The 67,606-nt window shown below is 47.2% G+C and overlaps 7 protein-coding genes across 17 annotated transcripts in view; 5 read left to right on the forward strand and 2 right to left on the reverse strand.

Moving 5' to 3' along the window:
• The first annotated feature begins 914 nt into the window (after positions 1-914).
• On the forward strand, positions 915-8,184 carry med25 (mediator complex subunit 25). Of its 2 annotated transcripts, XM_088358561.1 has the most exons (20): positions 915-1,117; positions 1,429-1,569; positions 1,649-1,694; positions 1,807-1,931; positions 2,008-2,106; positions 2,210-2,330; positions 2,399-2,546; positions 2,659-2,783; positions 2,892-2,967; positions 3,076-3,338; positions 3,419-3,520; positions 3,835-3,920; positions 3,987-4,044; positions 4,120-4,227; positions 4,376-4,552; positions 6,498-6,608; positions 6,812-6,883; positions 7,410-7,580; positions 7,651-7,771; positions 7,863-8,184. In XM_088358561.1, exons 2-20 carry the CDS (start codon positions 1,433-1,435, stop codon positions 7,964-7,966), a joined length of 2,250 nt encoding a protein of 749 aa, XP_088214687.1. In that variant the 5' UTR covers positions 915-1,117; positions 1,429-1,432; the 3' UTR covers positions 7,967-8,184. The 2 variants fall into 2 exon arrangements, with proteins under 2 accessions (XP_088214687.1, XP_088214689.1); XM_088358563.1 differs by lacking the exon at positions 6,812-6,883 and having other exon boundaries at positions 916-1,117.
• Positions 8,185-9,579: 1,395 nt separating this feature from the next.
• lrrc4ba (leucine rich repeat containing 4Ba) lies at positions 9,580-25,584 on the forward strand. Of its 5 annotated transcripts, XM_088358206.1 has the most exons (5): positions 9,580-10,036; positions 10,104-10,271; positions 10,408-10,736; positions 19,750-20,237; positions 21,957-25,003. In XM_088358206.1, exons 4-5 carry the CDS (start codon positions 19,998-20,000, stop codon positions 23,871-23,873), a joined length of 2,157 nt encoding a protein of 718 aa, XP_088214332.1. In that variant the 5' UTR covers positions 9,580-10,036; positions 10,104-10,271; positions 10,408-10,736; positions 19,750-19,997; the 3' UTR covers positions 23,874-25,003. The 5 variants fall into 5 exon arrangements, 4 of the variants coding, with proteins under 4 accessions (XP_088214332.1, XP_088214333.1, XP_088214330.1 ...); XM_088358207.1 differs by lacking the exon at positions 10,104-10,271 and having other exon boundaries at positions 9,580-9,812; XR_015853437.1 differs by lacking the exons at positions 9,580-10,036; positions 10,104-10,271; positions 10,408-10,736 and adding exons at positions 18,406-19,675; positions 25,289-25,584 and having other exon boundaries at positions 21,957-24,678.
• An 8,006-nt stretch (positions 25,585-33,590) lies between these two features.
• mybpc2a (myosin binding protein Ca) lies at positions 33,591-50,259 on the reverse strand. 2 transcript variants are annotated; one of them, XM_088358334.1, is made up of 31 exons: positions 49,917-50,259; positions 45,469-45,507; positions 45,371-45,379; positions 44,207-44,227; positions 43,554-43,568; positions 42,912-42,995; positions 42,659-42,807; positions 42,480-42,597; positions 42,349-42,397; positions 40,770-40,826; positions 40,542-40,714; positions 40,349-40,481; positions 40,069-40,193; positions 39,388-39,493; positions 39,154-39,323; positions 38,275-38,440; positions 37,782-37,888; positions 37,682-37,711; positions 37,235-37,374; positions 37,004-37,163; positions 36,784-36,888; positions 36,524-36,712; positions 36,278-36,412; positions 35,878-36,045; positions 35,718-35,806; positions 35,093-35,288; positions 34,673-34,812; positions 34,404-34,563; positions 34,194-34,330; positions 33,924-34,110; positions 33,591-33,727 (listed from the first exon to the last, which is right to left on the reverse strand). In XM_088358334.1, the coding sequence occupies exons 1-31, from the start codon at positions 50,002-50,004 to the stop codon at positions 33,696-33,698; spliced, it is 3,477 nt and encodes a 1,158-aa protein (XP_088214460.1). In that variant the 5' UTR covers positions 50,005-50,259; the 3' UTR covers positions 33,591-33,695. The 2 variants fall into 2 exon arrangements, with proteins under 2 accessions (XP_088214460.1, XP_088214461.1); XM_088358335.1 differs by lacking the exons at positions 44,207-44,227; positions 45,371-45,379; positions 45,469-45,507; positions 49,917-50,259 and having other exon boundaries at positions 43,554-43,573.
• A 1,381-nt stretch (positions 50,260-51,640) lies between these two features.
• On the forward strand, positions 51,641-55,310 carry emc10 (ER membrane protein complex subunit 10). 5 transcript variants are annotated; one of them, XR_015853355.1, is made up of 9 exons: positions 51,642-51,815; positions 51,924-51,987; positions 52,327-52,439; positions 52,644-52,757; positions 53,831-54,015; positions 54,133-54,226; positions 54,478-54,593; positions 54,660-54,767; positions 55,094-55,310. XR_015853355.1 is itself a non-coding variant. In XM_088357769.1 (8 exons), the coding sequence occupies exons 1-7, from the start codon at positions 51,726-51,728 to the stop codon at positions 54,562-54,564; spliced, it is 747 nt and encodes a 248-aa protein (XP_088213895.1). In that variant the 5' UTR covers positions 51,642-51,725; the 3' UTR covers positions 54,565-54,593; positions 55,094-55,310. The 5 variants fall into 5 exon arrangements, 3 of the variants coding, with proteins under 3 accessions (XP_088213894.1, XP_088213895.1, XP_088213896.1); XR_015853354.1 differs by having other exon boundaries at positions 54,478-54,767; XM_088357769.1 differs by lacking the exon at positions 54,660-54,767.
• Positions 55,311-57,557: 2,247 nt separating this feature from the next.
• On the forward strand, positions 57,558-61,783 carry LOC148383743 (E3 ubiquitin-protein ligase TRIM16). The gene is made up of 5 exons (XM_088357772.1): positions 57,558-58,893; positions 60,554-60,580; positions 60,659-60,721; positions 60,900-61,039; positions 61,120-61,783. The coding sequence occupies exons 1-5, from the start codon at positions 58,872-58,874 to the stop codon at positions 61,516-61,518; spliced, it is 651 nt and encodes a 216-aa protein (XP_088213898.1). The 5' UTR covers positions 57,558-58,871; the 3' UTR covers positions 61,519-61,783.
• A 41-nt stretch (positions 61,784-61,824) lies between these two features.
• On the reverse strand, positions 61,825-65,299 carry akt1s1 (AKT1 substrate 1 (proline-rich)). The gene is made up of 6 exons (XM_088357766.1): positions 65,068-65,299; positions 63,990-64,587; positions 63,669-63,930; positions 63,447-63,530; positions 63,198-63,376; positions 61,825-63,038 (listed from the first exon to the last, which is right to left on the reverse strand). The coding sequence occupies exons 2-6, from the start codon at positions 64,362-64,364 to the stop codon at positions 62,901-62,903; spliced, it is 1,038 nt and encodes a 345-aa protein (XP_088213892.1). The 5' UTR covers positions 64,365-64,587; positions 65,068-65,299; the 3' UTR covers positions 61,825-62,900.
• Positions 65,300-65,681: 382 nt separating this feature from the next.
• The window catches only part of tbc1d17 (TBC1 domain family, member 17), a 5,001-nt gene continuing 3,076 nt past the window's right edge, over positions 65,682-67,606 (forward strand). Inside the window, exons 1-5 of the mRNA XM_088357765.1 lie at positions 65,682-65,841; positions 66,924-67,019; positions 67,089-67,166; positions 67,234-67,348; positions 67,540-67,606. The exon at positions 67,540-67,606 is cut by the window's right edge and continues 117 nt beyond it. Coding sequence (XP_088213891.1) covers positions 65,800-65,841; positions 66,924-67,019; positions 67,089-67,166; positions 67,234-67,348; positions 67,540-67,606 — 398 coding nt within the window. The 5' untranslated portion in view covers positions 65,682-65,799. The remainder of the gene's footprint in view (positions 65,842-66,923; positions 67,020-67,088; positions 67,167-67,233; positions 67,349-67,539) is intronic.

The raw sequence follows: 67,606 nt of genomic DNA on the forward strand, positions 1-67,606 counted from the left end.
GGTGGTCCGCGAAATTGGAAATGGAAAAGAATTGCAACCTTTTTTTCAATAAAACGGATTCATTATTTGGACTTGATTTATTTGCCAGCTAATTTTGTGAATCATTTACCCATCCAAATTATGTCAAATATGGCTAAGATTCCCAAAACAGACATACAGATGCAAATAAATAGCCTGTATAAAATAATATTCCAAAGCAGTGGTCCACGAGTTGCTTCTTGGTTATAATCGTGGTCCCTTGGACAAAACCAGTTGAAAGCCCCTGAACGACAGTAATGCGCATTTTTGCATATAGTTGTCGTATGCTTCGTGTGGGACAGCTGTGTAAGTAGACCCATTTATCTCTCAAATACGACGACAACGCACTAGCACCAGAAAGGTGTGTGTGTGTGTGTGTGTAGGGAGGGGGGGGGGTGGTGGAGTTAGCATCTCCATGGCAACGTTCCCACTGTGCAGAAGAGGAAAAAAATATCATTTAGTGGGAAAGACATTTGGCTCAGTTCAGTGAGCTGAGAGAAGACAGCGCGCGAGGGGATGGAGGAGGAGAGCGGGGGGGGGGGGGGGGGAATTGAGGTGTTTCTACAACACACTGCATAGAGCCTCTTGACAAGCCTGGCATTAGCCGCCAATGCTAATGTGCTACTACCGTACTGCTTTAAAGCAAGCAGCCTTATGCGAGATTCATGTCTGTTTGTTCCTATTTACAGACTTTTAACTCTCTGGTGGAGGTAGAAAAGAGTAGCTGAACTTAAAGCCTCTTGTTCCATTGTGGATCTACTGCAGATATTTGCTGACATCTATTGGAAGACGCGGCTCACTGTAAAAGCGAGAGAAGGGTGCGGAAACTAAAATGTCCGCTAGACAGCAGCAGAGTTAGAATATCTTAATAGTGGAGAAAGAAGACGGCTCCATACGTCACTTCACGTTTGTCCTCCGCCACTTCCGGTGAAAATACAACAAAACGATCATACTAGCCATGCTGTGACAAGTCCGATTCACACGTTTGGAATATTTACTTCACTTTTTAGCTCACCAGAAGCTTCATCTGAAACTTGGTGAATGTGGCGGAACGTTGCCATGTTGTGACGGGACGGACGGACATTTTGGTTCGACTCGCGTGAGTTTATAAACAACGGCGCCTGGCTAATGATGGCTGCTGTCAGTCAAGAAATTTCATTGTGGTTCTTGCTGTAGTTTCGCTTTCTATTTGTCCTTCTTTGTCACTGTTTTATAGAAAAAAAGTAATATTAAAGAACAGCTTATGAGCCCCTTAGCCTGCCATAACAGTTGACAGCGAGAGCTAACGTTGCCAAAGTTTTTGTTGACGTGACGTCACTGTCGATTCCCAGCGTTTCCTTCAGATTTTTAAAGTACAATCATTACTGTGAATGGAATTGTAATTGATAATGTGGTGTGTCTTGTGTGTAGGTCCATGGTGTCCCTCATGGAGGCTTCCACCAAGCCAGGCAGCAACCAGGTGGCTGATGTGGTCTTTGTTATTGAGGGCACAGCCAATTTGGGGCCCTACTTTGAATCCCTCAGGAAGAATTACGTACTTCCAGCTATTGAGTAAGGCCAGCGTTAATGTCATTTTCCAGAGCCTCATGTATAGAAGCAGATAGTTCATGTGATGCATGCGTTACTGCAGGTATTTCAATGGAGGACCCCCAGCGGAAACAGACTTTGGAGGCGATGTGAGAACGACCGTATTATCTGTTCAAATTTAGCAGCTTGCTTTGCAACATTTCCACAACAGTTTTGATCCCTCTGCTTTATTTTGTCTTCGTCATCTGCGACCTCCTCCAGTATGGGGGGACTCAGTACGGCCTGGTGGTGTTCAACACGGTGGACTGTGCCCCCGAATCGTACGTCCAGTGTCACGCTCCCACCAGCTCGGCTTTCGAGTTTGTCTCCTGGATCGACAGCATCCAGTGAGTGCACCTTTTGGTGACGCACGCGCTGTGTTTCAAGTGGGGAATCTCAAGTGTTTTCCACTTTTCCACCCAGATTCATGGGGGGCGGAGCAGAGAGTTGTAGTCTTATTGCGGAAGGGCTCTCAGTAGCCTTGCAGCTCTTTGACGACTTCAAGAAGATGCGGGAACAAATGTGAGATTCTTCTCACACAGTCCGGTTACGTATTGGCGGCCACATGAAATTAATACAGAAACACTTCCCTGCTGCCATGTCACTTTTCTCCTCCCATCACCAGAGGTCAGACACACAAAGTGTGCGTCCTGCTGTGTAACTCTCCGCCGTACCTGCTTCCGGCCGTGGAGAGCGTTAGCTACACAGGCTGCACTGCCGACAACCTGGTCAAGATCATCAGAGACGTGAGTTCTCCCGAACCCTTGTGATGTTTGCGAGCTAGATGATGTTCTCATCAATGTCTTCTTTCCAGAGAGGAATCCACTTCTCGGTGGTGGCCCCCAGGAAGCTGCCTGCCCTGAGAGCTCTGTTTGAACGGGCGTCTCCAGTAGGGGGCGTTGTGGAGCCTCATCCAGACTACAGCCCAGACATGGTGTTGGTCAGGGGCATTTCACTGCCTGGTAAGTCACACTCGTGACTGGGATCCTTCTTTTTTCCTCATCACCACTACATTTTCACCAAAAAAGTGATGTGATCAAGCATGCAAATAAAACATTTTTCCATGTTGCGCAGTGTCATCGGCCGGAGGTCCAGGGCCTATGAAGCCTGTCTTGCCGCCTCAGCCGCTGACTGTCAATCAGCCTATGGTCGGGGGCCCACAAGCTCCTCCCCCCATGAGCGCTGCACATCCTTACCAGGTGCCTGGCCAGCGTCGACCGTCTTAACTCACGCCGATTTGCGTCTGGCTGCCGTGGCTAAAATATTTGACGTCGCTTTGTCCTCCATTTGAATCTGCCTGCCGACAGAATCCACCAACCATGACTGCTGCTCAGGTGGCTGCACAGATGGTTGTGGAGGCAGCTAAAGGCCAGAAGAACCGATGTGAGTTGCCCACTGACTGTGTCTGTGTGTGTGCGTATGTGCACAAGGGAAAAAGTAACTGCACGGCAAACATGATTACCGCTGACGTATCCCACCTCTCTCCTCCAGTCGTAGAGATGGTCAACGCGGGCCCGCCGTTCGCCGGCCAGCCGTCCATTCCGTCGCTATCGGGGGTGAAGCTCAACCAGCCCAACATCTCCACCGTCACCACAGCCGCTCAGTCCATGATGCCGCAGCCGCCAGGCGCCCCCAACCAGCAGCAAGCGGCGGTGCCACCCGGCCAGCCACCGCCCAATCAGCCACCTCAGCCACCCACTCAGCAGCAGCAGGCACCTAACCAGCCTGTGCCACCCGCAGGACAGCCCAACATGGTTCGACCTTTAAGCAGCTGTGCCGAGCCCCGTGTACTCAGTGATGGAGTTATATTTAAATCTGTGGGGTTTTTTTAAAGTCGGGTGTGCAGGCACCACAAGGGAATCCCAATCCGATGGGCCAGCAACAGGGCATGGCCAACAAGATTGTGGCATGGAGTGGCGTGCTGGAGTGGCAGGAGGTAATTCATTCTAACGACGACACCGCCATCACAGTCAGGATGCAATTGATGTCTTTCTCTGAGTTTTATAAATAGTGGAAGTCATCTTCAAGTCATCAACGACTTAGAGAATAATTATTGTGTATTGACTCATCCTAAAAATGAGCTGACTTCTCACCTTGACTCAAAATAGAAGGTGTCGGCAATGCACCTCGTCGAATTATCTCGTGAAATCTTTCACCTCGAGACTTGGCAGATTCCGATCTGCAGGTGTTGGAAGAAAAATCAGTGTTGGAGTTGTACTGCGGGCTGATCACGTTTGCGTCCTCTTGCAGAAGCCCAAAGCCGCCTCCTTGGATCCCACCACCAATCTGACACGCTCCCTGCCGTGTCAAGTGCAAGTTAACCAGGGCGAGAACCTGTGAGTGGTCCTAGCCTTGGGTCTTTTGCCACTTTTGCTTTGTCGCTGACGCCTTTGTCTCCACAGCAACACGGACCAGTGGCCACAGAAGCTCATCATGCAGCTGATCCCACAGCAGCTTTTGGTCAGCCGCTTTCAGCTACTTCTCATTGTCACGCCAGCGCCGCCTTTGTGCTCACACTTGGCTTTCTCTCTGCAGACGACGTTGGGGCCGCTCTTCAGGAACTCTCGAATGGTTCAATTTCTCTTCACCAATAAAGACATGGAGTCGCTCAAAGGCCTTTACCGCATTATGGCCAACGGTTTTGTGAGTCTCACGCTGTGCTGCCAAATATATTTTTGGGTGTGGAGAAGACAACAATCTTTTTTATGGTTTAGCATCATAAAATAGAATCAAATAACTTTTTTCTCCCCCAGACATCCAAGCTGCTAAGCTTTTCTCCTTGTGCTTTCAGGCCGGCTGCGTCCATTTCCCGCACACCACATCGCCATGCGAGGTGCGGGTCCTCATGTTGCTCTACTCGTCCAAAAAGCGCATCTTCATGGGCCTCATCCCCAATGACCAGAGTGGATTTGTCAACGGCATCCGTCAGGTCATCACCAACCACAAGCAGATCCAGAGTCATCGCGCGGTGAGTGCTCACGGGGGGCGTGGGGGCGGCATGCTCGTCCGCTGGAGCAGAAAGACAAAGGTGATGAGGAGTTGACGTCAAGGAGCACCGGGGGAGTTGACTGGTGTTTAAGCTGCATAGCTATTGATGTTTCCTTCGACGCCGGCACTCCGCTGAATCCCCGCAAGAGACTAATGGCACTCGTGTTAGCGCAGCCACACAAGCTCCCAACATCAACCTCTCCGGCTATTTGTGCGCACTTTTGGTTTTCTTTGCTTTAAGTGGATTGGTTTTCACAGTTCAAACGGAGGCAAAAGAAAGATGCATAATAAAGTGGCATCAATCTATCTGTGTCATATTCACACTTTTTGATTGACAGTTGAGAGGGTGTGGCTTCGGCACATTCAGGGGACTCGTCTCGGTTACGTTTTGTTTTTAGGAGCCCTGGACTGAACCAAAATGGTCAACCTCTTCCTTTTCAGGCAAGGTCTGAGGGCCTAATAAACGGTCACGTGTGAAGCCCAATCCTGGAGTTGAGCAATGTTGAAAATGATAAGATTAGACAAAGCTAAAGTTGGACTGCCATAAATAATAGAGCACGGCTAGCGCAGATGTCACATATATTACATGAGACCTGCCGCGCACACAGTGTGCCAATCTGCAGGGACGCGAGCAGAGCCGCCTTCATCGGCCGCCCCCACAGCTCACTGATGGAGGCAAACCACTTTTTCTGCTGCCTCTCTTTGGATGCAGTCGTCTCGCCGGAAAGTCAAGCCAGTTTTGCTTGGCAACTTGAAGTCTGGCAGGCATCCCTATCGTGGGTAGATAGATCCACAACAAAGTGTGAAGAGACTATGCCTGAAAAGGCAAAGGAAGTCTGCCATTTTGCTTTTGCACAATGAGCCTCTGAGAATTGTTAGTGTTGCTCCACCATTTGTGTTTGCTAGAAGGGTGAAAACACCACCAAAATGGGCCGTGCGACGGCTCGTATCTTGAAAAAGTTGGATCGCTCATGTCTCTAGGCACAAATCTAATCTTACCTTGGCCTGTTTACTGCTCTATGCTGTACGGCAAAATAACTCCCCCTATAATATTACCCTAATTCTATTTGTATTGCTTGTTGGCGATGCTTGTTTAGTCATCCTGCTAATTTTACATCCGGACAAAGTGCATGTGCGTCTTGAGCATTTAGAGGCAGCAGAATGCATGAAACAATAATGATGATTTTTTTTTTTCCCTCCCACCCTCTCTCTCCCGCCGCCTCTTGTGTATCATCACATATTCAGTGTTGCATCGCTAATAAAGGGCGCCACAGCAGCAGCAATCTTAAGGCGTAATTAAAATTTCAATTTACACCAAGTCGCCGGGATGAGCTTGACGGGGCCACGTGCCGCTCTTAATGCGCGATGCTTTTGCCTAGAAAGTGCGTCCGATGTCCCGGGGCCGCCACTTGAAGGATTGCTGTGTATGCCCACGTTTGCGTCATACCACCGCGATTTGTGAGGCTCGAGCGATTTCAATGAGTTGAAACGATGACACTTTTAGGACTACTAACTGATAGATTGTGGAATAACCTGCATAAATGTGCTACTTCCTCCCACATTACCTTTTAATGTCATAATGTAAAAGGTTTAATTACGAATTCAGACTGGTTGAATTTTGCCTTGGAAACTGCAGCTAAAGGCTTCGACTTCCACACCAGCAGGTGGCAGTGTGTCATGCTATTGTCATTAAAAAAAAAACATGCTTGACAACCACAGACGTATAAAAAACCTAATTTTTAAATGTTTTCATGCATTTGTTATTTTCCTGAGCCCATTTTAGACAAATTCCTCATTTTCAGTCGTCCGTGTCATTAAAACATTGTTTTTGTGTGTTAAAAGTGTAAACAGTCATCAGTATGTGATGAAGTGTCTTGAAGACAATGACTTTACTCATACTTTTACTGCTGTTGTTCTTCTGGCAGTTGGGCGGCGGTGGTGGTCCAATGCAGCCCGGTCAAGTTCCGCCCAACCAGAACTTCCTCAATCGACCCCCTGGCCCCATCCCTGTTTCCCATGGCAACGTGCAGCAGCAGGTCGATTACAACAACAACAACACGTACTCACACATGCACACGGACAGTCACACACACGCTATGCCTGGTGCTTCTGACTTGTGTGCATGTATCCCTACTCGCTTCTCATAATGAACTCTGGTTCTTCTCCAAAACACCACCAACACCCTCCTCCTCCTCCTGCCACTTCTTCTCCTCTTCCTCCTCCTCTTGCTCCTTTCCAGTCGGTGGTGGTGGGCATGCCCCCTGTTAGTCAGGTCAATATGATGGAGGAGCAGCAGAGGCAGAACAACATGGTGAGAGAATCTTACATGGACTCCATGTATGATGTAGCACAAACCAGAAAAACACAATTTCATTCTTTACATTCCAATTAATTATCTCATCACTTCATTTAAGCTCATGGCATTTTTTATGGGTTTGGCTGGAACAGATTGAAAGCATTTCCATTTGTTCAATGGGTAGTTAAGATTTGAGATACGATTTGAGATACAGTCATGATCATACATTTTCACATAATTATCCATAAAAAGGAAAATCACACACAGGTATTCATACATTCACGCTGAAATGAACATACTCACACAATCGTACCATAACACGTCTAACGTGTACATATTAGCATGTTTTATGCATGTTAACAGTGGTTGAGCCTTTGAGCTCCATTCTTATTTTGCTCTGCAGCTGCATGCCAACACGCTATAACCACATGCATGTATTCCTAGCAAACATTTTCATGGCACGCGTGACGTATTCATAATGCGCGCGAGGGTGAAAACCTATCCGGCGGGCGAAACTAACGGACGTGAACTTTGACCTCAGATGAGCATGAGAGCCGCCGGGCCCAACAGCCAGCAGCCGCCAGTCAGCGGGGCGCCGCCCAACCAGGTGACGCAAGGCGGCCAGGCTCCGCCCCAGGGCCCCATCCTGCGCTTGGCCAACCCAGGGGCCAACCCGCAACTGCGCAGCCTCCTCCTCAGCCAGCAGCAGCCGGTAAGAACGCAGCCCGACGTACGGCGCCTTCGCCTGGTGGAGGTTCAACTGTGTCACCTCACCATGACAGCAGGGGGCCGTGTCCCACATGCCCGGGATGATGTCGCACCAGGGACTCGGCCAGCAGATGGTTCACTCGGCGCCAGGGGCGGGCCCTCAAATGCAGGCGCAGTGGAGGCAGCCCATGCCAGGTTAGCCTCATTCAGTAATTCGCTGCTTAGATTCTTTTTATGCTTGTGAGATGTCAGCTTGCCTCATGCATGTCCTTGTGTGTGCGCGCAGGTCAAATGCTGATGTCCGGAGCTCAGCGGGGGGCCGTACCCCAACCCGGGATGCCCCAAGTCTCCAGCGTTATGGAGGACGAAATCCTCATGGATCTCGTTTGAGGGTCAAATCTTGGACTTACTTTGGTGGCGTTTTTGGGACTCTTTTGTATTTGTATTTTGCTTTTTTTTGCAAACCTTGGACATAATTACAACATGGGTGAGGAGTGGGACAGTGTGTGTGAAGCTAACATGGGTTTGGTTTGCTCTCGCACACAGGTAGTAGCGAGGCTTCAGTAATCATGTCGAGGTGTTGAACAATTAAAATTTCATAAAATAAATGCAGTCGGCTGTGTGCTTTTTTGTCTTTGCAGCCAAACAGTGTCAGCATGTTAATTTTAACCGCTCCAATATGTTGCCCCCTCCCGCCACGCATAGCCGAGCCAAGTAGTCCTACCAGATGGTGTCGCTCGGCCGCCAATCGGGGCGACCAGAAAGTGACGTCGCTGCCCGTCACCCTGGAGATGGTTGCTAGGATACGGCGACAGTGGGCTCTTGTTTTGCTGACCATGGTGCCCCCCCCCACCCTCTTTTTTTCTTCTAGATGGACACCAGCCCCCCCTCACTTGAGGGTCTTCTTTCGGACCCATTTACTAGAACCCCCTCACAAGTTCCCCTTACTGAGGTCCCATCACTCGGGTCTTCTCACTCGTTCCCCCGTTTTAGAGCCCTCTCACAACACCACTTTCACTTGGCTCACCTCACTAAGTACCCCTAACTAGGCCCCCCTCACAAGGTGTCCTCATTGGTCTGTTGCTCATGCCTTAAACAGTCCCTCGGAGTCCGACACGGCATTCCCCCCCCCCCCCCCCCCCCCCATCTTCCTTCCCCCATCGCTATTAGCGGCCGCGCGTGCACTCCTACGCTTTGCAGCGGCACCAGACATTGTTCTCTGAGGCCCCTTTTGTGCAGCACAAACAGTGAAAAACAGGTACAGTGCGCTTTCCAGTTTCAGGTTCCCAGCCAAGCCAAAAATGATGAGTGCGTCAGAGTGCTCAGCAGGGTTGAACTCAAAAGTTTGAATGGGGCTGAATACTGTGTGGATGCGTGAAAGGTAAAGCTGGGATGGGGGTGTGACACTTAGCCTCCGGGACTCTCTTCTCCTGTCCTGTATTTTCTACGTCACAGAAACTTTTTTGTCCAACCTAATGATCTGCTTTCCAGATGTTGCTGTGTGAAAACCGCCCCTCCTTGTGTGAAAGGCAAAGGCTTTAAAATGCGCCCCGAGGCGCTTCCAGCTAAACACCGGCGGCCATCTTTATCCAGTCCCATGCGTTGTGTGTGAGTGCGTGTTTGTGCGTTAAAAGGGCTCTGCAGCACAAACAGCAAGAGGAGGGGATGTGGGTAAAGGTGTGTGTGCTTATTTAAATAATGAGGCATTGAGGGAGGGGTGTCCAGCCAGGGTTGGAGGAAGAGTGACAAGAGAGGAGGGAGACATCCGGAATGACCATAATACACACAGTGAAGTAGGGAGAGGAGAGTGTGTGTGTGAAAGGCAGGGGGTGGGGGCGACGGAGAGGGGAGGGATCTCCACTGCACTGTTGTGTGACTGGAAATTTAATAGCAGCCACACTGAGGGAGCCACTAAACAAGCTGCAGCTGTGTGTGAGGCGTCATAACGACGGAGCTTCACTGCAGACGGCGTGTAAGGGGAGTGGCGGTGTCGTCGTGGTGGGGCGGGGGGCTCGACTAATGAGCAATTACATTGTGCTCGTTAAGTGCGCAAGGGACTTGTGCGGCAGCGGTCACGTGTGCCAACGGGAGAACAGGTTGCTCGTCCTGTTGCTCGTACTGGGCGAATTCCGAAACACTTCAGAAGCTCGGTGAACTGCGGAACCGGTCGGCCGCTTTCCCACCACGCGATCAGGAACTTGCACTTGGTGGACGTAGCAACACAGATGTGATGCAGGTGCACAGCAGAGCAAAGTCCTCAAGCTTCTTTTGTCGTCGGTATTCAATCACTGTTTATAGTTGCTGGAAGGTTCTGACCTATCTCAAAGCTTACTTTGGGCTATCTCAAGGCACACGTGCAATACACAGTTGAGCTGTTTTGAACTGCTTCACATCTGTGTTGCGCAACAGTCCACCAATTTATGACACCCGTCAACTGCTATTTATCAACTTTGGGCACCGGTGAGCTCTAGCCCCGTCGGACATAATAAATAGACGGTAGTTTCAAGGTCCTGGCCTGGAATCGCAGTTCGCAGGTTCATTCCATATGCAACACAGATGTGAAGTCCATCAAGCCGCCACCTGTATGAAGGTGTGAGAGAGCCCGCGGGAGCGTGCGTGAGCGCGTCCGTGTGAGCCCGAGTGTGCGTGCGCGGCGCGACGAGTGCGCGTGGGCGTTGCCACGGCAACCGCTCCGGTAAGCGACGTGACGCAACCCGCAGAACGCGTGCGTGGGAATCGCGCACGCGCCGCCCGGAACACTTTCACGCGGTCATTAATCACCGTCATCGTTCCTAACCACCACTTGCTCGTCTTTTCTTTGAGGTGCTCAGGGAGCTCACGTGCATTCCAGAGTCCTCATCCTCATCAGAGAGAGAGAGAGAGAGAGAGAGAGAGAGAGAGAGCGAGAGAGAGAGAGAGAGAGAGAGAGCGAGAGAGAGAGAGAGAGAGAGAGAGAGAGAGAGAGAGAGAGAGAGAGAGAGAGAGAGAGAGAGAGAGAGAGAGAGAGAGAGAGAGAGAGAGAGAGGTGGAGGAAGACGGCGGGCACTCTGCAGAGAAGCACGTCCCCGCTGCCGCTGCTGCCGTGAGAGCGCTGCATGGGTGCAGGATGCGTCTTTCCCCGCCGGCGCCGTCATCATCGTCCGCCTCTTCTCCCGCCAAGGTGAGACGCTTTTGTCTGTCCGTCCTGTCCTCAAAGTCCATCCTTCCTTACGAGGATGGATGGCGTCCGCGCAGAAACACTTGTCAATGCAATTATCCGCATCCCGCGCCGTCCCGGCTCGGAAATCCAGGAATGATGTTGCGTGCATTCGTGTGTGTATTGGTATGTGTGTGTATGTGAGAATGAGTGGGTGTGTGTGACAGGGAGAGTGAGTGTGTGTATGCTGGTGTGTTGTTCTGTGTGCGTGCGTGTGTGTGTGTTTTTTGAAGTGTTTGTATCATGCGTGTGTGTATTTGTCAGTGAGAGCATGTGTGTGTTTGTTGATGAGTGTGTTGTTTTGTGTAAGAATATATGTCAGTGTGTGAGTGCATTTGTTAGGGTGTTTGTATCATGCGTGTGTGTGTTTGTGTGCATGTGAACATGTGTTTATTAGTTTTTGGTTTGTCTAGTTAGCGGATGTGTGTGAGCGCGTGTTTATTAGTGTTTGGTTGGCGTAGTTATTGTGTGTGTGTGTTGTACAGTTCCTAAGTGTACGTGTGAGGAGTCAACTGATTTGCATACTCGGAATTCAACAGATTCCCCCCCCCCCTTCAATGTAGTTGTGATGGGCGCACCTTGAGCCTCCAGGAGCCCCCCTCCCCCCCACACACACACACCTTCCCCTTTCCTCGCTCCTATCTACCCCTCCTCTTTCTGCCGTCGTCCATTAATCGCACTTGTTTGCGCAGATAATCAGTTTCCCGGCTCGCCTCCGCCGTGATGATCGCAGGAAATTGCGCAGGCACCTTGCGGGGCCGCTGCGTGTGTGCCGGCTTAAGCATGTGAGTCAGTCGGAGACCCCCCACCTCCCCCGCCTCCGCCGGTCTTGAAGAACCCCCCCCCCAGTGGGGAACAAGGAGCAGAAAGATGAGGGCTTACGAAGGAATACTGTGTCTTAATGGGGGCGTCAGGGAGGTTGTAACGGGGCACTGGGGCAATATTAGTGGGGGGGTATGGCAGGTGGGGGGTGCAGAGCTCAAATTGTGTAGAGGTGACTTGTTTGTAGGCGAAGGTGTTTGATTTGCATTGATGGCAACATGTTGCATCACGTGCAATTGTCGTGCAATCGTACGCGAGTTGTTCTGTTGGAAGAGCAGCAACATGAAATGGTGGAGTTAAATTTGCCCGCATACCGGAGAGCACCTTCACATGGCAATTCAGTCACCCTTTTTTCTTGTGTCTGTGTGAAAGGCATAGAACGGCGGAGGTGTTCAATTCCGCCCGCTTCAGAGGTTCTGCATGAAAGGTACTGACGGAAACTGGGGAGTTGTCAAAGTCGACGCCTGAATTTTCACATTTGCCCTTTCCCGCTATGGATGTGTTGCTTCTTGGAGTGGAGTTGGAGGTAGGCCGCATGACGTGCAAGGGACATCGCTGCTGCTGCATTAAGATGCAAACCGAGTGACACTTGGCCTAAATTTGCTATGTGGGAAAGTGGGTGCGTTTGTGCGCATATACAATGTGTGCTGCTCCAGACAGCAGCAGACGAGCCGACATTATGGATGGCAGAAAAAGTGGCTGCCGTAATCAGGGCGGCCGAGTGAACCAGAGAGAGGCGCTGACGTCTTCGTCGCTTTGACTGATGCCGCTGACGGATGACAAGACTTTGTCTTTCTAGATTATTTCTTGCAAAAAGAAAACTGCTTTTGATTTTAAAAGGCCTCCAATTGAGTCAGAACTTGAGTGGGCCATTTTTGCAGGAGAGTAATTTTACGTCACTTCTTCTGCATCGTTGTCTTAGCACACATTGTGCTTTTACCAATTTTTGAACCATATTTAATATCGTGGTTTTTTTGTTTTGTTTTTTCTTTCCCCAAATAAATCCTAGCATAGTGCTGTTTGTTATCAGGTTGGCCCTCAAGCACCAGCGTGCATTGCAGCTCTGCTTTGGCCCACCAGACCACCTTTGGCGCTCATTGTTTTCAGGGTCAGTGACGCCATAAGAGCCCCAGCGGCCCCGGCGACCCCGGCGGTCCCGACGGTCCCGCTACCAGCGCTTAGCATGTAAACACTGACGCCTTGATGGCAAGAAGCCGAGCGCTCTTGCGTTACTTGTGAGTCAACCTGCTCGCTTTCCCAGGCGCCCCAGGCGCAGCACGGGAGCAATGTCGCACCAGATAAGGCCTAATCTGGGTGCTGATGTCACGGGGGGGGGGGGGGGGGACGTTGGGGGGGGGCGCACTTTAGACCATTTGTTGCTCGAGACCTAAGATGCGTCCTCATAGCGTCGACTCGTTTTATTTACACGTTTTTGCCCCATTTGCACATTTTCCCCGTTGCGGAAGTTGAAGCCACTTTCATGTGCGCGGCCATCTTGGGAATGGGCCCAGTGTTGCTTTGACAAATCAGCAGAACTGCTGCCCCTCACATGTCAAAATTGGAACTTAACCTTGACTGGCAAAAAAAAAAAAAAAGAAATCAGTGCCTCATTTTAGAGCAGGAATGATGGCGCCGCAAGATGGCGAGTGGTTACCGTGGCAACCCCCTGAGAGCTTCCATGTTGCACATGGCGTGTGTAACGAGGAGATACAAAAGCGGCCTCCGCGCCACCGCCTCGAGGAAGGGAGGAGCATCTCTCCCGACGTCTCCCTTATCTCGCCTTTTTATGTGCGTGCCGCGTTGCCGTGGCGACGTCCATCATCCGGTGGCCCCGGGGGCTGCGTCCTCGTACAGGGTCGCTGTTGATCCGGTCGCACATTAGTCAGCCCGTCAATCATCTTGGGAGAGGTCGCTGAAGAGTGACATGTTGGCGACCGGACGTCATTTGTTGCTCATTGGGAGGGGGGGGGGTATTTACCTTTCTACTTTTTTTTTTTACTTTTTCAAAGTGCTTTCCGCCGATCTTGTTTCTTTCAACCGCTGCGTCTTTTATGGTAATGCAGGCGATGTATGTGGTGTGTGTGAATATTGATGTGGTGGTGTGTCCTGCATTCTAAATGCGAGCACGTGTAAACTGCTGCTTGTCAAATTACTTCTCATCTCCACATTTGCATACTCTCTTCTTCTCGCAATATCAAAGTGTTTTTGTTTGCACTTGACCTTGACGCGGACTTTGACATTGAGACACTTGCAATCGGCGCGGTTTGTTTGAGTGTCTTTTTTTTTTCCCGCACGTGCTCGCCGTAGGCCTGCGTGCATCTTTTCAGCAACTTTTGAATATTTCATGTGTGGAAAACAACAAAGATTGCACACGCATATTTTCATGAGCGTTTGTGTGAATGGTTTTGATGTTTGGCTCGTTTTCCTTGTTTTGGTCATCTTTAACCTCTTCATCATCTTTGTCTTTCATGTTCTGCCTTCCGCATTGTTATCTTCTTTGTCCTCAACTTTTTCACCATCTCAGTCTTGTCCCTCATCACCTCTGTCCTCATCTTTTCCCGCCACCTCTTCATTTAATTCGTCATCTTTATCAGTTTTTTGGTCCTCTTCTCCGTCTGTGCTCATTCTTGCCTAAAGTCAGAGCGCCTGCGAGTTGCCCCCGTTTTCATATTTCAACCCCACCCCAAGTTAATTCTGCTTAGCGGTTAGTGAAAGGTTTGAAATGTTTATAAGCAACCACGACCAGCATGAACTGCAATAGACTAGCCCCACAAGGAGGCCCGCCGATGTTCTGCCGTGTACCATTTTGCACATCTAAACCTAAATGATGGCGGTGAAATCTTAGCTTCAAGAGATCTGGCACGACACACCGCTGCGTAATCAATCTCGTCATTGGATTGAACTGTAGCCTGCTTAAGAAAATCGCAATTGTAATTGGAGTGCACCACAATAAATTTGGAGTGAGCGGAATTATCACACTGAATGTGTGTATTGGAATCGTATTGAAATCGGAGTGAATCGTGTCATCGGAGGGTAGCATAATTGAAGTGTATTGAGTCGGAATCGGAATCCAGCTCAGAATTGGCGTGGACTCTGCCGAACGATGTTGGGATTGGAGTAAATTGTATCATATCGTATCATTATTTGGAATCAAAATGGATCACTTTATAAATATTCTAATATTAAGTGTATCATATTTAATTGGAACACATCCTATTCTATTTGGAGCGTGACGTATCATAATTGGAGTGCATGGTCTTTAATTTCAACAAGTCACTTCACGTTTCCATGAAGCTAGTTTGCACCACATGAAATCAATCAAAATGATTAACAACGTATCATCGATTAGTTATTTTCCAGTTCACGGACAAAGGCAACTCCCCGAGGGCCGCCTCGTTTCCACGTTTCAGCCTGTCAATAACGTCCTGGCGAGCCTGAGAAAAGACGGCGCGGTGCAGATGGCGTGCAACGCGAAGCGAGGCGAGTCCCGACCGCCGCCCCACGGGGACGGCGAGACGGAATCGGACTTGAGCGGACGACGTTCCCCTCGATATATGTCACAATCTTTTGCATTATGTCAAAACATGTGTCAGTACGGTGAGACTCATTCCAATTATGATGAATACGATTCGATTTACTTCTCTGACGCTACAACTCTTACGCCGATGGAAAAAATATTCATACCACTTTGATTATAATGGGATGTGATACCCTTCACTCCAATTTTATGTGGCATAATTCATTCCAATCAGGATAATCCTCTCCTCAATATCGATGATAGGATTCTCTTTAATTACGATTACGATTCGATGATTACAGAATTATTCTTGTCAACTTTACTTTTGATTCACTTCAAATTCTGGTGGTGTTCCAACAGAATTCACTTCAATTACAATATGATTCTCTCCAATTACGAGATGATTCTCTTCCATTCGGAGCCAAGCCACAAAGTGCGGTAGTCTATCACAATCGGAGGCAATGTGTCACAAGATATGACATGATGTCACATCACGTGGCACATTGTGGCATAGCTGCCAGCCGCTGATTGAATCCATCCACTCCGTCCATTAACGTTTTATTAAAATGCGTTTAGCGGCGCACTCGCTCTGACATGATGGATTCCATCACGCCGTTTTAATCAATACCACCATTGATTCACCACACGCACACGCACACACACACACACACACACACACACACACACACACACACACACACACACACACACACACACACACACACACACACGCACGCACACACACACACACACACACACACACACGCAGGAAGTGGCTTTCAACTCGCCCTTAATGGAGACTTTTAGTACGTCACAGATTATGACTGCTAATGTGCGGAAGACACAAGGCTACGGCAGCTAACGGGCCTAGCCAAACATTGCCTTTTGGAGCACGCTTGAGTCTGTGTGGCAAAGGGCTGGTGTTGGGGTGAAGTCGATTCTGTCTAATCTTGTCTATAACCTCTGCCTCCACGTAGCGCCTCGCCGCACGATTGTTCCCGGGGGATCATCCAGGTATTCCCGCTTTATCCAAGCGCGGCTGACGGATTTGGGTCCTCATTCACGCTCGACTGGACGCGGCAAAGAAAAGGGGGGGGCAAACGTTTAACCCGCAAAGCGGTCTGACAAGCGGAGTGTCTCGCTTGCCGTGTTTCTGGTGATTCACACGTCCGGTAGACAAAGCGGTAACATTGCGACGTTTATCATCATTTGGCCAACGTGACGATAACGCTTTTCACATTTCACATCCACGCACGCACTAAAAATCTAGAAATATGACCCATTCCAATTTTTAGATGATTCATTCCAAATGTGATTTGATTCAACACAATTCATTCCAATTCTGGTGTGAAGCACTTCATTGATGACACAATATGATTACGATTCTCTCCGATTGTGATGCAGTACACTTGATACACTTCAATATAATTTGATTCATTCCGATTTTGATGCAACACCATGTGATTCACTCCGATTGATACAATTCAATTCTCTTCATTTATGATGCGATGTGACACAAGTGACTGCCATTACAATGCGACTGCAAGTAGAATACGACCGATTCCAATTACAATGCAAGTGGTAATGTGTAATCTTGTCTACTTTAGTGGCGCATTTGCTCTTTAGGAAGTCAAATCCCGGAGCCGGGACGTGGCCCGGGATCAAACACGTGCAGACATCTTTTAACCTCCTCCAGCCGACACATCGGCCATTAAACATTTAGCTTGTGTGCAATTAGGAATTCCTGTCATGCATCCAAAGATATGAAATATGTCAGCGTGCATTACGGCCCGCACGCTAAACGCACTAAAGCATGAGCACAACGTCTGGAATATTTCAGTGAGATTTAAGGGGGGGGGGAGTGCGAGCGAGAGAGAAAGAGAGGCCAAAAAGGCGAGTGAGCGAGCAGAATGTCTGCAGGCCAGGGGGTGTGTTGGGAATAACGGGAAGTGAAGTGCCTACATTTCTCCGCTCACAACACACAAACATCAAATCCACTGTGTCATCCACGCGCTTGCTGGATGCTATGCTAAATGTCACATTTTTACATGTTGTCCTCAAACGCACCGTAAGCACTAAATATGATGTTAGCTGCAGCGTGACATCGATGCCACCCACAATTTGGGCCCTCGTAAAAACATTGACCGCAATCTCTTGTAATGAGCTCGCAATCTTGTCTGCGTAGCGTCCACTTGTCGCGCTAGCAAACGGCAACGTTGTCATTTGCGGTCGCGGCGGCAGTGTGACGATGTTCAGGCCGTGTCGTTTGTACAAGCATGTGTTTGGGCTGCTAATGAGCTGGCTGGTGGTGGGGGGGGCAGTGGGATACAGCTGGATGGTGGCTGAATAGGGTTACCATGGTAACTGTTGGCGAACATTTGAATGCACAGTGAGCCGGAGGAAAGCTGGGAGAGGAAGCTGGGCTGCGCCGTGCGTGCGTGTGCGTGTGTGTGTGTCAAAGGGTTAATGTGTGACATGTTAGCGGGTTAATGTCTCATCAAAATGCGAGGTCACTGTAATGTCTACTCACCAGCCACTGGAGATCGTCTGGGGGTTGCTCTGGCTTATGGTGGTCTCAGTTGCAGTGTATCAATACCCAAAAATGTGCATCGATACCTAAAAACATGAATCGATACTATTAACATATAGGTTGATATGGATGTTTTACTGTTGATGATCAAACTTGTCATAGTATCGATACCTGACGTGATTGCACCGATACCAAACAAAGGGGCAGCATCGATATTGATGCGTTGTCAGAACAACGAGAAGAATACTGATCTTAAAATTTCATTAAAAATTATTATCGATCACATCGAAGCTCCCTCGAACTGCCTTCGCCTCTCAACCATTTCTCACTTTCTCGTTGTCCCCCCTTCTGCTTATTAATATCTCAAAATTTTCCCTTTCCTTTTTTTGAATTTCTCTCTATTTATACCACCTCTTTATCCCCGATCATCCTTTCACTCCCGCTTCATGTTCGCCCCCCTCTTCGTCTTCCTCCTCTGCAGCTGCTCAGTATTCATCCATTACGCCGTTGATAATTCCCTCTTCTTCCACCTCCTCCTTTTCCTCCATCCATCAGATTAATCATCCTTCGCTCTTTCTTCACCTGGCGATGTCCAAGTAGCATCATTAAAGTCGTCGTTTATAACAAATGTCAAATAAAACGCGTCAGCGCCTGTTGTGCAGCGTGGCGGGGCGGGCCAGGCGAGGCGAGTCAGGCCACCTGCCTGCATTTCCATCCAGGGTGCTAATGCTGTTAGCTTAGCTATCAAGCAGACTGCGGCAGGCAAGCAGGCAGGCTAGCGTCTTCCCTGAGGCTAACAATTAGCATTTGAGCTTCCTTTTGTGCTTATGGTTTTTTTGGCAGTGTCATCGCTTCGGGCTGGGAAGGATGACATGATTAAGAAAGGGGAGAAGGTGTTTTTATTGGAAATGTGTTTGTTAGGAAGAAATGTGCACTATTTGGTTCTCTTTTTTGCTTCACAGTCCACTTCTTGTTGTGTTCAGTTAATGGCCATCTGTAAAACTGTGATCTGCGTGGTGATCTGCACTTGAGTTGAATTCAATTTTGCACATTGCCATTCCATTTGTATGTTTCAGCATTTCCAGGAAAAAGTGTATGAGCCTTCCCCATTCAATCAAACCAGTCCAACTTTGGGATTGTTAGTCTGCCAAGAACAATTACGTCTGTTTGACACAATAGCTCCGAAAGATCTTTGTCTTTGATACGCTCTAAATGTCTGCATTGTTGATGGTGAGAAAGGAAAGGCCTTTGATACGCTCTCTTCTTCCTCATTCTTTTCATCTTTGTTGTTCCTCCTCGCCGACTCCTCGCCGGGCTTTATGTTCCCAAACAAGCGTTGGGAAGAAAGGGAATCGCGTCTGCTTATTTGCGTCGCTGCGTGCTACCCTGGAAAATCCTTGCAATTTAGCACCAGGGCCTGACGAGTATACCGTTTTCTGACAGGGTCTCGCTTGGACGCATTCCCTCGTTGAATTTTGTCTAAAATGGCAACGGGACATTGGTCATTGAGACTTTTTGTCTGTCTTGTTGTGATAGAAATGGCAGATTAATTCCTTGTCATGAGACTTTTTGGTGTATTCTGTCATTTTTGATTGGTCCACTTGATCTCATGTCCATCCCCGAATTTGGTGTCAGGTGCAATTTCTTTTGAGCATTTGTCTGAAATGGCTGCAACGTCAGACTTGCTGCACGGGTCCTTAAGACGTTTACTTCTTGTGTACGTTGTGTCTTGACAAACTAGCATAGCCAAGCTCATGTTGATCTGTTAAGCTTTCCAGAGGCATCGCACGAACATGTCGCTTCAAATCACAATGGCTGGCTGACTTGTTCAGTTTCGGTCACGGGTCTTTGAGACTTTTTTGTGCATCTTCGCATGACGGACATGTCCGCCCAATTTCACGTCCGCTGATGAAACTGGTGTCGGCAGCTCATTGTCATTTTTTGCTTTACAGGAAGCACATCTGAAAGAATTCAAAATGGCTGACTTCCTGTCCGTTTTCGTGAATGGCTCAGAGAAGAGACTCGCGTGCGTCGGTGAAACAATTTTTTTTTTTCCCCCAAATACGTATGTCAATTTTCCTCTTCTTGTCTTTGTTGTTTATCCTCAGTGACACCCGGCTTTGCGTCCTCCCCAAACGAGCGTGGGCAGAAAGGGAATAACATCTGCTTATCTGCGTCGCTCTATGTTCCCACGGCACACCAGAGCAGAAGCGCAGAGATCGGCAGCGGCGCCAAAGCGGCAGAGGCGCCATGCGAGATTAAACGGTGGCGCATTGGGATTAAGGATCCCCCGAGGCTTTTCCGGACACGTGGGCCGCACCTTTGGATCGCAGCGCCGGGTCATGACCCAGTTGCCATGCGCATCGCCACGCTGACCTGCCTTCCCGGCCCTTCCTCCCCCTTCCTCTTTGCGCTGCTCTACTTCCTGTCGGCGCTGGCGGCGGTGGTGCTCGCCTCGTCGTCCTCGTGCCCGGACCGCTGCTCCTGCTCCAACCAAGCCAGCCGAGTCATCTGCACCCGCCAGAGCCTGGACGACGTGCCGGACAGCATCTCCGTCAACACCAGATACCTCAACCTGCAGGAGAACGCCATCCAGGTGAGGTGGTGCTTTCAGGGACATGCCCAAATCATAGTGCCCTTGACGCCGCTGTGTATCTTCAGGGACAGTCGGAAACGCAGAATTCCTGGCATGAATGTTCTCAACTCTACCGTCTGTCTATTTAATCAATGATCTCATTCAGTCAGATGTTTTCTTCAGGGACAATCTTAAATCCTAAACTTTCTCACTGAACTGATTGTGTGATTGGTCCAAATTTCGTGGCAGCCCGCTGTCACATAAATGCGACACACTTTGAGTTTATGAAAGATTCTTTTAGTTCTCCGGCAGGCTTAAAGAGCTTTCATCCATTATTCCAGCTTTACTTTTCCGTTTGTTCGCCCGTCTCTAGTGCAGTTGGAAGAAGTGAACATTGACAAGTTAATCCAAAAATCCCAAACAGGCGTTTAAAAGGCTTTTTTATTATATTTTTTTTATTTATTATTATTGTGGTGTATCGCTGTGTGTTATGTATACGGTCGCGCACATAAAAATGCCCGGGAGAAATATGCGTGCCACTTATTGACTGACGACGATAAACAACAACGTCAGACATGTTCCAATTAAGAGTTTATATATTACATATCGACTCACAAACGGCTCACTTTTGCCCGCGTGCTTGATTGCAAACCACGCAGATGATTTCAATTAAAAACCAACTCGGCTTTACGAGAGAAGTAATTACAAACACGTCGGCGGGGAGAAAAAAAAAAGATTGTGATTTATGACGATAGCGGGTCGCTTGGCATTCTAATACCACCTTCTTCCTCGGGAGGCAGCAGTGAGCGCTGACATTCTTACTCGCTCACCAAAATGTGGGAGAATATGTGAACAAAATAAGTGTAACAAAAAAGCTATATGATGCTGGCCAAAATGAAATCTAGTGAGTTTGATTTGATTCTGTTTCAACTTTAAGGCAAATGTAACACCAAAATTTCCATCAAAGTCCACGATTCGACTTTTTGGGGGTTCTGACATAGATGTCCCTTTTCCATATGTTAAAATCTCTTCTGAGACTTGAAACAAGCTGCCGCACACAAGAAACAGAATTTCCAATATTAGTTTTCCTTTGGAGCGGATACATTCCGATTTGCTCGCTCGTATCCCGGAGCGCCTCTTGAAATGATTAAAAAATCTAAAAATGTTTTAACACCTGAAGGCATCCTAGATTCTCCGGCTTATTTTTTGCTTTGCTCGGCTGAGGACCCTCGCGGTGAAGCCTTGACAGCTCCCACCAGCCCCCAACACCTCCCTCCCACTTCCTGCTCTACATTTGGAGGCGGAGGTGGCTCAATTCCAGGAGTGTGTGTGTGTGTGTCACAGAAAGATTAGGCAAGACACACACACACACGCACACTGCAACCCCTAAAGTGGAACACAATCCGTTCTGTAACGCTGGTTTATGGCAAATCCTTGAAATGATCATCCAACTTTGATGCATCGTTGTGCCTACATAAGGTAGCAGGGGCAAAAAAAACCTTGAAAATTCCAGTCACAGTCTTGAAATTCACCTACGATGGCTGCTTAAAAGCCAAACGGCCCACTTCCTGCGCCGTTTTGGCCAGTATGTCAGCATCAATGGCAATTTCAACGGGCCGGCCTTTATTCCGCCGCCTGTTGTTTTTTGTACTAAATGTTCAAAGTATAAAGCAAAACTCAGTCGCAGAGTTCCACTGCCAAAGATCGTCAGTGTTGTAACTTTGCGTGGTCACCCCGCAGGTCATCAAGTCGGACACCTTCAAGCACCTGCGGCACCTGGAGATCCTGCAGCTCTCCAAGAACCAGATCCGTCAGATCGAAGTGGGCGCCTTCAATGGCCTCCCCAACCTCAACACGCTGGAGCTGTTTGACAACCGCCTCACGCTGGTGCCCTCGCACGCCTTCGAGTACCTCAGCAAGCTGCGTGAGCTGTGGCTGCGCAACAACCCCATCGAGACGCTGCCGGGCTACGCCTTCCACCGCGTGCCCTCGCTGCGCCGGCTGGACCTGGGCGAACTCAAGAAGCTGGACTTTATCTCTGATGCCGCCTTTGTGGGTCTGGTCAACCTGCGGTACCTGAACTTGGGCATGTGCGGACTCAAGGACATACCCAAGTTGACGGCCCTGGTGCGGCTGGAGGAGCTGGAGCTATCGGGGAACCGGTTGGAGATCATCCGCCCCGGGTCCTTCCAGGGTTTGGCTTCGCTGCGGAAGCTGTGGCTGATGCACTCGCAGGTGTCGGTGATTGAACGCAACGCCTTTGATGACTTGAAGAACCTGGAGGAGCTCAACCTGTCCCACAATTCCTTACACTCACTGCCACACGATCTCTTCACGCCGCTGCACCAGCTGGAACGGGTGCACCTGAACCACAACCCTTGGGTGTGCACCTGCGACGTGCTTTGGCTCAGCTGGTGGCTGAAGGAGACGGTGCCCAGCAACACAACCTGCTGCGCCCGCTGCCACGCGCCGCCCTTCCTCAAGGGTAAATACATTGGCGAGCTGGACCAGAGTCACTTCACCTGCTACGCACCCGTCATCGTGGAGCCGCCCACCGACCTCAACGTCACCGAAGGCATGGCGGCCGAGCTCAAGTGCCGCACCAGCACCTCCACCACCTCGGTCAACTGGATCACTCCCAACGGGACGCTGATGACCCATGGCTCGTACCGGGTGCGGATCTCGGTGCTGCACGACGGCACACTCAACTTCACCAATGTCACCCTGCGCGATACAGGCCAGTACACCTGCATGGTGACCAACGCAGCCGGGAACACCACAGCCACCGCCGTGCTCAACGTCACTGCCGCCGACGTCAGCGTCAACTACACCTACTTCACCACGGTGACGGTGGAAAGTGTGGAAACGACGGGAGAAGAGGAGTCCGCCCTGGTGGCAATCAACGAGACCTTCATCCGAGTCCTCCCGGTACCAACGCCCTCGGGGAATCTGTGGCCAGACAGCATCCCGACTACGGCCTCCTCACTGTCTGTCGACTGGTCCTCACCCCGCGCCACCCGGCCCACCTTCACCGTACCCATCACCGAGCCGGGTTTCTCCGGCCTTGACGACGTGATGAAGACCACCAAGATTATCATCGGCTGCTTTGTGGCCATCACCTTCATGGCAGCGGTGATGTTGGTGGTCTTCTACAAGCTGAGGAAGCAGCACCAGCTCCACAAGCACCATGGCCCCGCCAGGGCCATTGAGATCATCAATGTGGAGGACGAGTTGGGCGGTGGGGCCGGTGGCCGGGGTGCCGGCGGCGGCATCGCAGGGGGCTGCGCCTTGACGCAAAGCAGCGGAATCGGGGGCGGCCAGAGCCTGAGGCGGCACCACTCGGACGCCGTCACCCTGCCGCACCTGACTCGTTCGGAGCACCTCAACTACTACAAGACACACCACTTGGGCAACAACATGGTGGGACTTGGCGTCAACAACAACAACAACCCACTGCCTTGCTCCCAGAACATGAGCATGTCCTGCTCCCAAGTACCCAGCTCCTTGACCGGCGGCCTGGGGACCCTGCCCACCCCGGTCCCGCTGCCCCAGCTGAGCCTGCACAGCTCCCTCAAGGGCCTCATGGCCAAAGGGCAGAACGAGCCTCTGCTCTTTAAGAGCGGCTCCAAGGAGAACGTACAAGAGACTCAGATCTGAGGGAACCCATGAAGCCCCCCTGTAGCCCCACGTCGCCCCGTCGAGCACACGCTCCTACCCGCATTCAGGTGACAAGCAGCTCTAGTTTTTGCCAAAGTCCCAAGTCAAGCCAACTAAATGGATGTCGCATCTTTTGTGGATTATTTCTACGGACCGGCTGGGTGGACGGAATAACGGGATGCGTCTCCACGTGGCTTTGTGGACAAACCAGAGCTATAAAAAAAGATAAGAAAAAAGAACATAAAGTACTTGATATTATTATATATGAACGGTAAATATATTTTCACTGGGAGAAATAAATTATAAAGAATCTTTATGAAGCCGCCGACGTAGAAAGTGTGAAGAATATATTTAAACAATCTTGGAAAAAAAATCGTTGTCCTTGTGGTCCGCCTTTCAAAATGGCCGCTGGATGAATCTATTTTCTTTTTTCTAGTCAGGCCCGTGTTTTTTTTTTTTTTTTTTTAGGGGTAGGGGGCAGTGCTCACACCAACAGGGTCAGCGGCGGCGTGCTGTGTAGCATCAACAACAACAATAATAATAATAATGACGACGATAATGACAATAATAAGAAGTGGCATAAGCTCACGGTGTACATAGTCCCAAAAGGCTGCTCGCTAATCACCATCTTTGGATTCACATGTTAGCGTTAGCATTAGCATTGTTATTATCACGCCGTTCGCTCTTCTTTTTTTGTACACTTGAGGGTCTTTTTCTAACGGACACAAAATGGCGGCTGGAGAAAAACGTCAGGATTTGAAGATTATGGAAGGATGACTTCACTCGATGACGGAGGTTTTCGAAGGTAAGCGCCACTTGTCGGTGGGACAAAAAAAAACTAAAAACAGACTTTTTTATTCACCCCCAAAAAAGGACAAATCAATGAAAAAATATATAAACATATAGATCTCTTTTAAAAGAAAAAATATGATGATGATTGATTGAGTGTTTTTTTTTGCATTTTGCTTTTCTTGTTTTTTTTTTCTTATTTTTTTTAGTGTTCTCTTTCTTCTTGTACTCTTCTTGTTCTTGTTCTTCTAATTAGATGATTCCACGGGTTCTAATTATGCCGACAATATTCTGTTATAGCCCAGGTCACTTTGGAAATTAAAAAAAACTGGCACACAAAATAGCAGCAGCTGGATTCTTGTGGCTGTTTTCTTGATTGTTTTGGTTTTACTTTTGTGTGAGGTATTTTTTTTATTGTCAAGCGGCCGATGGCTGAATCCAAAAAGCTTGACTATTTAGCTCAGCTCGAGCATACCTGCTTCCGATCCAGTTTTGTTAAATGTCGGGCATGAATGTCCGCTACTTCTTTATGGCAAACTTTGGCTGTGGTTTCCTTGATTTTTGAATGTCAGCATCTCATTGTCATGATGACACCCTAATAAATGCCACTGTATCAACTTCAACAGCCGCCCATCCCCCCTCCCGAATCCTCCTCTTCCACTCCATCATCATCATCATCAGGTCTCCATGGCAACAGTTGCCGCTGCGACAGTCCTCATCAAGGTGTCGCCGTTCGCTCCATAAATTCTGCAAATGACTCGTAAGCCCCGACCCCCGACCACTTGTGTGTGTCTCTGAGAAAGACAATTTGTACCTTCAATGCGTCAGGATGACCCGTGTGTTCGTAATTGATATTTTTATTTGACATTCAATGTAAGTCAAAATAATTCAATTCAATTTTATTAAAATTTTGTTTAGTGTATTCAGTTTAATTTGTAAATTAACAGAAAAACAAAAGAAAAAAAATTGAATGTTTTTTTATCCAAAACATGAACCAAAAAATCTGGGTTTGTTTTTCTGACAGAAAATAAGTTTGATTATGTGCTCCATGACAATGACACCTGTTGTGAATTTTTGTGTGCCAATGGGTCAATGAGCATCGTTGTCATGGTCACATTTGATGCTTCTGGATGTTTCTTTTCAATAATGACGCTCAGCTGATGCACACTGACTGACACTAGTCTTCATCATCGCACACAAAGCTCCTGCTTGATTGAATCATGACGATGTGGGGGCGCGCCTACGAGAGGGCGCGCCAAGGTGTCCTCCATTCGGGAACGGCCAACACCTTGGCACCAGGCTTAGCTAGCCGTCGTCTTGGTTACTGGGCGCCCCTGGCAACCACATGTCTGTGCCGGTCGTCTTGCCAGCCAGGAGGTGGCTGGTGTGTGTGTGTGTGTGTGTGTGTGTGTGTGTGTGTGTGTGTGTGTGTGTGTGTGTGTGTGTGTGTGTGTGTGTGTGTGTGTGTGTGTGTGTATGTGTGTGTGTGTGTGTGCGTGCGTGTGCGTGTGTGTGTGTGTGTGCGCGCGCGTGCGGGCGGGCGTGTGTGTGGTCAATTGTTGCTTGGCAGATTAGGTTGATATAAATGGGCATATGTCAATCATACTCAGCAAAGGCAAAACCCTGAAAATGTTGCTCCAAACGTCTGCTTTTAACCAAAATGGGCGACACCTCCAAGCATGGGTCCTTGAGACGTTATCATGCGTGTTATGATAGACATATCCTCCCAATTTTTTGTTCATTAGCCAAAGCGGTGCTTGGCGCTGATTTTTGTTTTTCAAACTTTTCAGGCAGCATGACTTCAGAAATTCGTGGCTGCTTCGAAACCAAAGCGGCTGACTTCCATTTCCATTCTGGGCACGAGTGGTACACTAGTAAAAAAAGACAAAAGAAATACGGCCATCGGTGCAGCATTTAAAAAAATAAACAATTCAGCTAAACTATTCAGTCCTCCTCTTGCGGGGTGCGTTGGCACCTCTATTTGCCACAGACACGTAAGTGCCTGCCTTACATGTCAAGCACTCCGCTTAAGGATCACGACGCTGGCGAAAGCACGGGAATTTTTTTTATTCAACTCCTCCGTGAGCATGCATTTTCGTTTCGGCATTGCTTAGAAACACTCGCTGTAGACTGGCCAGCCCACCCAACTTCGTAGCAAAGTGACTAGATTTGAGGAGAAGGGCGTGACTTATGTATTTGCGAACGATACCAAAAAACCTGGAATTGAGTGAAATGGAACGGAGTGGCAATTCTATTGACAATGTACTGTACATGTCTTATGTTTGAGGCAGTCCAACAAAATCCCGGACGATTTTGAAATTCCCCCCAAAAAACTAGGACGTGTCCGGGGAAAAGAGGACGTCTGGTCACCCTAGCTAATGCTATGAAAACGAGTGCATGGACACACAATAATATGAAAGAAAAATACGTTGGGTTTTTTTTGTGTCAGCTCAAGCTTGTCGCTTTACTGTGTCCGTCGTTTCCATAGATTGAAGGAACTGAACCATCAACAAAATGAAGTCTTTCAGTGAATCCTTCTCTATACTGACAAAAGATTTCTGAAACACTCGTCCTTGAACAAGCAGGACTTTGCCCACAAACATGGGAACACTGCATGAAAAATTAAATTTGACCAGGCACTTCTTTGAGGTTCTGATGCTGGGGGACGGTGCAATGAGTTGCGCGGATTGATGCATCCAACAATGGAACATTTTGATCTCTCCACTTCGGCATCCTTGAGTTGTTTGGACTACAAAAGTCTCACCGAGTAATAAAGATGGCGGATTTGCGAAACCGTTTGGGCCACACACATTACCTTGTTTGGTAGTCCTGCCCCAACGGATGTGATGTAATAGATAGAAATACGTAATAAAAAATGGAAAAAACTGAACGGAGTAAAAAAATATCCCCCAAATAGATCATAAAAGTATCTCTGCAGCACCTGGAGGGATTTTTACAATCTTGGAGACTCAGAGTACACAATAAAATGAATATGAAAGGAAAAAAAGTGTATTTTCCATGATACGACTTTTTCATGCAGTTATGTCCAGCCAATTTGATATCGTTCGGTGAAACAGGGGTCAGAGGCTAATTTTTTGAAAAAGTCCCAGGAAATTAGCCCGCAACACCTGCCGTGGGTTTGCTAGTTCTGAAGTTATCAGGAAGCGGTGTGGCCACGAAGCTCTCGGGGCCTTCTACAGAAGTCCGACGTGGGCGATGAAAGGTTTTCCCTGGAAATGGCTGCCGCCCCCGCCGCCGTTGCCGCTTTGGGACGTCACGCTCAAATGTGGAAAAGTGGAGCTTTTGTGGGCGGGAATGTGGGGAAGACTCCGTGACTGCTTTGGAATGTGCTGAGCCAGCCGCTCCTGAAAAGCCGTTTTGGCCTTTTCCGCTTTATGCTCTCGGCGGCCACCTCGGCTTGGCTTCCCGTCGGGATGAGGCCGGGCAGGAACGCCGGCGCCGCCTTTTCGGCCTTTGAAGTGTAAATGGTGATGCAGCGGAAGCCTGGATGTAAGCCGCCGTTGTGATAATTGAGCCGTCTGCTGAGGCTGAGGTCGCGCGTGCTCAAAAAGGCCAAAACGATCCTTTCAAGCCCGCCGCACGCACGTTCACTCCTGGCTGTTGAACTTTTGCTTTTTTAAGAAAGAAAGCATTTGTAAAGCGTCATCAAGATGAAATCAACTTTGACAGCCCGTATTGATTTTTTTTTTTTTTTAAACGCTTTATGTGTACACCCCCGCGTCAGTCAGGCGGGGCATTTTCCTCACTGCAGAAAAATGAATTGAAAACAGCAAGAACAAATGTCATAAAATGAGGAATATGTTGACTTGTTTACTTCAAACAAGTCTACATAGTGAGCTGTATATGTATGTCAAGTGTATGTATTTTATCAACACCTTAATTTCTATAAAAAACAAGAGCAAATTTCTGTTCTCGATTTGACACAAAGAATAAACCATGACACAGAAGGACCTGTGGTGAGATATCTCGTCTTTGCACCCTGTAGCCTACTTGTCATGTATGCACAGACCAGATTGGGCCCTTTGTTTGTGTGTGTGTGTGTGTGTGTGTGTGTGTGTGTGTGTGTGTGTGTGTGTGTGTGTGTGTGTGTGTGTGTGTGTGTGTGTGTGTGTGTGTGTGTGTGTGTGTGTGTGTGTGTGAGAATGTGAGATCTTTGTGTGTGACTCAAATGTGTGTGTGTGTTTGTGTGTTTGTGTGTTTGTGTGTGTGTGTGTGTGCATGCGTGCGCACATGCGTGTGTGTGTGCGCGAAGGAGAAAGGCCGCCGCCTCGCTTATATGTCACCCAGCGCCGCAGGACCAATGACTCTTCTCCATGCCCCCACCGAGGGGGCGGGGCGAAAGGGCAGCAGGGGGTGAGGCAGGGTAATGGCGGAAAGGGGGGGCAACTTTTCTCACCCACGCCCTCTTTCCTTGAATCACACGTCCTCATGCTCGTTGGCCTTCTCCCTCTTTCTTGTTTGCCATTTTCCGGCCACCTGCAGCATCGCGTAAGATCTCGATCGTGTTCTCATGCAAAACATGCTTATAGCTCACTTCCTGTTGTCTTTGCTGTTCCACTCCAGTGCTGTAGGTGGTAGTCATGAGTATCAAAGTCTCTTTCTGGTCTCCCATTGCAAGCAGAATTAACAGCCAACCTTCACAGAAATCTTGTTGTAGCAGACGTCTCCACCCAATGATGACCTCGAGGAGTGATCATCATTACTTCAAAACAATTCCACCAATGCCCTTCTGGCTCCTTTGTCAATCTCCTCCCTCCTTGATGGACTTTCTGGTGGGAGGTGTTAGCATGTAAAGGGAGGAGCGAGGACCATGCAAGTAGAAGAATGAGATGAGCCCAGTAATGTTCTGAGCTGGGTGGGGCACTGGTCTCAATGCAAATTAACCAGTGAGGCTGAGTGTTCCATTCAAAGTGAGTTCAATGGTGATGTCGGCTGTCCCACAGCTGCATTTAACTTGACCACGCGTGATTGGCCAGCAGCGGTGATGGAAATGTCAATCGTCGCACATGGTTGGAATCAAAGTGATATCTCACATTGTGGAGGAGGTAGAGGACGAGCAGGAGGCAGTGGCCAGCGTCGTCTGGAGGTCAAGGTTGCCGTCGAGAGTCTTTGACGGCCATCAAGGGCGGCCCCCATCTTGCCCCACATGCACGCACACATCCATCCATTCATGCGTCCATCCTCATCTTCTTCTTGTCCTTTTAGTGTAGTTGCTCAATGATCTTTCCCGGTCGTCTTTGCACGACCGCTGGAAGGACGCTTGTTTTCCTGCGGGGAATGTGCGGGGGGACGTTGAGAGATGAGTTATTGATTCGACAGCAGGACGACGACGTGGAATGGCATTCAAGACATTTCATTAGGCACACTTGCGCACAAAAAAAACAACATGCCAGGACAAAAAACTGACACGAGCCGCGGAGACTGCATCCCTTATAATCTTAAATAAAAACTGTTTTCAGAATAATCCGTCTTGAAAATGTATGTTTATGATGAGTATAGTATGGATATAGTTTAAAATTAAGGTTTTAATCTCCATTTAGGATTTCAAACTAGGGTTAGTGTTTCAAATTAAGGTCACTGCTTGAAACTGGAGTCAAAAACGAGGGTTAGTGTTTCAAATTAGGGTTAGCGCTTCAAACTGGTGTCAAAAACTGGAGTTAGTGTTTCAAATTAGTGTTAGTGCTACAAACTGGGGTCAAAAACTAGGCTTAGATAGATAGATAGATAGATAGATAGATAGATAGATAGATAGATAGATAGATAGATAGATAGATAGATAGATAGATAGATAGATAGATAGATAGATAGATAGATAGATAGATAGATAGATAGATAGATAGATAGATAGATAGATAGATAGATAGATAGATAGATAGATAGATAGATAGATAGATAGATAATATACAATGATTAGTTCAACTAAGTAAGTATTAAGTATTCCGAAGTATGCATATACTATACTCGGCACATGTGTAATCCTTCGACACCAGAAAATACATGTTGCTCAATAGGTCTGTTCAATAGGCAAGATGTTTTGAAAGTGAATTGTGTGTTTCGGAAGCATGCATGAAAAGTGTTAGAACTTTGGTATGGTAAAAGATGATGACATTAGCAAGGGTTAATATTGTTTATAGTTCATCGTTGGACAAGAGAGTTCACCAAGACCAAGGAGATGAAGAAATGAGACTGTTTTAACGAATTGCAAAAATTCAAGAGCTGCAAAAGATTGGATGACATATAGCAGGCCATCTGTGTGTGTTGTTTTATGGGGCACGGTTTTTCTATGTCTTGGGGGAGAACGCCCGGCGCCGTAGTTTCCTGAACGCAGACTTAAGATAATCGGCTGGAATTGAACTAACCTGGTGTGAGTTTTATTTATCTGAATATTTTTGTCATTAGAGGAAAACGATCACGCGTTGAAGAGGTTGGACACAGGTGATGGTTGATATGAGGCGGAAGGCAATTGGGGTGCCCTTGCCTCCCATATGATAAAATTTTCCAACAATACTTTAGTGATTCCAGGGGGAAAATTCAGTTTTCCAGCAGCATTCATACCGCAGGGTGGATATATAAAAGATATACAGATGACATGAGCACTAGCTTAATAACTGAGAAAAGAACAAAAAGAAAGAGAAAGAAGGAAATGAAGAGAAATAGGGAGAATAGAGAGAACACTGCTGTGAGGCTGCCACTCACGATGGCGCTATCAGAAAAAAAAATGGGGTTAGTGTTTCAAACTAGGGTTAGAGTTAGCAGCAAGGTTCATGGGGGGGTGCTTTGATGAGTGAAGTGGCATTAGTATTGTTCACACGGGCCCAGACTACCCCCCACCCCAGCCCTTGCATCTCCTGCAGCAATTGCTCACTGCAGTGTTGCCGTGGTGACGCAGAAATGCGGGAACATTTCCGTCCTTCAGAGACGACAGGCCACGGATGGAAGGACTGGGACCGAGGGAAGAAAGGATAGAAGGCTGCAACGCCAAGAAAATCTTCTGAGAGGTTGATTAACAGGCTCCTATGGATTGACCTGCTGCATTGCCATGGTGACCATCTCACTTGTTTACTCCCATTTACTGCCCACCCCCCTTTTCACCATCCTGCCAACCTGCCGCAAAGATCCGCCGCCACTCGCTTGCTCTCTCTCTCTCTCGCATTCATTTTATTGGCAGGCAGCATTTCCATGGAAACATCCGGAAACCATAGCAACCATTTGAATCAAGCCAAAGGCTCTCGCACAAGTGCCACACTCCACTTGATGCCTCGCTCGCCGTCTCCACCCTCGTTGGCGGAGGCCGCCGACACGTGACGACATCATCAAGTTGCTGAAATACCGACGGAACGTTGCGGACGCATGGGTGCACTCAAACGAAAAAATATACAATTACACTAGAAAGAGGGAAGGGGGGAAATATTTGAAAAACATCAACACATGCTAGATACATGCAAGGTAGACGAAACGTGTGTGCGTGTGTGTGTGTGCGTGCGTGCGTGCGTGCGTGTGTGTGTCTGTGTGTGTGTGTGTGTGTGAGAAGCTCAGGTGGTAACATGCTGTTCTTCTCCTGAAGCCCCACATGGTGCGTGTATACACACACACTTTGATGTGTCAATCATCCCAAGAACATGCCTCCCGCTGGCTTTCAGGTGAACGGGAAAAAAACAAACACAAACCCATTTGCGGCGTTGTGCTGCACTGCAAGTCTCCTGTGTGACCGTTCAACAACATTTTGTTTGCTGTTTGTCATTTCAGCATCATACAAATGGCCGACATACATACAATGTACCTGAGCAAATTTAGTGTATTTTTTTTTTCTTTTTCATAGAAATAACACAATTCATGTAAATAATGCAGCTATTTTATCCTGAAAAGTTGGACTTTAAAAATAAAAACTTGGTAATTAAATGTCAATACATTGGTTAGTTTGAAAAGTGTAATGTAAGAAATATTTGTTCAAAAATAAATCATTTGAATTGAAAATGTACTAAATTTGAGATAAAAAAAAATTTGAATAATATTTAGAAGTAAAATTTGGGAACCATCATGTTCATTTTAAGATGAATGCAATGCAGTTGACATCTCAAATGATCGGAAATTTCAGTTTATTGTTGTTTTGTTTTTGTTTTTTGCTAGCAATGATTCAACATGGTCTGGCTGTTTTGGTTGGCGCGGTCACGTCTGCGAGGGTTTCGCCGTCCTCCCTCATGGCTGCGTCGTGTTTGTTTTGCGGCCGCACGAATTAGCGCTAATTGGTTTGCTTAGCAGTGACGCGGGAAAGCGCGGCAAAGAGAGAGAACCCGAGCCAGCGAGCCGAAGAACGAGAGAGAGCTAATTAGGCCGCTGTTGTTGGGGTGCCTTAATGAGCCACTCATGTTCCGTGCTAATGAGACCCTGAAACCTGCTGCTTGCACCAATGGGTCAACACTCAACAAACGTGTGTGTGTGTGTGTGTCTGTGTGTGTGTGTGTGTGTGTGTGTGTGTGTGCGTGTGAGTGTGAGAGAGAGAGAGAGAGAGAGAGAGAGAGAGAGTGAGAGAGAGAGAGAGAGAGAGAGAGAGAGAGAGAGAGACAGAGAGAGAGAGAGAGAGAGAACGAACGAACGAGAGAGAGAGAACAACTCCAGTGCTCCCTTGACTTCAAAATCAGAGCATGGAGGATCAATGTTGCATATTTAAGCAAACTACATAACCGTCTTAGAAAAGTCCACTAGCTTAATGCTAACACGCAGTGCAAAAGGGCATAGACGGGCTAAGGAAACTAGCATCAATGTTTTGGTGTCGCAGCCCTTTAAGTAAGCGGTATTTGTACATAATCAGTGACTTGCTGTCATCCAATCCTGGCTGAATCGTGATTGCATCACTGGCGGGACGCGCCGGCGGTTTCGGAAATGACGACAGACTCAGTGAAGACGGCAGCAGATGTACTTGAAGGACTTTATACGCACACAAATATGTGACACTAACGGTTGACAGCACATGAAATTATATTTACGTATCTGGTCATCCAATCGGGTCCCTTCTCATTTCTTTATTTCTTCTTTCTCCTTGACCACTGCGGGAGAAAACCGATAACCGTGATGATGATGTCATGGCAAAGGTACAACTAACACTCAAGATATCATTAGCATCATTACTAAAACGGTGACAACACATTTGAAGGCAAGACCCCATAAGGTTGAGTCTAAGTCTAAATAAATGACTGATAAAATTCTCAAAAGTAGCAGACGGGCACTTGGAGTCCTACGTACCTCGGACCTCCAACTTGCACTCCACCTCGTCCTCGCCGAGCGCGTTGACGGCCTTGCAAGTGTAGCGCCCGCCGTCGTACAGGCTGGGCTTGCGGATGTTCAGTGTCAGCACGCCTTGGTTGTTCTGCATCAGGAACTTGGGATCCTCACCGATGATCATCTTGTTCTTCATCCAGATGATCTTGGGCTAGGGTGGGAAGACAAGCGAGTCTCCCTCGCGACTAGAGCGGATGCTAACGAGCGGCGCGAACAGGGCGCGCGCGAGCACACCTTTGGGTGGCCACGGACGGCGCAGCTAATGGCCGCACTATAGCCCGCCACCACAGTCCGGTCCACCAGGGGCGCCGTGAATTTGGGGGAAGCGCTCTGGTCCCTCTCTTTGAAGGGCGGAGGCTTGTAGTCCAAACCTGGAGGAAGTCAAATACTTCATTTGTGTTGCCTTTTTATTTGGAACCTTTTTCAATGCGGCCTTGGACGTACCCGTCTTGCAGATGAGTGCCGTGTTGCCGCTGATGCCGGGCTGCTCGCTCAGGCCACAGACGTTCTCACTGAAGACTCGGAAGGAGTACTCATTGCCCATGACCAGGTCGGATACGGTGCAGTTAGGCCGCCGGTTGTGCTCGTACACGGTGAACCAATCCTGAACCAGATCAGTCGAGGGTTGAGCTTCGAGTTAGGTTGCTGTTAGTTAGTTTAGGCTTAAAAATACAAACACAAAACATTGAAGCCAGTTCAAGATGGAGGCCCACCTTGGTCTTCATGTCGGCCTTCTGAATGGTGTAACCGATGATCTCGGCATTGCCGTCATCTTTGGGCGGCTTCCACTCCAGCGAAGCGTTGAAGCCCCAAATGTCAACGACGCGTACCTCCAAGGGGGGGCCCGGCTTTTCTACCTCGAGAAACACATCACAGCCATGTACTTTCTGGAAGACGAGTTCATCCTCTCATTAGCTCAACCTTCTCAAGCATCAAGTATGAACTTAATCCCGCTCGACACACAAATAATCCCGTGGCGTAATCCTGCTGACCTGTGAAGAGATGAGCGATGAGCCGGCGCTGAGGATTAGCACGCAGCTTTGATGACTTTGGCAAGTCGCGAATGAGGACTCGCGATGGCGCCTTTGATGAGATTTGCGTTCGCCCGCAACGTTTCCAAAGCGGCGACTCACCCACCACCTGGATGCAGATGTCGGCGCGGTCCTCCATGTTCTCGATCTGCACGGCCAGCGTGTACGTGCCCGAGTGGAGCCTCTCAGCCGAGCGGATGAAGAGGATGGAGTCCACCTCGCTGGAGCGCGTACCCACGCTTCGGTCCTCTAGGACTTTGCCGTCTTTGAGCCAGGTGGCCACTGGGCGAGGTTTACCCTGCAAACATACAAGACCCCAAAGAATTGACAAAATTCTCCACTTTTATTTTGCATTCCTGCAATGTCAACATTTCCAAGCCCAAAAGCCAAAAGCATCACCTGGGCTGAAACCTGAAGGGTCCTGAGTGCATTTAGCACATTCACACACACAAAAAAAAAAAACAGGGAATCAAATATTAAAATGGGCAAGTCAGCGGTTCTAAATGTGCCAGTCGTTCCTTCGCCGCCACTTGACCTACTTTGTGCCGATGCACTGATTTATTTTTTTAGGGATATTTTTGGCTATTTGAGTCTACAGCTAACATTGTTTGGGGGTGTCAACTACAAAACAGAAGATTACTAGAAAAGACCACATTTTTTATTTATTTACGTATTTATTTATTTAATGCTTATTTATATATATTTATTTGCGATTTGCAACACTAACCTGGAAGGGGATGACCAAGTTGACCTTCTCTCCGACCACTTTCACCAGTCGGGTTCTAAGGTGGCGCGGCAAGCGTATCTTAGGATGTTCTGTAGAAAAGAGAGAACTTTCTTATTTCCATCTGACTTGAGTGCACCAGCTGGCCGGTCTCTGGTCTGACCCATGATCTCTCTGATAGTGACGGCCTGGGAGAGCGTGGCGGGGGGGCTGCGCCCGGCAATGTTGATGGCCACCACCCTGAACAGCATCTTCTCACCCACTGGCAGATCTTTCACCCGGTACTGGTTCTTCTGCACCAGTTCCTTGTTGGCCTCCACCCACTCGTCACCTGAAGGCGATCGAGAGGCTGCTTCGTGCCTTATTCAACTTGAGGAACTCATCATGACCATTAATTATTATCGAAGTACATTTCCTCACTTTATTAGGACAGTTTTCATTTTTTATTCCCCTCAGTAAAGCTTCATGTTGAGAATTACGGCCTCATTTAGCATTAAATGGCTGCCTTGTGCTTTTTTTTTTTCCTTTCAGGGTCAGCAATGGCCAGCTTGCATGCAACTTACTTCCTTCTTTGCAGTACTCGATGATGTAACCGTCAATGCCGCCCGGTCCCACTTTCTCAGGAGGAAGCCACCGGAGAGCGCAGGTGGAGTCAGTCACATCTTCCACTGAGAGGCGAGTGGGCTCGCTGGTGGGGGCTGGTGGGAGACGAGAGACGCTTCAATACCTCGTGGAGACACGTTAGGGATGAGATGTCTCTGCAGTGTGATCGTGACACGAAGGAACGAATGAAAGGAGTGTGTGCGCACCAATGGGCATGAAGGGCTTGGAGTTGAAGCTGGGCTGCGAGATGCCAATACCGTTGACGGCAAAGACCCTCATCTCGTAAAGCACACCCTCGATCATCTTCTTGGCCTCATATGTGATGGACTCGTACACGTCAAAGTTGAGTTTGGTCCACCTGGAGGAGCCGATCTTCTTCCTCTCCATCAGGTAACCTAAAGACAGGACGTTATTCAGTGTTGGAAGTGAAGATGAAGATTTTTTTTTGAGGGGGGGCGCAGGTCACCTTTAATGGGCACGCCGCCATCAAAGGCGGGAGGGTCCCAGATGATGGTGGCGCAGTTCTCGCCCACCGATGTGCATTTCACGTTCTCAGGAGGGTTGGGCACGTCTGGTGTGCACACGTAGAAGGGACAGAAGGCGGGTTCATGTGAAAAAGCAAATCCCAAAGATAGCCAAATGCTAATCGGTGTAGCGACATAGGAAACAGGCTACGCCCAACTGACCCACGACCTTGACGAAGAGCTCGGCCTTGTCCTCTCCGGCGGGGTTGGTGACGGTGAGCGAGTAGAATCCTTCGTCTTCCTTCTCCGCCCCCTGGATGACGAAGCTGCTCAGGGTCTTCCTGGTCTCCACGCGGACCCTCCCTTCCGCCTCGCTCACCGTCTACGGCACCAACCGGAAAACAGCCGGTGAGTCATGTGAAAGTGGACGACACTCATTGCCTCCTCGCTCACCTTGTCGCCTTTCATCCAGCACACGATTGGAGGCGGATCGCCCGAGATCTCCACGTCAAAGCGAAGTTTGTTCCCGGCCACCACCGTGATGGTGTTCTTGCTCCCCGTCCCGCTGGTGTCCAAGTGGATCTTGGGTGGGTCTGTCACGTGACATGAAGTACTAGCAGTATCTACCGAATACTACTCGAATAATCCTGCTTGATTACTGATTGCTTGGTTTAGGATGCAATTCCATCCAGACAATATATCAAGGAATGAAAACCCAATCATAATTATTTGATGTGTAAATACTTCATAATTCTGTAATTGTACCTTTCCGCATACTACTATAAACATAAAAGTACAAATCAAGATAAGAACAACAATGTCATTATTACTGATTAACAGATGCGTAAATAATATAGTAATAACAACCGGATGCTCAAGGAATAAGAGCTTGGGACTTACCTTGCCTGGGAACATAGTCAATCTTGATTTCTGCAAGAAAAGAACGGATGAGTCAGCGCAAGTTTGTCCCAAATAACAAGATGCTAATTTCGCGGCTCACCCAGGAAGTTGAGCTTGGCCGACAGGGAGAGCGCGTAGCCATCGGGCACGAAGGTATAATCTCCCACGTCGGAGGGCTTCACGTCGTTGATCGTCAGCTTGTGTGTCCTGGAGACATGGCGGGGTTGCCATGGAGACCACAGTCACTGCTCCAGCGGCAATTAAGCGACACAGAGGAGTCGTTCTTGCGCTTCTTTTCCCCGGCAACAAAATTGTCCCAAATGGCTTTCACCTTGTGTGACCGCTGTCGCCTTGCCGTGTTTGTGATGGAGGGATTACGCAGAGAAGTCGGCAACCCTCGGGGGGGTGCATGTGTGCTTATCTGTGTGTGTTAAGAGGCTGCACTTTTGCAAATTGTTGCCTATTCCAAAAAAATGGGTCAAATGAATCATGTGGTCTTGATTGCATGTTGTTTGCCTCAATGATTGGCGTGGCCACCAGACTGACATTGTCACAAGTTCACTTAGCTCGGATTATTCCCGGTCTGACGCTACCTTCCGATGTGAGTCATCTTGATGCGCTCGCTGGGCTGCACCTCCACGCCGTCCTTGAACCACTTGCCCGTCACATGCTCGTCGGACACCTCGCACTTGAACACGGCTTGGTCACTGGCCTTCACCGTCAGGTCGGCAATGCTCTGCAGGACTTGCAGTTCTTTATCTGTACAAGAGAAAAAGTTGCTGTTAGCTTAGCTGTTAGCAGCCGCTTCCGAGCCAAAAAGCAGATTTTTTTTGTTTCCTCTCAAACTTTGGTCCACATTCTTGGCATTTTTGAAGCAACGTTGAAGGAACACTCCAGAGATTTGACAGTGTAGCGAGGAAGCGGAAGCCGCGACCTCGTCATCAGTTTCGGACGTGTAGAGCAAATTAGCCTGACTGATAGCGTCACGATAGACACGCTCGCAGAAAAATTGAGCAATATTAATTACGGCACAAGCTAATTGATGAGTTCCCACGCTTGTCCGAATGGAAAACATCAACACGTAGCGATGGCTAAGCTAATTGAAATACCTGTCAGCACCCCACCAACACTGACGACCAATTAGTTTGCGTCTCGGCCCCCTGTCGGCTTTCACATTGGTTTCACGCACGATTTGATGGGTTATCTTCGTTTAATGTTGAGTACCGCCACACGCTGTCAACCTGATTTCCACATTTGGTGGGAGTAAGTCACAATGTGAGAGTTATAAATAAGACCCAAGCCTTAAACTTCAAAGTCCAAGGTGAGTTGAGCAATCGAACTGGACAACTGCAGAAAAGAAAGATAACTATTTATCTTCTGGTGAGCTGCAAATGAAAAATTGGGACTTTGAGTCTCTACATACACAATAGTTTACTCGATCATACAAATAAGGCAAGCAGCCACGCGGGTACCTTCCACTTCTAGCTCAGCCTTGGACTCTCCGCCGTTGGTCATGGCAAAATAGGTGCCGATGTCCTCCTTGGTTACGTCGTTGATGATCAAAAGGTGCTTCTTGCCATCCTTCTTGAATCTGTACTTGGAAGCTGCGCTCTCTTTGGTCAGCTCCACGCCGTCTTTCATCCTAAAGACCGACGAGCACTCGTTCACCTCCGTCGCCATACAAAACGGCAAAAGGTGTCGCTGACCATTTGACGTGCGCCCCTTCCTCTGAGACCTCCACCTCAAACTCCACCTTCTCGCCCACCACCGTGTGGACGTCATCCAGAAGCTTGGTGATGGTCACTGGGGGCTCTAAAGGACAACAGAATCAATTTTAAATTCGTGGCTGTTGGTGGATTTAAGAATAAAAAAATAAATAAAACTTCCATGTATTTTTTAATGTCATACTTGAGTTGGTCAGTCCTTAATGTGGCCTTCAGAAGCCACCTTCAAACGATGACGCATTCACTCACTCAAAACCATCAATGGGCTTTAGAGTTTAGTCATAAAAACGCAAACTTCTGACAGTGCTTTTTTTGTGCACACAAACTTCTTATAGTGGTTTTTGTGTACATTATATCATTGTATATTTCATATTGATGACATTTGTATCTTGTATTTATTTAAATTGCATTTAATTCTATTTTATTATATAACAAATTGAAATGAATACATGCCATTTATAAAGCATTCTTAACCGCATCATGTTATTTGTAGTTCATATTTATATTGTTTTAAGTTGACGAATTGTATTTCATTTCATTCCATTCCATTTGTATTTGAAATCATATGACTGTATTGTCGATTGTATCTTTTTTGTACTGGCCTTGAGTTGTTTTCATTGCAGATGAGGAAGTGTTTGAGAAGACAACAGGTGAGTCAGCTACCTTTGACGAAGACCTCGGTGAAGCATTTGTCTTCGCCCACCACGCACTCGTAGGCGGCGTCATCCGACAGGTTGCACTTGTTGATGGTAAGCGTGCGCCGGTTGCCCACGCACTCAAACACGTACCTGAAGCACAAAGAGACGTCACGGGGAATACAGTCGCGCGGTGACGCAAGCTCAACAATTGTTTGGGACTTCCAGCTGCCGAGCAGCAAGGGAAAGGGAAAATAAAATGTGATTCAATTTTGATTGCACAACATTGATCACATATATGCACTCACTTGGCCGAGGGTTTGATCTCCTGCCCATTTTTGAGCCACTTGATGGGGGCGTTGGGGTCGGCCACCTCCACGCTCAGCTGGATCCTGCGGCCCTTGTCCACCGAGTAGGCGGACTCCAGCTTCTTGAGGAAGGCTGCGAGCGCAACATGGACTTAGGCCCCCGCCCACCTGGCCTCCACCCATCCCATCTCACCGTCGCTCTTCTTGGGCTCCACCGTCTTCATCTTCTTCAGCCTCTTGAGCATGCCGCGTAGGTCGGTGATGCCGTACTCGAAGGCGATCTTCTCGTAGTCGCAGGGCTTGGCCGCCTTCAGGATATCCCACACGTCCACCTCCTCACGGGGGGCCTGCTGCTGCTTCTTCTCCCTGACGGTGGAGCATCATGGTGAGCGGGCACAAAAAAGGGAATCGCTGGCCGTACCTTTTTTTGAGCAGAGCGCTGAAGTCTAGGTCGCCGGCGTCTTCGCCTGCATCGCCCCTGTGCGGGAAGAACATTCATGATGAACTTCTACGCTCGCTCATCCGTACCGCACAGCTTTACTATCTGTGCTTAACTTTTTTTTTTTTTTTTTTTACAGCCACCCACTTGTTCCACTTGCAACGCGATTGACGAGCTGATTACGAGTCACCTTCTTGTACAGTTACAAGTGCATACAGTTGAATGTTTTGTTTCGTTAAACGGTATTTGTTTTACTGCCGTCAGAGCCCCCCTGCCCCCCCCCCCTACGCCGATATAAATTCTGAGTGTCTCTTGTGCCTGCACGGCTGAGCGCTCCACTCAAGGATAACGTGCGCGCTTGATAGTGGTGGTATAATCCCGGAAGGAGGGCAAACCCTCCCCGGGGAGCGATAATAACCTCGTCGACGGGACGCGGCAGCTCGGCGCTCGGCTGAGCGTGAAAACGTCGGCGTGGCCTCTTACTGTACATGAAGGCCTGTGGGAGCCTCGGATGACCTTCGTGCCAAGATGAGGGCAGAGCGAGCGGGCGGGCGCTTGACTAAGCTGAGGATGGCAAGCAATTAAAAGTATTTCGTCAACTTATTAGCCACATTACTGGACGCCAGGGTGATATTTTGGGCATTGTGCTTACTAATCCATGAGCCTTTGCTCTTTTTAAGCCTGCGGCAATGTACAGACTGTGGTTGACCCTCGTGGATCAAGACTCTCATAAAAGCTCCTCATTTTGTTTTTGTGGGGGGCCTTTTCTTTCACTTACTTTGTGACAAGTATTGCAAAATTGGAGCATCTATAAGCTATTATAATTAATACTACGGAGGCTAAAATCGTTAACTATAAAAAGAGTTTCAATTCTTGAATTGATCTACTTGATTCATTTAATTTTTACCAAAATTCGCCATTTTTTAAAGATGCACCTGTTTTTCTATTTGAAAGTTGTGTCTGGAAAAGACTTCAACGGTGGTCAGAAAGATTCTTTGAGCATTATCACTCACGTTTAACCTTGCAGCCTAAGAATTCAGACTTCCAAGCAACCTTTTGCTTTCCATTTCCTCCTCCTCCTTCTCCTCCTGGCGTTTCCAATACCAGGCCTGTACAAATAACGTCTCCGCGGCAGCTCAATATCGCGCTGTCGCTTCGTATGCTGCGCTGCTCGTCTTCACTGGGGCGCTAACGAGGACGGGAAAATGATGCTTTCACGTGAAGATTACTGATACCAGGACGCCTGCTGAAGGTGGACGCTGATTTTGCATTGCGTCACAAACGCAACCATAGAGTAATTGACAAACACAGTGGTGCCTTGACAAGTCATGGTAATTATTATTAACAATTAATAGTAAATCAAATATCGCCGTCCGGATCTTGTTCCCGAGCCCCGAATTTGACACCTGTGCATTAATATAATCATGTGACATGTCTACGATTTGCATGTGTGCCTCAGCAATCCTGCTGGGATGTAGCCTCCCTCATCCGAGAGGTTACCCAACATAAGACGGACAGACAGACAGACAGACAGACAGACAGAATGACATTGGACACTCACGATCGCTTAAAGGCCTCCAAAATGTTGTCATCCTGTTGCTCTTCCACAGCTGAAAGCAAAGTAGAATAGCGCTGAGGTTCCTTCATCTTCATGCCAATAAGAGCCGATTATAACGCGATTAAACGACGCACCCTGCACGGAGACTTCAAAGGTGCAGCTGTCACACTTATCCTTGGAGGTCACCTCGCAACGGTAGCCGCCCGCGTCGCCATCCACCACTTTGACAATACGCATCTCGTACGTGTAGATCTGCAATAACAAACAAGTTCCGAGTCAGCACTCCAATCCCGGTCAAAGCTAAGAAGCCTACCTTGGTGTTCCTGTCGTAGGTCTCCTTGAATTGCAGGTGCTTGCCGGCTTTGCTGCCCAGGTCGAGCCACTTGCCCTTAAGCCACTTCATGGTGGGCTTCCTCATCAGGGTGGACGAGTCCACTTTGGCCAAAAACGTCACATCTTGACCTGCTCACACAAACACACACAAGTTGCTTTTTTAAAGCTGCCATTCCTTTTTTTTCACTGTTGTGCAAGCAAGACGAGAGCAGAGGAGCTTGTGTGGTGGTGACCTTTAACGGCGGTGGCGCTCTCCGGCTTGAGCGCAAACAGGCCGGTCAGCTGGGACAGCTGAGGGTCCTCACCCGGGACGACCTCTGCCAGGGTGACACGTGTTACGTCACCATCAACACAAACACACATTGACTATTGCTTACTTCCTGCAGCTATGCATCTTTAAAACTTTTTGGGGTACTTTCAAACCAACAGTGCACTTGACTCTGGTTTGCCCTGCTTTGCAAGCCTTGGCTAAGTTTGTGCTGACACAGTAACAATCCAAGCGCACCAAAACCGCAATCACTCTCTTCTCTCACGAAAAGGAAGGCAGGTGTGTCCACACTCACATAAAAAAAAACAGCATTGTACATTTCAGGGTACAATGTCTTGTCAGTGATACCCCTCGAACGTTTTTCCTTTCTACCCTGACACCCAAAGATTAGTCCTATGGGCTACATTCAGTTGGTGGAGAATGTGTCATAAAAACTCAGCGACCTCAAATTTGTGCTACATGCAGTCAATATGATTAATTAAAACGGTCCTTTGAGGAGGACCAGAGTGAGGAACGACTCAAATCAGAACAAGGTACACCAATGAATCAATCAAGCCATGTCTATTTCCTGATTCCAGTAGATAGACAGATCCTCGGCAAGTCTTACCATCAGGAGGCAACTCTGCATCGTAACGCGTGTTGGTGGGAGAGAGAAAGTATGTCAGTCTGGATAAAAGCATATTTCTGTTTTGGGGTAAGAAGGCAAGCAACACTCATTCAGAACTACGCAGTTACGGAAAAGGTTTCCAAAAGAATCCCATGTGGAAATGCAGAAAGCTATGCGGCAGTTGCATAGTTTTTTTCGAGTCAGTCAAAATCAACTATATGTCCAGCTGCATGGTCATAAAAATAAATAACACAAAATTCACCACCAGGTTTCTACTTGCTTTCTCTGTAATATAAAAATACGATTTTGTTAGCGCCAAATGCTACCTTTATGCTGCTAATGTACCTGAGTCAACATCCATTGCTGAATGTTGCTAAAAGGTTCCTTTCTGACACACACACACACACACACACACACATACACTCATGTTGACTGCCACACAACAAACATAAGCAGACCAACAGCAAGCGGGGGTGTTGGGTGAGGGTGTTTTGTGGTTGGCAGGCACCTTCTTACCATCGCTTGGCTCAGAGTTTGCTGAGTGAGAGGAAACATGGATGCCAGGAAAACGTGGAGGCAGCAAAGCGGCAGCGGGAGGAAGACATTTGGTGACAAACATAAACACGCTGAAGCAAGCAAGCAAGCAAGCTCACCTGAGGTGGACTGGACATCTTCTGATGGACGACAAGCAAAAGCGAAAGCTGCATCACATTTTGTCGGCCCCTTTTTGATACGAGCGTCACAATATCAATAAAAAGAAGCAAGACGCTTTGCTCAAATTTTACCAACAGGTAAACAGGTAACGACCCTTAACAACCTTGATCCTTTTCGTTCAGCATGTGACACATAAACACATTCACACGCCATTTCATCACAAGTGACTCAAGTTTTACTATGATCCAAAGTCAAACAATTCTCATGCGGAACACATTTGCAAGGAAAATACACACACACAAAAATCACACAAAATGAAACACAGTAATGTGTCACAAATGCAAATGATATATAAAAAAAATGAACATTTATGGAGTGTGTGTGTGTGTGCGTGTGTGTTTTCCTAATGGTGCAGGCCAAGCAGATGAATGTTTCATGCGTCCTTCAGCTACCTTTGTGCAAGTTTGCAGTCCCGGCCTTTGATCACTTTGGTACTGAACTTAAAAAGATCTGGAGGGGAATTTTGGTTTAAAGGAAAGTATTTCTGGAAATATTTGTTTCATTCCCCTTCTCACCCTTTCGCCACCTAAATGTTTTATTCCTGGCGTCTGACAGTAGCAGTTGGGTGCGTGTGAGAGATGCTGGAGGTAGAAGGAAGGCTCCTCAAAGATCTTTGGAGATGTTTGCCTCTCCGGGCAGGAAGCAGCTAATCGCTAACGAGCCCCGCGAGAGTCACAAACACCTTTTGTGTGCTCACCTTGTCGGATTAAGCAACGCTCGTGTTCGCCAGGCAAAGTCTGATGGAGGATGAGTGTGTGTGTGTGTGTGTGTGTGTGCGTGCGCGTGTGCGTGTGCGTGTGCGTGTGCGTGTGTGTGTGTGTGTGTGTGTGTGTGTGTGTGTGTGTGTGTGTGTGTGTGTGTGTGTGTGTGTGTGTGTGTGTGTGTGTGTGTGTGTGTGTGTGTGTGTGTGTGTGTGTGTGTGTGTCAAGCAAGATGAATTAGTGCATGAGCAGCTGCGACGATGAGGAAGAATGGTGACTTAGATGAGTGCTCACAACCAGATTTGTCTCTTCAAAGACTCACTCTGTGCGTGTGTGTGCAAATGATTGCCGGGATTTTGCAAGAGTGTATGCACACATCAGGTTGGACGCTCACATTCTCACCTTTGGTGTCTGAAACAGAAACACAGAAAAGAACATTTCAGAATTGAACGAATAAACATTTATTGTGACGCAATGACCATGATATTCTCTTCACTTACCAGCAGGGGGCGCTGCTGCAGCTTGATCACCGTCCCCGGCTACAATTTTACAACAGAGAAGAGTTTAAAACAAGTCTTTACATTATTGGCTTGATGCAAAATATATAAAACAAACATGAAATATGAAATGTGACCCTAAGCAATTACTGAATTAAAGCAATAATTAAACCCTGAAGAACACAAAATGGAGGCTCGGGGACTTTGACAAAAGATATTTGCAAGCTACACAACATCTAAAGCAGTGGTTCTTAACCTGAGTTCGATCGAACCCTAGGGGTTCGGTGAGTCGGTCTCAGGGGTTCGACAGAGCCTCCACTGAGGAGGTCCGAACAAACTTGATTTATTGTGTAAATTCTGATTTACCAGTACGTAATTTGTTGTGAGTTCATGCATTGTGTTGGTTTTGTTCTTTGAACAAGGTGATGTTCATGCATGGCTCATTTTGTGCACCAGTAAAAAACATCTATGTCTAGAATTAAAAAGAAAATAATTCACTAACGAGGGGTTCGGTGAATGGGCATATGAAACTGGTGGGGTTCGGTACCTCCAACAAAGTTAAGAACCACTGATCTAAAGGAATCCAGTGGCTAAAATGAGGATTAGAACTTGTTTCGTTCAACACCCAAATCACGCTACCAATTTCACGGCTTTCGAATGGCTGTCCATCGTAGTGACAGATACGCAAAGTGCACACACAAAAAAACACTTCTGGATCTCACCATGGTGGAACAACTAAGACAGGCATGAGAAGAAAAAAAAAACGTCCCGCTTGGCCACCTCCCCGGAATGTTAGTCCCTAATCTCTGCTGACATTTGGCGTCTCATCCAAGTCCAACATTTGATCATGCATGTGCAGTATGTCACGAAACTGCAGCCAGAGAAACACACACCTGTTTCCTGTGTGCACGTACATGATGTCACCTGAGCCGTCCAAATCTCTGCTAACCAGAAGCAGTCGGTGGTGGCCGAGCTCCAGAGCATTTGGTGCTATCGCATGGCCTCCGCCTGCACTCCTAAAGCAGCCTGGTGGCTTTTTGTGTTCATTACTGAGCCGAAACAAAAGTTTGAAGACAATTCGTCAGAAGCTCGGCAATTTCTAAAACTTGTAATGACTGAAAATTTGAAAATTCAGTGCCCAAATTAAATTTCGCAAGCAACATGGAATTTGGTAGGCATGTCCATAAATAACACTCTAATTGTGCCATTTCATTTTAACGCGGACTTTTTGGGGTCTTGGTGGCTGCCTCAAAAGTCATCCCGAAACTAGTTTCACCTCAAAACATGCCATTCAATAGCTATGTCTTTGGAGAGAGAGTTTATCTCCACTAAACGTCATCTTCTCTCCTTCCATACGCTCATTGTTGTGGCCTGGCAGATGGACACTTCCATTTTGGCGCAGGTTCACTTCCTGTCATTGCGGTATAGCGTTACCACATTCTGAGCCGTCATCTCGTTCCCGTGAGTATGCGGCGGCCACTTGATGGATGGAGGGGCAGATGTAGAATCATAAGACGGACAAAAAGAGATGACAAGAAAACTGATGGATGGAGAGTCCTCAAAGGTTCCTCAGGGATTGGAGACAATCCACAGGAGCTTTTTGGTTTCCAGCATTCATTTGTTTTAGAGGAACTCCAATTATCAGTTTACAGTCTGGCCGTAAAATATAATCTTCACTTCACAACCTTTTTATCCCACAAGCCTTACAACCACGTCCCCTTGATTCTCTCATAAATCCTCACAGGAAGCCGTCCCAGCCGAAATCCAAACAAGCCATAATTCCTGTCGTTGCAGCCAAACATCCCGTCCTTGGCGCTCCAAAATGGATCGCATACCTGACCGAGATGGAATGTCAAAGTTAGCGAGCGCTTCCAAGACCGTTAGCGCCTGCTAGCGTGGGCGGAACAACATTTGTGGCAAGACAAACAACAACATTGGAGCTTTACAGAATCGGCAGTTGTGATTGGCAAACTCCACGCAGGATTTTTAGCTATCGGTGGGAAGTTGCTACTCATTAGTGAATTCAGCTTTCATCTTCCGATCCAATTGTCACATTTCAGAGTTCACAGAAAATAAATGTCTCAATTGATTAGTCTGACTTCCTTTTCTCATTCCTTCTCTTATAAAACAACATTATATAATCATGAATGACTTTAAAAACTTTTTGGGCCTCAGGGAACAAAATTTGAAAAGTAGGTCATTCTTTTTGTTCCATGCTGGTCAACATTGCCTAAAAATGTTGAAGTTTTCTTGAAATGAAAGCAATCTTGCTTGAATCTGCTACGGTTTTTATCAACGACTGCTGACAGGACAGGTGTCCTCATCCGTGACTCGGAGTCCCAGGATCTCTTTGGTGACCATTCGCACTGATGGGGAGAATGTCAAGCTAACTCGTGTGTCAAGCGACGTGATAATAATGGCGCTCACCCTCCCGTCACCAAATGATGGCCACCATTCAAGCGCCCTTAATGCCAATGAAACCAGCCGTCATTCGCACATTTAAAAATAGATCCTTCTCAAAGCAAATCATGTTTTTTTTACCGCCCTATCAGACCAGGAATAAAAAGCACCATGGTGCGACAAGCGAAGTACAAGACACGCTTCCGAAGTGATTGCGTGGCTAAATGAGGTTGGTTTGGAATTTTAGCCACTTAAAAGCAGAGGCCGCCTTAAATCTCAGCGGACTCGCAGCTCTGCAAGCAGAGGCTAAAAATAGACTCCAATTAGCCTACTGCGCTAACATCCTTCATTTGACAACAACTGTATTATTGTCGTAGTCGTTCGCAGCTGTGTACATTTGGAACAGTTGCATTTTTGGTGCAGAGTACATCTACAGTGTATTATTTTTACTTTTGGGTGGATACTCTGATGATGGATGTAATTTCTAAATTTTAAACTTCAAAGTAAAACATTCGATATAGCTGATTCACACCAAAACAGCAGACGTCGTGTGTCATTCTGGGCGGGGCATCTCGAGACATTTTTTGCGGGTCTCCCTCATGATGCATAAAAACTGGTTCTGGGGGCCATATTTTGAAAATATTACAGCAATTGTGACAGAATCTTTAGACATACATATGTTGAGGGTTTTTTTGAGTTTGCAAACATCCTCAAATTGTCATCTTATTTGGTTTGGGCGGGGTCACTGCAACTAAAGGCCTTCGCCTCGCACCCCCGCAAGCATCAACAGGCCCCCATACTGGGCAAGTGACTCCATCCTCGAGGCCCTTGGCACCTGTCGCGAGGCAGGATGATGATGGCCTGCTTGACGGGAGAGGTGACGCCATTGAACAAGCACAGCCTCCAGCCATCTCCTCACACCACCCTCAACTATTCTGGTGGCTGTTTATTGGGCTTCCAGAGGTGCTAAGAAATACTTTCAAGGAGGTATTTTAACACATTTAAATGTGCTCAAATGACTCACAGGTAGGTCTGGACTGCATCCATGCAATAAATGAGATTTGTTTGAGTTACTGTAGCTCAGAGGACTGCTCGGTGGAATGAACAGCCAAATTACATAAGACTGGGGGAGAAAGGACGAGGTGGTGGCACCTGCCTTGGCAGAGGCCTCCCCATCCATCCTCTCTCCTCCTGCACTGGCGTCTCGGGTTTCGAGCTGTGATTTACCCGCCAGCTGACAAAAGGCGGCGACAGCACATATTTTAGTCTCCATGACAGCGCCAACATACGTTACAGCCCCCGCGGCATGATATCACGACACGCCAGGTTATTCTTGAAAGCGACACCTTGCGCTTTATGACCGCAAAGACGAACAAACTCGACAGATTTAATTTACTGCAACACGACACGTCTGGGACTTGCCATTGGGAGCGGGACAAGTCAAAACATTTGGTACGACAGCACAAGCCAACCACAAGCGAGTAATGCGTCAACTATGACAAAATAGAGACGAATACGCCACTGTATTGGACTAATAAATGTAGATTAAGATATTGGGTGGGAAAAAAAAACACTATAATAGCAGACGACAAACACGGGGAAATAATGAAAATATAGAATAGATTTAAAAAAAATACAAATTTAAAATGGAGGAAAAAAATACAGGCAAAAAATAACACTATTTGAAACATAATATAAAAAAGACAAAATTCTAAAATTAAAAAATTATTTTAACAAATAATAAATAATTCTTAATTCAAGAAATGCTAAACACCTTTGATGTTTGGTCTCCAAAACTCAAGAGTTCAACCACGGGTGAGAGCAGTCATCATCTGCTTTCATTCAAATGCATTTAACGTCAACTTTTCAAAGCCATCGGAATCCCTGTTTTAAAGTATCGAATACAACATAAAATTTCAATCCTCTCTCAAGCTGAGCGCTTCCCGGTAGGCCTGTCGGGAGTCGAGTGGTGGAAGGTGATTGACAGGCTACGTTAGCGGTTAGCTGTTCCTTTGTGTCGACATGCCGGCAGCTTTGGTGCGACATCTTACCAGGCTCCTGGAGCTCAGGCATGTCTGTCACAGTCACTTCCAAAGCGTCTTCGTCGTCTCGGGGATCTGCCTTCGCTTCCTGCTCCATCCCTTTTTATCACCTCACCTCGCCGCCTCCTCCTTCCTCCTCCTCCTGCTAACGCTGCCAGTCATCTCATCTTCTTGGATTGACAGAGCACTTGTCACCTAAAACCTTGGCAGCAGCACGGAGACCAGAAGATCAGGGCCGCCGGGAGACGCCGAGCGCCCCCGAGGAACTCCTCATTCCTGGTGTTAACGACCGCCACGCTAATCAATCAACGGGCTGACGGAGCCTTCGGGGCCTCGCGTGCATTTCCGTGGTCTAAAATGAAAAGAGGGAAATGCAGAAAAGGAGATCACAGACCTGCGCTCAGACAATGACATTTGTCCGAGCTGTCAGCAGTAAAGAGATCCATAAGGTCAAGGATCTCATGTGTTCTTTAGGAGGTGCCCTGTACAGTCCCCGTGACCCCGACAAAGACATGCCTGTGGATACTTTTACAGCTGATGTAAATATAAGCTCAGCAGACACAATATCGGTCACACCCAACGCAGAAGCAATCTGATGGCACAACTGACCCGTAAAGGGCCACTTCATACCAAAATAGCGGACTACTTACTATGTCCTTTGAAGCATGGCTTCTTGAGACTTTTTTGTGGGTCAACATTTCATAGACATGTCTACCAAATTTCAAGTTGCTGAGTGAAATTACCTCTAGGGGCTGAATTTTCTAAATATCTTTGAATATCTTTGCATCACCTTATGAAATGGCCCTAAAATGTCCACTCTAAACCATGTCTCTTTTCAGATATTCAGACATTTCACACAGCCTTCTACGGTCTCCTTTTGCACAACACGTTATTTGAACATGTGACAAAGTGAGAGGATTTATATAAAATCTACATTTACATTCAGACTAAGAATAGCACAGCTGTTCAAGGTGTTAAAGAGAAGGATAACAGCTAATCGGTGACCAGATACTTCGTCTCAAGTTCTGAATAACTGAGTCAGCTACTTATATATAATCTCTTTCCTTATTAGACTCTTTATTGCACTTTAAGACATGACATCATCCTGCTTCCCAGCTGTTTTACACCCAATAAAGTGGTTTTAGAGCTCTATAGCAACAAGATTTGCTTATGGGATGAACATAAATACATGTTTTTCATCCATTTATTTTTAATTTTCTTCTGTGATATTAAATCTGTTTCTTTTACCAATACTTTACGACATTTATTTCGGTGCCATTTTGGAAAATTTAGGAACAAAGTGTTGTTTACATTGTTTTTGGACATTTGGCGCCCTCTGTCATCCAATAAGGAGAGGTACAGCATGTAATATGATCACAAAAGAGTTAAGCGTGTACTTAGTTCGCACTAAAACATGAATTAAAGACTTTAAAACAATTTACTATTATGTCAGTTATTTGATGAATGAAAATACAAAAACGCATACGTCGTCCTTGATTAGGGAGAGTTATTATAATAGTATACCGGAAGCGCTCAACGTTGTGCTGCTTTCTGTTTTTCCCAATCGGCATTTTGCATTCCTTCAACGTTTAACATTATACGCCAGTATATGTTAATTACTCGACGTAAAATACATGGGTTTGGAATAATTCCTCAATTACAATGACCACTAAATATAATAATTCACCGGGAGAAAATACGGGTCGTCGTTTATGCGGTATACTCTTATTGCGAAAGAGACTTGCGGAAGCACCAAACGGCGTTCTGTGATCACTACGTCGCCTTTGCCTGCTTGAACCTTTACGATCAAATACAAATATGAAGCCTTTATCATCACTCAGAACGGCATTTGTTTCTTTTGTGTCACTTCTATGCATTCAGATCGCCTGGTCCAATAATGGCAGGAGTGTGAGTCGTCTTAAAATCGTTGCACTGCATTTAGTCTTGGATGAAGGGGTTTAGCGATGTATGCTAGAAGGCTAACGGTAGCTTGGGTGGCTTTTTCTCCATTTCCAGGTTGACGTCCAAGATGCGGAATTCAGTGATTTCTCAGTGCCTATAGAACATTCCTTTGAAGTTGGTGAGGAAGTTTTACTGTCGTAGTGCAAATTTGTTGTGTTTGTTTGTCTAACGAAGCAACTTTAGTGCTACTTTGAGGGGGGGGTACTTCGCGACCAGATGCCATTCGAAAGTATTAAACATTACAATGAAGTCGTCTGAAATTAATTTACTGGGTTTGCCAGACTATTCTTGGCGTTATATTCTCAAACTTTACAGTCTGATCTTCCATTCGGCGTGTGTTAGTTGTTAATCCACGTCACTCTGGGTATCTCAAATCGCTCCCACAGGATTGAACTGTCGCTGTCATTTGAAACTGCAGGTGCATTTAACTGGGAACTGTCGCGCGATCTCTGTCCAGATGACGTTGGAAAGTTCCGGGTGCGTGGAGCGCTGCTCCTCAAAGGAGGCAGGGATCCGGGAGTGACCCTGAGTCAGAACCAACTAACGCAGGACGACAGAGTCAAGCTCAAAGTGAGTAAAAGCAGTTATAAACCACACCAGTAATAAAAAATAAAGTGTAAAAATTCTAAAAAAAAAAAAGATTGTATAGTTAAAATAAATGTTTTCGCATTTACAAATTTCACCTATTTTATAACCTCATCTACAATTGACCTTGCCCATGGGCACAATAATGTACTGTTGAAAGCAATATATTAATTTATTAAAACCTGACAGGAAGTGGCAGCAGTGGACGGTCTGTACCGGATCCGGGTGCCTCGGGTTTCTCTGCAGGCTGACAGACAGACGGAGCGACAAATGGACGGATACCTCACTGCCTTTGTCAGAGCTGTAAGTCTTTTCAACAAAAATATCTATAAAACTGTGACCAAATAAGCCAATATAATTTTTTTAAGTTCTCATTATCCTATTTTTTTTGTTATGTAATTTATACTAAATGATGATGATAAACAAGGGTGGATTGGTGGGGCACTGGTTAGCACGACCGCCTCACAGTTAGGAGGGTGCGGGTTCGATTCCACCTCCGGCCCTCCCTGTGTGGAGTTTGCATGTTCTCCCCGAGCCCGCATGGATTTTCTTCGGGCTCTCTGGTTTCCTCCCACATCCCAAAAACATGCTTGGTAGGCCGATTGGGCACTCCAAATTGTCCCTAGGTGTGAGTGCGAGTGCGAATGGTTGTTCGTCTCTGTGTGCCCTGCGATTGGCTGGCAACCAGTTCAGGGTGTCCCCCGCCTACTGCCCGATGACTGCTTGTATAGACTCCAGCACGCCCGCGACCCCCGTGGGGACAAGCGGTACAGATAATGGATGGATGGATGGATGGATGATAAACAAAAGTTATTTGCGCAACCCCAAAATTCCACCAGATAGCGCCAAAGTAATACTAAAACATAATTTTTCAGGTTCAACATGGAGGGTGAGTGTTTTTAGATGGTACTTTTGACTAGCATTACTCTTATATATGATTAACATGAATTACAACAATAATAATCCTCATTGTTAATTGTGTTCACTCCAACTTATTTTGCAAGAACCACACGGGAGACAAGTAAGTCCATTTACACACCTGCAGGTGGAGAGTCCATTCGTCGCTGTGCGTACAGCGATGATCGAATGAAGGTCTGACTCTCGCCTCCTGCAAGAGCATTTTTATTAAGAGAAACAGGGTGGGGGTAAGAGTGGACTGGATAGCGTTGAAGCCCTTGACCTCTAGTCAAAGCATATCAGGGGATGTTTGTGTAGGATGGGACAAGCTAGGTTATTTATTACAGGTTGCATTCCAACATAAGCATAAAACTAATCTAGCTAGGTTATTTATTACAGGTTGCATTCCAACATAGTCATACAATAAAGATAACCTGAAAAACCCTGACACTCATGATCGCCACGTTCCGTCTGTTCAGTGTGCCATGGTGGAGTCTCACCTGAGCGACGTGATCACACTGCACATGGACGTGTCGGGAACGCTGATCGGCATCTCCATCGTCACGCTGCCAGGCGCTTGCGTGGGGACGGACGTGGAGGACGAGGTGGACCTGGAGCTCTTCAACACCACGCTCAGCGTCATGGCCCCCGTCAACGCGCCCGGGTCCGTTACACCAAACGCTGATTACTTCTCGTCCTTTCTACTTGTTGGCGAGAGGAGCGATGGCAGCGATGGTTTTTATTCTCTTTGATGTCTAATTGCCACAAAATGCCCTCGCAGGCCTGGAACGGCTCTGTTCCTGGAGCGCATGGAGCAGGAGTTGGAGAAGAAAGGCAAAAATCCCCAGGAGCAAAAGTCTTTCTTCGCTAAATACGTAAGTGGACTGGACTTCCCCCTCCCCTTCCACGGCTCCCCACTTCACCCTTAGTGTTGTCCATCATACCTGCTCACCACACTTGCATCTTTTTTGCTTGCGCGAACTCGTCAAGGTGGATGTTTACCAAAGGGCTTCTGAAATTATGTCAGTTGTAATGCCACACCTTCGCCTGAAGGTGACGCCGTGTGTCTGCCCACGCAGCTCCTCCCTGACTGTTGTGTGCTGCTTGCTGTGCTGTTGTGTTGCAGTGGTATTTGATACTGGGAGGCGCAATCTTCCTCATGGCCTCCAATTCGGCACAGCCCCCAGCAGGGGGAGGCAGAGAGCAGAGCTGAAAAGCCCCCCCCAGACTCACTCGCTGGAAGTAAACATGAGAATGCTTCATTGTGGCTCTTCCTCCTCATCTTCATCTGCTCATTTCCTCACATAGCGGCCACCACTGTTGCTGTTGTACTCAGCTGCCGAGAGATGAGGCGACTTTAGTGCACAAGAAGAAAATTGTTGAACACTGAGCAACCGCATGTCAAGTCGTGCCTCTGTAAGTGCTGCTGTTTTGGTTAGCGACAGAGACGATGACACATGGTGGTGGGATCAGTGGCCATGAGTCAATGCATCCCTGTCACGGTCCTTTGGGTCCAGTTGATTCATTAATGGGGGCGCGGCGTCTACCAGAGCAGGGGCCGTTATCTGAGGAAATACAGCACTTTTTAACAATATGAAGATAGTCAATTTTTAACTGGGAATAATTGCGTGAGGGACTTGCGTTAATCGTGTTCCATTTAACCACTAACAACATGCTTTTCCTATTGTCTTGAAGCCAATCTGGAATAAATCAACAAATAGATTTTATAATTTGTGTTGCAGTGGATGTACATCGTGCCCCTGGTTCTCTTCCTGATGATGTCAGGCGCTCAGGACCAATCAGGGGGCGGGGCTGGGGGCGGCGGAGCAGCTAATGGCGGTGGACGATGATCTTTTTTTGTTTTCAAATTCTCTTGTCAGCTGCTGTACATGAGCGTAAATGTGATGGTTTAAATTTTTTAATACCACTGTGAAGATAATAAACGTATTTATGACCCCATCGGATTAAAGCAGTTTGAGCTGAACCGAAGCAGCAACGCTGTTAATTTTAGATTTCGACAACAACTAAATATAGTTTGTAACTGCATCTGCATCATATGGAGCACCATAGCACACTTGCAGAGGTATGACATCATGTGATATGACTCGAGTTAGGACAGGTTGTAACATATGTACAATAGTTCACAAACAGCACATTTGCATTTCTGAAATGCAAAAGATCATACATAAGAGCATACAAGCACATGAAGGAATATTAAAGGGCTAGAGACACCGGTATATGTATAAATCGGTTTTAGTTAGCTTATGAGCTTATAAATATAAATTGACGCTCGAAACAACAAAAAGGAAGCTGTTGCTCTGAAAAATATAATTTAAATTTGCCGCACAGACGAGTTTGACTGCACCGAGCCGCCAGCCGAAAGTGACGTCTCATGACGTCTGAAGTTGTACGCGTTTAGCGTCAGTGAATGTAAACAAAAAGAGAAGAGGGGCCAGCGCGGAGACGTCGGGCCAGGTTTGCGGCCAACCCAGCTCGCCTAGCCGTGCCTTCCATTATCCTGGCGTACGTTCGTTCGCGGGACGACAAGATGGGTTGAGTTCGCCTGATAGGATCCACGAAGCGGACAGTGCGTGCCTGCTGTGTGCTCGTGTTCACAGTGGCCTGGTTGACTGTCATCTTTCCGGACTCTGCTGTGCATCGGGAGCGGCTAGCGTGCTATCACTCTTATTGTTCATCTTCTTGTTTTAATTTTCCTGTGTTGTTTACTTGTATGTGCGTTGTGAACTCTGTCTTGTCACCCTGGGATAGTGAGAAACGTAATTTCGATCTCTATGTGTGTCTTGACATGCAGAGGAATTGACAATAAAGGAGATTTTGAGACTGACTTTGAAAAGTAAGTCGAAGCGTGACGGGAGGGGCACAATTCAGAAAACGTGCTCAGCTCGTCGAAAAAATGCGATTTAAGAAATAAAATTAAAAATGCGCCTAAAACCTAAACCAAACGCTGCAGATGTTCATTTCTCCATGCGCAGTGGTCAACTCGGCACTCTACTCTTTTTACTATGCCAACCTAACCACAGTGACGGGAGAGGCACGATTCAGAAAACGTGCTCAGCTCGTCGAGAAAATGCGATTTAAGCAATAAAATTAAAAATGCTTATAAAACCTAAACCAAACGTTGCAGGTGGTCATGTCTTCATGTGCCGAGATCAACTCGGCACTCTAAAGCCCCCAAGAGCACTTTTTACTATGCCAACCTAACCAGAGTGACGGGAGGAGCATAATTCAGAAAATGTGCTCAGCTCAGCCCAAGTGAACTGCTAGATTCATCATATTCTGCGTCAAAAGAGGTTTCTGAATCGGATAAAATGATGCTAATATTGCCGCTACAAACGGAGCTGTCGCTATCATCTGCCATGTTGTTTGGGTTTGTTGACATCCAGATGTACAACTTGTGACGTCACAGTAATGGCGCCGCCGGTTTGGCTTCGTGCGGGACCCGATCGATAAACTGGCATTTCATTTCAGCTTTATTCTTAGTAATCGGTGTCCATTTTTAATTCCCAATGCGGCAAATGTGTTCACTTTATACATTCTATCAAATTCCGTTCTAATTGAAAAAAAAAATGGGATGTCTCTAGCCCTTTAAGTCTAGAAATGAGAATTTTGCATGGAAAGCTGACGATGTGTATTCATTGTGATGTTTATAAGATTGTCTGAAAAGCTCAACGTATGCGCTCCATCCCTCCAGACGGCCTTTTTTTAGTTTGGCCACTTATTTCGAGCGCCACTTCAACGCCTTGCTGACCTGTTGCCCCGCCGACCGATCGCATCAGGCCCCAACTTGCGGTGGCCTCTTGCATCATGGAGGACCTCTCAGCATGGCCGCTGATGGATGCGCTTATACCGGGAAGCGCGGGGACACTGCAACATGTCATCTGTGTGCGTAGATACAAAGACTTCTCACACGCACATGTACAACGACGTTGCATGACAAACATTATGCTTGCGTAAAACCATCAAGAACCGTTTGATGAATATTGTTTACAGCGAGTATTATAAGGAGTCCCAAATAAAGTGTATCAGAAAAGTTCCAGGACGGGTGTCCTACGAACTTCATGTCATGGCAGCAGCATGCAGGGAGCACCCAGGATTTGGCAGCCCAGCCAGGAAAACATGGCGGGGTGGCTTTAAGAGGGGTTACGTCCATGACAGGCCCCTAAATCATCGGGGCCATACGGTCGTGCCAGCGCTATGATTGAAGGTCCAACGGCAAGGTTTGTGTTGCACAAAAAGCTGTGGGGGGTGTTGGTTTTAGCCAGTCACTAAATCTGAGCACCTTAAGCTTGGAGGCTTTGCTTCCAGGAATATGTTCCCATTTTGGATTTGTTAGACTAATGCTAGAGCTAATGAGGCAAATTTTTTTAAAGCAGTTTTTGTTCAGAAATAAAATCTTCATCTTAGGAGAAAGTCGATATTTTCCTTCCAAAAATCCCAGTCTAATATTAACAATATTTCCAGAAGAGTCTTACTTTAAGAAGGAAAATCTTTTTTTGGGCTAAGATCAATTAAGCTAATGGTGAGGCCTGTGTTTAATCTTAAACTACACTCCAAACATTAGCAATTGTTGGGAGACACTGAAAGCAGTCCAGGATAAACGCGGCCGAGCGCACGTGGCCAGGCCGATCGAGAAGTGAGCCGCAGGCCCGCCAGCAGCTGGCCGCCATCAATCAAGCGCGAAACATCCGCGCCGATTATCACGCTCTCTATTTTCCCCATAGTGCCGCTGTGTAAGCATGTAATCGGACAACACGAGAGGGATGCTAACACTGGCCGCTGCTTGTAAACAGAGGTCAAAGGTCAGCGTTGGGATCTCACGCGGGGCTCTCGTACAGCGCGCCGCACCTCATTAAGATGTCTCGGCTCCCCTAAAGAGCGACGAGGTATTCGTATTAACTCAACAGAACGTATTTTAACACAAGCATGATGAGACGCTTGCAGGACACACTTGAGTTTTGCAATTACAGCGCCAGAAGGGTTAGGGTTTTAAATGCGTGTTAGGGTTTCAAGTCAGGGTTACAGAAGGGTTTCAAGACAGGGTTTTGACTTCACTAAATTTCAAATTAGGATTGTAAATGTAAGTCAAGGTTTTAAGCAAGGGTTGGGCTTTGAAGGCAGTGTGATGTCAGGTTGCATCATCTCGCGTCATTCTCTTTTTGAAACTATCAACTTTTTGATTGGGTTTTCCGGCACATGCAGCCTCCACGTGTGTGAAAATGAGCTAAGAATGAGCTAACCCCCCCCACCACACACACACACACACACACACACACACACACACACACACACACACACACACACACACACACACACACACACACACACACACACCTCCGCCTACCCATTCAGCGGTATGGCATCATCCGACACCTCAACATGTGTTGAGTGTGCCCCCTCCCATCCCAACCATCTGGGAGGTAATAAGAGGGCTCCCCCAAAGGAGAGTGTCACTACACCGACCGGCGCTCCACCTGAAACCACAAAAGCCAAGCAAGCAAGATGCCCGTACCCAAGAAAGCAGGTAGGATGAAAAAGGACTTTAAAGGAGGTTTGTTTTGTCAATGTAATTTGGGGTTTTTTTGCCTCAGAAAAGAAAAATAAATCTATCTACCAGAACGTTTTTCATAAGCCATACTGAATGCTAACAATTTCAACCAAGAATTTGACAATAACCTTTTACAATGGCAAGAAAAACAGTCAAATTTTACTGACAAAATTTAACAGCACACCGGCAAAATTGAGCAGTGTAATACTAACAATACCATAACACTATGCTCAGCACTAACTTAAACGTTGCTAAACGTGCGCTGCACTGTCACTGGTCTCTAGGTGTATTTTAGCCATATTTTGCGGACTAAAAAAAAAACATAATCTTCAGATAAGAAAGTTGTTCTATCTATCATATATTACAATAAAAAATATTTTTGATAACAAAAACGTAATAGTGCAAAAAAAAAACACTGGCTGGGCAAGGTCACGCAGTGGACAGGCTTGCCGATCATTTGTGTTTTAGCCGTGTCGTATTGCCTAGCTGATCCCTCGAGCTGGAGGCGATAAGTTATTCTGTCAAGTCTCTCCTTTCATCTTGGGAGGAGAAAGACGGAAGAGGCCCACGTTCACTGGAGCTGACCTCTGTTGTCAAATGTCTTCATCACACGTGTGGAAGGCGCCCAAACCGTCATGGCGATCCCATAATCCTCGCTGGTCTTTCACGCGTTCTTCCGCTGCTTTCATCAAAGGTTGCGGCTCTTAATAGTAGTCATCATGAATTAATTTATATATTTATATAGACCCAACAAGAATTCAGATTGTTTTGAAAAAATGGCGAAATCATTGAATTCAAAGGTCATAATTTCATACTAAAAGAATAGTCATATTACTTTAAGAAAATTGAAGTCTAAATTTCCTTGAGAGAAAAAAAATTGTAAATTCTTAACAGCAAACAGCAAGAATTAAGTTGTGATTTCACATGTTTTTTTTACAGAAATGTATTCTACGGTATCTGAAGCTGGCTCAAAACTCCAATTATGGCTTGCAAAAATTGACCAAGTGGGCGAAACTCCCAAATTGGGCCGTTCGTAGTTGAAGTACTGGCATTGCAGTAATAACTTTGACTTATGTAATGCGAGCGAGGCGTCCTGCTTTAAACGTTTAATCGCTGTGATAAATGACGAGATTATCCGTGGGTCTTGGCTCTTGGCCGGAATGCCAGGATCTTGCCAGGGGGTCCTGGAATCAAAAGACCACTCATTAAACGCTCTCACGCCATTTCGAGGAAAGACACCATGATCCTTACAGGCTCCCCCCCCCCGCACATTTACTGATTGTAGATCTTAAAGCGGTTTGACAGGTTAAGGTTTCAACAGTCACTTTAGGAATTGCTCGCTAGGATCATTTAGTGCACTTTAGCAGCTCGGATTACAGTCAACTTTAACTTGGTCATAAAGATCTTTTAATACAACGAAAAAATGTTGTTGTATTTTGAATGTGGGGAACTACAAGTGAGCTCAGAGTGCAAAAATATTCTGCTGTGAGGAAGGATTTAAAGATAGAACTTGCAAATTCAAGTTTGGGAAAGGTTTTTCTTTTTCCATTCAGACACTGATATCATTTTTGAAGGAGTTTTTCAAGAGAATTAATTTGTGTTGGTTGTTCTGACTAATTCCTTTGATCTTTTACAGGAAGAAAGAACAACGGGGCAGCAGAAGGTAATCAATTAAAAATATGTATAAATGTAAAATAACAATCCATGACAATAACAACCAAACGTTTTTGTGTCCCTTCAGAGAAGCTGCCGCCGTATGAACCCAACATCCCCGAGCCAACCACCAGGGCAGACTTTCTCAAATGTCAGTCAGCAAATACAACAAAAAATAGCAAAGTAGCTCTAAGGTTGATTGCCAAACCAAAATTGTGCTAACTTGGTCTACGCTAAAACACAAAAGTCCGAGCAATGACTGTTTAATCCACCTGCATTTGACTCCTCTTAGGTGACTCGGCTAATTGTATTTTTGCCTTCCTATCCAGACTGGATGCCACTGACTTTGGATGACAAAACAGCACAGAAGCTGCTGTGGATCTCGGAAAATGGAACTAAGGTGGCGCGCACATCCGATGCCGTCTGTCCTTATCCCAACAGACCAGAGAGATACGAGCACTCGCCACAGGTGAGCGAGTCAGACATTTTGCTTTCCAGTGGACTTTTGCTTTTTATAATAAGTGTATCTGACCTGCTGCTGGCGTTCAGGTGCTGTGCAAGGAGGGTCTCTTGGGCTCGCGCGGCTACTGGGAGGTTGACTTTGAGGGCTGGGTGGTGATCGGTGCAGTGGCGGAGAGCGCCCCCCGCAAGGACGGCCCCTGCGGCCTGGGCGAGAACGCCGGCTCCTGGGGCGCGGGCTGGGCGGGCTCCTGCTACCAGGTGTGGCACAACGGCGAGAACGTGGACGTAGACATGCCCCTGTGCAAAACGCTGGGCGTGTACGTGGACCAGCCGGCCGGCATCATCAAGTTCCTGCTGGTGGAAGGCGAGGGCGACAAGGAGGTGCGGTTGGTGCACAAGTTCAAGATCAGCATGCAGGAGAAGCTTCTGCCCGCCATGTGGGTGGGAACAAACTCCTCCTGCCTCATTCGGAAAAAGGAGCAGTGAATCACGAGGCCGGAGGCTGAAATGAGTGGACCTTTACGGTGGAACAAGCGCTTGAGGAGTCCAAGGTGGAAGGATCTAGCGTGTCTGTTTTGATGCCTAATTCTTTTATTATACTGTGTATTTTCCTTTTCTTTTTTAGAGTTAGACAAAGGTGACTTTGCATCTTTCCATGTGTGCTCGACAGCTTGCATATTTTAGTGTGCCAAATAAAATGAACTTCTGTGTATAAAAAAAAATAAAACTCGCTAATTTAATTGTAAGCTTGGCTTGAGGTCTCGCAGCGCAGTGCAATATGACGAGCCCGCGTTGTCTCACTTGGTGTTGCTCCTTTATTTGAAACACAAAAGAAGAACATCCCGCCAACTGTCGCTTGGACATTTCACGTTAAATTCAGTCCAAACCTTTTGCATTTCACTCACTTCTGTCAGTCTCAGTCATTCGTTCACTTCAAGAAATAACAAAAAACATTTGAAGTACAATCATTGGACGAGTCAGTCACCGGTTTGCAAAGTACAAAGAGGCAAATATGCAAGTTTGAACAATGAATTACGGGAGGTGCTGCTGGTGTGCCAACATTTTCAACATTAGCATTTCACATTTTTATCTTCAAGGAGAACAAATGCTTTCGAAGCGAGGGCCTCATGACGCACCGGGAACTATTATTGTAGTTGTTACCATGCGATGTCATCCGTCCTAACATGCTAGCACACGCTAACCGCAGCAACAATGACAGATGCACTCGTGTGTTACAAAAGATGAATATTTTAAATCATTTTTGTGTGCGTGCACGCTACAATTGTAAAAAAAACAAACAAAAAAACCACTAACATGGCTAAAGCGAAAAGTTGGCTACGATCACCCTGCAGCACTTAATGATCAATTTGGATTTTCAGATGAAATCTGATTTTTTTTTCTGTGTAAACATTCAGATTACTTGTTAAAGTCATCCAGACTTGAGCATTCAGACGTGCCCCAAAGAAAAAAATCAAATCAAATCAAATGCAGGGCACATAAGGGAGAAAATAATTGGAATTTAGCTGTGGTGTGAACATAGCCTTAGTGTTTTCATTGTAATTATTTAAAATTTGAAACAGTTCTACTCACTTGTGTGCACTCCCAAAAACCTTTAGCATGTAGCATTAACGCGGTACACACGTGTGACAAATCAAGACCAAAAACGAACACAAGCAGTCATTGCGCCCCTCATTGTGGCTACGGCACATGAGCATAGCATTTCCAAACTCTCCAGGTGCGACGTCAGCTATTTTTTTTTTTTTTTTAGTGTTGCATTACCTCCTTGAATTAGCGAGCGATGAATGGAGGTGTATTTTTTTCACGCAGTTTTCACACAGCATATGACTCTCACTCCTCCGCACTCGCATTCAGTGCTTGAGCGAGAAGTCACCCGTGTTGACGCGAGGTCGTGGCAGAGCCCCAAACATTTCTGTCCCGTCGGTGGCCCCGGGGGCCAGAAGGGCCTTCATGCTGGCGGCGATGTGCTCCAAGTCAGCGCACCCCACCTGAGGGAACACATACAGAAGGGGGGTGGGGGTGGGGGGGGTTGTTTCAACAGGAGGAATTTTAAAAATTTGAAAGACTCAAGACATGCAAAAAAAATGTCTCAAGAAGCCATGCCTAAAATGCCAGTTTTTTACTTGAAATGAAAAGTTGACGTTTACCCGTTCTCCGCTGTTGCCTTCCCCGGGTGCCGCCCGACCCCCCTTACACCCCCACACGGGTACAGAGACAGGCAGTGAGCGGGCCAGCGCCATGGGGTGGGCGTTGCGCGAGGCGTGCATGCCGCGATGGCCTACGGCCATGCCGCGCGAAGGCGGCGGAGCCTCCTCACTCAACGAGCCTGCGGGACAAATGCAAACACATGAGTGATCAATGATGAGTGGTGAGTGAGAGGGCGCAGGCGAACTGACCATCTGTGCTCTCCTCTTCGCCGTCAGACTCAAAGAAGGGCTCGCAGTCACGGGATAGCGAGTCCTCGTCCATGGAGAACACGCCTGAAGCACAACGTGGATGTCAGTGTTTACTTTATGGATCATGTCTCGTCTTTCTTGCTATTGTGCACGGTGCCGTGGACTTTTTTTTAACACTCTGTGGGTTACATCCATGGTCTTTTTTGTATGTGCATTATTTACCTGCGCTCTCGCTACCAAAGGGTCTCTTTCCTTCCATGTCCTCCTCTTCCTCGTCGTCCTCGTCATCTTCGCACTCTTCCTCAAGGTCAACGATGCCCGAGCGTTGCCCGCCCTGTTGGGTGGCCTCTGGGGCGTTCTTGTCACGCTCGCCGTTGTTGGCCTGGCCCGGGACGCCTTCTGAGCTGTAGATGGATGGGTAGTTCTGCGAGTAGAGTCTGCCGTTGGGGCTGATGCTGCCCGGCACACCGTCACCACTCAGATGCTACAAACGGTAAGAAGAATGAGGCCGGGCGAGAAGAAGCATGTACGCGGCTGACTCACCACCCTGGGCTCAGCCTCTGACGTGAGTTGGGCGGCAGCGTGGCGTGTGTGCCTCTGCGCCGTCAGCAGGGTGGTGGAGTGCAGCACGCCAATGTCGTCCACGTAGCGCCGCGCCGACTCGGCCAGGAAGCCCTGACCCCAAACGCTGTACGAGAACTGGCAGTCCCTGGGAAAGCCGCCGCCGCTTTCCCACTTCTTCTTCTTGGCGGCGTCCGTTTCCGGCACCGAGGAGCGGAACTTCTTGCAGGCCGTGAGGATGGCCAGCTCGCAGCCCGATTTTTGGCAGTACGCGTCGGCGGCAGCCAGGAGCGCAACCCAGCTGTCCCTGTGGTTGTCCGCGATCTCTGGCTCGGACAACTTGGTGATGGAGGCCATGGTGGTGTCAGGTAGAGTGTGTGTGCGAGCGTGCGGAGTGGCCTAATGAATGGGGTAGCTGCTTACTTGCTGGTGTGTTTTGGTTGTTTTTGCCCTGGTGATGATGGAAAGGGAGTTTTTGTATGAGGCACTGGGTGATTTAATGATATGATGACTGGAATTATTTTTTAGCACAAAGGCGAGCCAGGGGAGAGAATAGATGATGCCAAGTTGCTGGTGATATCTGCAGAATGGATAAAAACAACACGTAAGTCAACTAACAAGCTGATAAGACAGTGCTAGATCATGTTTATCCTACATTACTTTGACAGACGAATATTAGATATCTTTACAAAGGACAGCCGTGAGCTGTTTTAAAAATTAACCATTGCGCACTTACTCCTTCGGGGCCACTATGACAACACTCGATGCTAACTGACAACTGGAGCTAAACTAGCTTTGAAATCGCTGCCAGTCCGATGTAATGCCACGCTGTGCTTTGTTTTCACACGTTTGTACTCTTTTGCATTTCAACTAGGCTTGCGGTGGCTGCTGCAGCTGTCGTTGTTGCTGCTTATTTGTGAGCCACTGTTGTTGTTGTTGTTGTTGTTGTTTTTGTGCAGACTCCTCATGATGGACGCCCCATGCACCATTTTTTCAGACTCTTGCACGCAGCCGAGACGCATATTGCCAACGAGCAAAAACATGTCAAATGCTCACCTACCCGTTCGCTTTCCTTCCTTCGAGTTGCCACTTAATCGTCGAGGTTAAACTTGACTTTGCTGCGTCAAACGTGCTGTGCCTTCTTCAAGCGATCCTCTCCCCTAGCGAGGCTCGTCACCAGCGGGAAGTGTGCGAAGACAAATGTTAGAGGTTCCTGTCAAAAGCTTCAAAGTAAAACAAATGACGTTTAATCTCTGCCAATCACTTTGCGTCTCTTGCGAATCTAGAGGTTCCAGGGAAAGGAGGCGTGCCAATTTTGGAGGCTCATCTTTGACCTCACATGCAAATTGAGAACGTTTGTTTTGTGGCAGAAGAAGCACATCTTTAATCTCTAAGTAAATGCAGAAGTACGTGAATAAAGAGCAAAGACAATACTACGCAACAAAGTCGTATTGTATTGTTTTGTTTTTAAAAGTTCGAGCAAAGTCACCTGCGGTATGACGAACATGAAAGCGAATAATAAAAAAAACTGTTAGGGAATAAAATAACGTACTCATAGGATGAAATAATAATAACAAATAAAAGTGAACTTCATAAAATAAGATATAAAAAAATAATAATGAAGACAATGAACACGTTGGATTGTTTTGAGGTAGCGGTGACGAGTCACAAGGCTCGGATTGGCTCATGTTGATGATGCTATTACGAGTGGGCGGGCTTGGTGGAAACAGGAAGCGTGACGTAACATTTGTTTTGGGAAAACCGTCGTAGAAGTCTAGACTAGTAACGCACGATGAGCGATTCAAGAATGGAGCAAAACGGTGATGATTACAAGGTAGTAGCACGACTTTTCTCGTCTTTTTCTAACGCTCCGAAGGTTGGGGGAAAAAGTCGTTGTTCAGCGTGGGCGCTAGTTGCGTGTTAGCTCATTTTGTAGACGAGTTAGCTAGCAAACGCTGGTAATTTAATTTTAGAAAAGAAAATAGGCGCTGTTTAAAACGTAAAAACCCCCCACAATTGACTCGACTTGGCGGCTGTCTTTGAGATTCACTTTGACACATAAAGCTAATTCGTCACGAGACATACTGTGACGTAACTTGTCAGACCTGCCGCGAACCGATCACATGATACGTTTACGTGACCAAACCCTTGTCGTAAATGATGCCTCCCGCCCATTGTTATTTACCTTTTGGAAATTGTAGAAAATGTCAACATGAGAAACAGCTCTCAATAAAAAGTAGAATATGTCAACATTAGAAACCACTCTCAATTTGATTCACTTGCAACATTATTGCAGGGCTGTGGACTCGGACTCGGACTCGGACTCGGGGACTCGGACTCGGTCATTTTTGCCGGACTCGGACTCGGGGACTCGGACTCGGTCGGACTCGGTCATTTTTGCCGGACTCGGACTCGGTGCTGATTTTGACCGAGTCCACCGAGTCCGACAATAAAAAAAAAATACGTTCAATTTTATTTTCATCATGCTGCTGAGAATGCGCGTAGGAATACTGTCCACAGCCCTGCTTACGATCAATGCGGCCACGTTGAGTTGCACTTAGGCTAATGTTTACATTATGTACCAATGTCAAGGATGATTATGTCACCCAGCTTATATCATTATTTTGATTTTGATCTAAATTAGCCTTGAATAAAGTCACATGAATTAACAGAAAAAATGGACAGCCGGACTTGGACTCGGACACGGACTCGGACTCGGTGGTCAAGAGGCCGGACTCGGACTCGGTGCAAAAATCCGACCGAGTCCACAGCCCTGAATTATTGCCTACAACCACAATAATCAGTCCAAACTCAGCTTTATTGCTGTTTGGTACAGCTCTGTATGGGATCTTATTTAGTGTACCTAATGTAGTGAGTGGTGCGTATATACTTGAAGCGTTTGTCTTGTTTCCTCAGCTGATATTTGAGAAGGAGGGTGTCTACCTACATACTAACGCCAAGAGGAGCAACCAGGACACCAGTATCCCGGGTTTCATACGCATTGTGGAGCGGGTAAGGAAATCTGTTGTTGCCCTGACAAGATGCAGTCGAAGATCTGAAGTATTATTCTATTTTTTTCAGGCTGGCTTGCCAGCCTTAGAGTGGAGTCCTCTGGAGGACGCGGGCCGCAGCGCTCCGGCTGTGCTTTACTCCAAAAAGGTGGGTTTCTTAGGAACATGACAACATCCAAATGATATGATTGAACAGCATGAATCTTGCCAATCAGGATGGCGAAGGAGGAGGCGAGGAGGACACCAAGTTTGATCCCGGCTACGAGCCAGACTGGGCTGTTATCAGCACGGTGAAAAAAGATCGGGAGCATGTCCCCGTCCGAGAGACAGGTGCTGCTTCAAGAGCTTACAGGCCACTTTTTTTTTTTGTTTTAACTGCATTCAGAAATTTCTGTGCCACGTGTATGTTACTGTAATCACTTGAAAGTGGCTCTGGATCTTCCCCCGCCTAGCTATCGAGTCATGAGAAACTCTCCATAATTGCGGAACTATGTTTTTGAGATGGCCCATTTCTGGTGCAGGTCAGTGGTCATTCTCGCTGCCGCTGTCGGAGCTCTACTCACTGCGCAGGGCCCGCTTCTCTCTGGG

This window comes from Syngnathus floridae, chromosome 17 (genome assembly GCF_059516105.1).
Source record: "Syngnathus floridae isolate MCC-2025c chromosome 17, RoL_Sflo_1.0, whole genome shotgun sequence".
Taxonomy (NCBI): domain Eukaryota; kingdom Metazoa; phylum Chordata; class Actinopteri; order Syngnathiformes; family Syngnathidae; genus Syngnathus; species Syngnathus floridae.

Bases quoted from the DNA above. Each gene is read 5' to 3' on its own strand.
- med25 (XM_088358561.1), top strand. From the start codon at position 1,433: ATGGTGTCCCTCATGGAGGCTTCCACCAAGCCAGGCAGCAACCAGGTG. The intron at 1,570-1,648 runs GTAAGGCCAGCG...GCGTTACTGCAG, and splicing joins TACGTACTTCCAGCTATTGA to GTATTTCAATGGAGGACCCC. The intron at 7,581-7,650 runs GTAAGAACGCAG...TCACCATGACAG, and splicing joins TCCTCAGCCAGCAGCAGCCG to CAGGGGGCCGTGTCCCACAT.
- lrrc4ba (XM_088358204.1), top strand. From the start codon at position 19,618: ATGGCTGACTTCCTGTCCGTTTTCGTGAATGGCTCAGAGAAGAGACTC. The intron at 19,676-19,749 runs GTGAAACAATTT...GTTTATCCTCAG, and splicing joins GAAGAGACTCGCGTGCGTCG to TGACACCCGGCTTTGCGTCC. The intron at 20,238-21,956 runs GTGAGGTGGTGC...GTCACCCCGCAG, and splicing joins TGCAGGAGAACGCCATCCAG to GTCATCAAGTCGGACACCTT.
- mybpc2a (XM_088358334.1), bottom strand. From the start codon at position 50,004: ATGGAGCAGGAAGCGAAGGCAGATCCCCGAGACGACGAAGACGCTTTG. The intron at 39,494-40,068 runs GTAGCTGACTCA...GTTGTCCTTTAG, and splicing joins CACCGAGGTCTTCGTCAAAG to AGCCCCCAGTGACCATCACC. The intron at 35,807-35,877 runs GTCAGACCAGAG...TCTTTTCTACAG, and splicing joins CACTATCAGAGAGATCATGG to AACATCCTAAGATACGCTTG.
- emc10 (XM_088357768.1), top strand. From the start codon at position 51,726: ATGAAGCCTTTATCATCACTCAGAACGGCATTTGTTTCTTTTGTGTCA. The intron at 51,816-51,923 runs GTGAGTCGTCTT...CTCCATTTCCAG, and splicing joins GGTCCAATAATGGCAGGAGT to GTTGACGTCCAAGATGCGGA. The intron at 54,016-54,132 runs GTCCGTTACACC...ATGCCCTCGCAG, and splicing joins GCCCCCGTCAACGCGCCCGG to GCCTGGAACGGCTCTGTTCC.
- LOC148383743 (XM_088357772.1), top strand. From the start codon at position 58,872: ATGCCCGTACCCAAGAAAGCAG. The intron at 58,894-60,553 runs GTAGGATGAAAA...GATCTTTTACAG, and splicing joins GCCCGTACCCAAGAAAGCAG to GAAGAAAGAACAACGGGGCA. The intron at 60,581-60,658 runs GTAATCAATTAA...GTGTCCCTTCAG, and splicing joins GAACAACGGGGCAGCAGAAG to AGAAGCTGCCGCCGTATGAA.
- akt1s1 (XM_088357766.1), bottom strand. From the start codon at position 64,364: ATGGCCTCCATCACCAAGTTGTCCGAGCCAGAGATCGCGGACAACCAC. The intron at 63,931-63,989 runs GTGAGTCAGCCG...TACCGTTTGTAG, and splicing joins CAGAGGCTGAGCCCAGGGTG to CATCTGAGTGGTGACGGTGT. The intron at 63,531-63,668 runs GTAAATAATGCA...GTTGTGCTTCAG, and splicing joins CTTTGGTAGCGAGAGCGCAG to GCGTGTTCTCCATGGACGAG.